This window comes from Coccinella septempunctata, chromosome 4 (assembly GCF_907165205.1).
Source record: "Coccinella septempunctata chromosome 4, icCocSept1.1, whole genome shotgun sequence".
NCBI classification, from domain to species: Eukaryota; Metazoa; Arthropoda; class Insecta; order Coleoptera; family Coccinellidae; genus Coccinella; species Coccinella septempunctata.
In genome coordinates, this window is record NC_058192.1 from 41375397 (window position 1) to 41442133 (window position 66737).

The following is a 66737-nucleotide window of genomic DNA, read 5'->3' on the forward strand; positions in this document are numbered from 1 at the left end:
TGATTCCACCAAACTAAACAGTTGATGATTCCATAGAGAATTGCACTCCAGAGAGCTCCTCGAAGTCAACTCGAAAATGAAAAATGGAAAAACAATAAATTCGATTTTTTCCTGAACACTGTCCAACATCTCAGGAATTGTTATGAAGATATGGGTTCTCGAATACGCTGAATCTATTGCAAGCATTCCTGAAAGCCTATCTCCCTCCGTTTAGATTTTCATCTTGGAAATGTCATTTTTCAAAAATCGCAAATTTGAATCTGCGATAGCTCCTGCTATATTCGTCTGATGCATTCGAGATTTACGGTTTTGTAATCAGCGTTGATAAGGCTTCCATCCTAGCACACAAACTCAATTTTGAAAATCTCAATTTTTTTGTTCAAAAATGAGCAAAGGGTTAGAACCCCCTAAAATGACCTATTTGCTCCTCTGCCTAAAAATCAGGGTGTCCCACTTCTGTCTTAGGATATGGAGTGTACAATACTTACTTTGTTGATTCCACCAAACTAAACAGTTGATGATTCCATAGAGAATTGCACTCCAGAGAGCTCTTCGAATTCAACTCGAAAATGAAAAATGGAAAAACAATAAATTCGATTTTTTGCTAAACAGTGTCAAATATCTGAAAAATTGTTATGAAAATATGGGTTCTCGAAAAAGCTGAATCTATTGCAAGCATTCTCGAGAGCCTATCTCACTCCGTTTAGATTTTCATTTTGGAAATGTCAATTTTCAAAAATCGCAAATTTCAATCTGCGATATCTCCTGTGATTTTCGTCTGATGCATTCGGGATTTACGGTTTTGTAATCAGCGTTGATGAGGCTTCCATCCTAGCGCACAAACTCAATTTCGAAAATCTCGATTTTTTTGGTCAAAAATGAGCAAGGGGTTAGACCCCCCTAAAATGACTTATTGGCTCCTCTGCCTGAAAATCATGGTGTCCTACTACTGTCTTAGGATATGGAGTGTACAATACTTACTTTGTTGATTCCACCAAACTAAACAGTTGATGATTCCATACAGAATTGCACTCCAGAGAGCTCTTCGAATTCAACTCGAAAATGAAAAATGGAAAAACAATAAATTCGATTTTTTGCTAAACAGTGTCAAATATCTGAAAAATTGTTATGAAAATATGGGTTCTCGAAAAAGCTTAATCTATTGCAAGCATTCTCGAGAGCCTATCTCACTCCGTTTAGATTTTCATTTTGGAAATGGCAATTTTCAAAAATCGCAAATTTCAATCTGCGGTATCTCCTGTTATTTTCGTCTGATGCATTCGGGATTTACGGTTTTTTAATCAGCGTTGATGAGGCTTCCATCCTAGCGCATAAACTCAATTTCGAAAATCTCGATTTTTTTGGTCAAAAATGAGCAAGGGGTTAGACCCCCCTAAAATGACTTATTGGCTCCTCTGCCTGAAAATAATGGTATCCTACTACTGTCTTAGGATATGGAGTGTACAATACTTACTTTGTTGATTCCACCAAACTAAACAGTTGATGATTCCATAGAGAATTGCACTCCAGAGAGCTCCTCGAAGTCAACTCGAAAATGAAAAATGGAAAAACAATAAATTCGATTTTTTCCTGAACACTGTCCAACATCTCAGGAATTGTTATGAAGATATGGGTTCTCGAATACGCAGAATCTATTGCAAGCATTCCTGAAAGCCTATCTCCCTCCGTTTAGATTTTCATCTTGGAAATGTCATTTTTCAAAAATCGCAAATTTGAATCTGCGACAGCTCCTGCTATTTTCGTCTGATGCATTCGAGATTTACGGTTTTGAAATCAGCGTTGATAAGGCTTCCATCCTAGCACACAAACTCAATTTTGAAAATCTCAATTTTTTTGTTCAAAAATGAGCAAGGGGTTAGAACCCCCTAAAATGACCTATTTGCTCCTCTGCCTAAAAATCAGGGTGTCCTACTACTGTCTTAGGATATGGAGTGTACAATACTTACTTTGTTGATTCCACCAAACTAAACAGTTGATGATTCCATAGAGAATTGCACTCCAGAGAGCTCTTCGAATTCAACTCGAAAATGTAAAATGGAAAAAAATAAATTCGATTTTCTGCTAAACAGTGTCAAATATCTGAAAAATTGTTATGAAAATATTGGTTCTCGAAAAAGCTGAATCTATTGCAAGCATTCTCGAAAGCCTATCTCCCTCCGTATAGATTTTCATTTTGGAAATGGCAATTTTCAAAATTCGCAAATTTCCATCTGCGATATCTCCTGCTATTTTCGTCTGATGCATTCGGGATTTACGGTTTTGTAATCAGCGTTGATAAGGCTTCCATCCTAGCACGAAAACCTCATTTTGAAAATCTCATTTTTTTTGGTCAAAAATGAGCAAGGGGTTTGACCCCCCTAAAATGACCTATTTGCTCCTCTGCCTGAAAATAATGGTATCCTACTACTGTCTTAGGATATGGAGTGTACAATACTTACTTTGTTGATTCCACCAAACTAAACAGTTGATGATTCCGTAGAGAATTGCACTCCAGAGAGCTCCTCGAAGTCAACTCGAAAATGAAAAATGGAATAACAATAAATTCGATTTTTTCCTGAACACTGTCCAACATCTCAGGAATTGTTATGAAGATATGGGTTCTCGAATACGCTGAATCTATTGCAAGCATTCCTGAAAGCCTATCTCCCTCCGTTTAGATTTTCATCTTGGAAATGGCATTTTTCAAAAATCGCAAATTTGAATCTGCGATAGCTCCTGCTATATTCGTCTGATGCATTCGAGATTTAAGGTTTTGTAATCAGCGTTGATAAGGCTTCCATCCTAGCACACAAACTCAATTTTGAAAATCTCAATTTTTTTGTTCAAAAATGAGCAAGGGGTTAGAACCCCCTAAAATGACCTATTTGCTCCTCTGCCTAAAAATCACGGTGTCCTACTACTGTCTTAGGATATGGAGTGTACAATACTTACTTTGTTGATTCCACCAAACTAAACAGTTGATGATTCCATACAGAATTGCACTCCAGAGAGCTCTTCGAATTCAACTCGAAAATGAAAAATGGAAAAACAATAAATTCGATTTCTTGCTAAACAGTGTCAAATATCTGAAAATTTGTTATGAAAATATGGGTTCTCGAAAAAGCTGAATCTATTGCAAGCATTCTCGAGAGCCTATCTCACTCCGTTTAGATTTTCATTTTGGAAATGGCAATTTTCAAAAATCGCAAATTTCAATCTGCGGTATCTCCTGTTATTTTCGTCTGATGCATTCGGGTTTTACGGTTTTGTAATCAGCGTTGATGAGGCTTCCATCCTAGCGCACAAACTCAATTTCGAAAATCTCGATTTTTCTGGTCAAAAATGAGCAAGGGGTTAGACCCCCCTAAAATGACTTATTGGCTCCTCTGCCTAAAAATCAGGGTGTCCTACTACTGTCTTAGGATATGGAGTGTACAACACTTACTTTGTTGATTCCACCAAACTAAACAGTTGATGATTCCATAGAGAATTGCACTCCAGAGAGCTCCTCGAAGTCAACTCGAAAATGAAAAATGGAAAAACAATAAATTCGATTTTTTCCTGAACACTGTCCAACATCTCAGGAATTGTTATGAAGATATGGGTTCTCGAATACGCTGAATCTATTGCAAGCATTCCTGAAAGCCTATCTCCCTCCGTTTAGATTTTCATCTTGGAAATGTCATTTTTCAAAAATCGCAAATTTGAATCTGCGACAGCTCCTGCTATTTTCGTCTGATGCATTCGAAATTTACGGTTTTGAAATCAGCGTTGATAAGGCTTCCATCCTAGCACACAAACTCAATTTTGAAAATCTCAATTTTTTTGTTCAAAAATGAGCAAGGGGTTAGAACCCCCTAAAATGACCTATTTGCTCCTCTGCCTAAAAATCAGGGTGTCCTACTACTGTCTTAGGATATGGAGTGTACAATACTTACTTTGTTGATTCCACCAAACTAAACAGTTGATGATTCCATAGAGAATTGCACTCCAGAGAGCTCTTCGAATTCAACTCGAAAATGTAAAATGGAAAAAAATAAATTCGATTTTCTGCTAAACAGTGTCAAATATCTGAAAAATTGTTATGAAAATATTGGTTCTCGAAAAAGCTGAATCTATTGCAAGCATTCTCGAAAGCCTATCTCCCTCCGTTTAGATTTTCATTTTGGAAATGGCAATTTTCAAAATTCGCAAATTTCCATCTGCGATATCTCCTGCTATTTTCGTCTGATGCATTCGGGATTTACGGTTTTGTAATCAGCGTTGATAAGGCTTCCATCCTAGCACGAAAACCCCATTTTGAAAATCTCATTTTTTTTGGTCAAAAATGAGCAAGGGGTTTGACCCCCCTAAAATGACCTATTTGCTCCTCTGCCTGAAAATAATGGTATCCTACTACTGTCTTAGGATATGGAGTGTACAATACTTACTTTGTTGATTCCACCAAACTAAACAGTTGATGATTCCATAGAGAATTGCACTCCAGAGAGCTCTTCGAATTCAACTCGAAAATGAAAAATGGAAAAACAATAAATTCGATTTTTTGCTAAACAGTGTCAAATATCTGAAAAATTGTTATGAAAATATGGGTTCTCGAAAAAGCTGAATCTATTGCAAGCATTCTCGAGAGCCTATCTCACTCCGTTTAGATTTTCATTTTGGAAATGTCAATTTTCAAAAATCGCAAATTTCAATCTGCGATATCTCCTGTGATTTTCGTCTGATGCATTCGGGATTTACGGTTTTGTAATCAGCGTTGATGAGGCTTCCATCCTAGCGCACAAACTCAATTTCGAAAATCTCGATTTTTTTGGTCAAAAATGAGCAAGGGGTTAGACCCCCCTAAAATGACTTATTGGCTCCTCTGCCTGAAAATCATGGTGTCCTACTACTGTCTTAGGATATGGAGTGTACAATACTTACTTTGTTGATTCCACCAAACTAAACAGTTGATGATTCCATACAGAATTGCACTCCAGAGAGCTCTTCGAATTCAACTCGAAAATGAAAAATGGAAAAACAATAAATTCGATTTTTTGCTAAACAGTGTCAAATATCTGAAAAATTGTTATGAAAATATGGGTTCTCGAAAAAGCTGAATCTATTGCAAGCATTCTCGAGAGCCTATCTCACTCCGTTTAGATTTTCATTTTGGAAATGGCAATTTTCAAAAATCGCAAATTTCAATCTGCGGTATCTCCTGTTATTTTCGTCTGATGCATTCGGGATTTACGGTTTTGTAATCAGCGTTGATGAGGCTTCCATCCTAGCGCATAAACTCAATTTCGAAAATCTCGATTTTTTTGGTCAAAAATGAGCAAGGGGTTAGACCCCCCTAAAATGACTTATTGGCTCCTCTGCCTGAAAATAATGGTATCCTACTACTGTCTTAGGATATGGAGTGTACAATACTTACTTTGTTGATTCCACCAAACTAAACAGTTGATGATTCCATAGAGAATTGCACTCCAGAGAGCTCCTCGAAGTCAACTCGAAAATGAAAAATGGAAAAACAATAAATTCGATTTTTTCCTGAACACTGTCCAACATCTCAGGAATTGTTATGAAGATATGGGTTCTCGAATACGCTGAATCTATTGCAAGCATTCCTGAAAGCCTATCTCCCTCCGTTTAGATTTTCATCTTGGAAATGTCATTTTTCAAAAATCGCAAATTTGAATCTGCGACAGCTCCTGCTATTTTCGTCTGATGCATTCGAGATTTACGGTTTTGTAATCAGCGTTGATAAGGCTTCCATCCTAGCACACAAACTCAATTTTGAAAATCTCAATTTTTTTGTTCAAAAATGAGCAAGGGGTTAGAACCCCCTAAAATGACCTATTTGCTCCTCTGCCTAAAAATCAGGGTGTCCTACTACTGTCTTAGGATATGGAGTGTACAAAACTTACTTTGTTGATTCCACCAAACTAAACAGTTGATGATTCCATGGAGAATTGCACTCCAGAGAGCTCTTCGAATTCAACTCGAAAATGTAAAATGGAAAAAAAATAAATTCGATTTTTTGCTAAACAGTGTCAAATATCTGAAAAATTGTTATGAAAATATTGGTTCTCGAAAAAGCTGAATCTATTGCAAGCATTCTCGAAAGCCTATCTCCCTCCGTTTAGATTTTCATTTTGGAAATGGCAATTTTCAAAATTCGCAAATTTCCATCTGCGATATCTCCTGCTATTTTCGTCTGATGCATTCGGGATTTACGGTTTTGTAATCAGCGTTGATAAGGCTTCCATCCTAGCACAAAAACCCCATTTTGAAAATCTCATTTTTTTTGGTCAAAAATGAGCAAGGGGTTTGACCCCCCTAAAATGACCTATTTGCTCCTCTGCCTGAAAATAATGGTATCCTACTACTGTCTTAGGATATGGAGTGTACAATACTTACTTTGTTGATTCCACCAAACTAAACAGTTGATGATTCCATAGAGAATTGCACTCCAGAGAGCTCCTCGAAATCAACTCGAAAATGAAAAATGGAAAAACAATAAATTCGATTTTTTCCTGAACACTGTCCAACATCTCAGGAATTGTTATGAAGATATGGGTTCTCGAATACGCTGAATCTATTGCAAGCATTCCTGAAAGCCTATCTCCCTCCGTTTAGATTTTCATCTTGGAAATGTCATTTTTCAAAAATCGCAAATTTGAATCTGCGACAGCTCCTGCTATTTTCGTCTGATGCATTCGAGATTTACGGTTTTGTAATCAGCGTTGATAAGGCTTCCATCCTAGCACACAAACTCAATTTTGAAAATCTCAATTTTTTTGTTCAAAAATGAGCAAGGGGTTAGAACCCCCTAAAATGACCTATTTGCTCCTCTGCCTAAAAATCAGGGTGTCCTACTACTGTCTTAGGATATGGAGTGTACAAAACTTACTTTGTTGATTCCACCAAACTAAACAGTTGATGATTCCATAGAGAATTGCACTCCAGAGAGCTCTTCGAATTCAACTCGAAAATGTAAAATGGAAAAAAAATAAATTCGATTTTTTGCTAAACAGTGTCGAATGTCTGAAAAATTGTTATGAAAATATTGGTTCTCGAAAAAGCTGAATCTATTGCAAGCATTCTCGAAAGCCTATCTCCCTCCGTTTAGATTTTCATTTTGGAAATGGCAATTTTCAAAATTCGCAAATTTCCATCTGCGATATCTCCTGCTATTTTCGTCTGATGCATTCGGGATTTACGGTTTTGTAATCAGCGTTGATAAGGCTTCCATCCTAGCACAAAAACCCCATTTTGAAAATCTCATTTTTTTTGGTCAAAAATGAGCAAGGGGTTTGACCCCCTAAAATGACCTATTTGCTCCTCTGCCTGAAAATAATGGTATCCTACTACTGTCTTAGGATATGGAGTGTACAATACTTACTTTGTTGATTCCACCAAACTAAACAGTTGATGATTCCGTAGAGAATTGCACTCCAGAGAGCTCCTCGAAGTCAACTCGAAAATGAAAAATGGAATAACAATAAATTCGATTTTTTCCTGAACACTGTCCAACATCTCAGGAATTGTTATGAAGATATGGGTTCTCGAATACGCTGAATCTATTGCAAGCATTCCTGAAAGCCTATCTCCCTCCGTTTAGATTTTCATCTTGGAAATGGCATTTTTCAAAAATCGCAAATTTGAATCTGCGATAGCTCCTGCTATATTCGTCTGATGCATTCGAGATTTAAGGTTTTGTAATCAGCGTTGATAAGGCTTCCATCCTAGCACACAAACTCAATTTTGAAAATCTCAATTTTTTTGTTCAAAAATGAGCAAGGGGTTAGAACCCCCTAAAATGACCTATTTGCTCCTCTGCCTAAAAATCAGGGGTTCCCACTTCTGTCTTAGGATATGGAGTGTACAATACATACTTTGTTGATTCCACCAAACTAAACAGTTGATGATTCCATAGAGAATTGCACTCCAGAGAGCTCTTCGAATTCAACTCGAAAATGAAAAATGGAAAAACAATAAATTCGATTTTTTGCTAAACAGTGTCAAATGTCTGAAAAATTGTTATGAAAATATGGGTTCTCGAAAAAGCTGAATCTATTGCAAGCATTCTCGAGAGCCTATCTCACTCCGTTTAGATTTTCATTTTGGAAATGGCAATTTTCAAAAATCGCAAATTTCAATCTGCGATATCTCCTGTGATTTTCGTCTGATGCATTCGGGATTTACGGTTTTGTAATCAGCGTTGATGAGGCTTCCATCCTAGCGCACAAACTCAATTTCGAAAATCTCGATTTTTTTGGTCGAAAATGAGCAAGGGGTTAGACCCCCCTAAAATGACTTATTGGCTCCTCTGCCTGAAAATCATGGTGTCCTACTACTGTCTTAGGATATGGAGTGTACAATACTTACTTTGTTGATTCCACCAAACTATACAGTTGATGATTCCATATAGAATTGCACTCCAGAGAGCTCTTCGAATTCAACTCGAAAATGAAAAATGGAAAAAAAAATAATTCGATTTTTTGCTAAACAGTGTCAAATATCTGAAAAAATGTTATGAAAATATGGGTTCTCGAAAAAGCTGAATCTATTGCAAGCATTCTAGAAAGCATATCTCCCTTCGTGTAGATTTTCATCTTGGAAATGGCAATTTTCAAAAATCGCAAATTTCAATCTGCGATATCTCCTGTTATTTTCGTGTGATGCATTCGGGATTTACGGTTTTGTAATCAGCGTTGATAAGGCTTCCATCCTAGCACACAAACTCAATTTTGAAAATCTCGATTTTTTTGGTCAAAAATGAGCAAGGGGTTAGACCCCCCAAAAAGGACCTATTTGCTCCTCTGCCTAAAAATCAGAGTGTCCTACTACTGTCTTAGGATATGGAGTGTGAAATACTTACCTTCTTGATTCCACCAAACTAAACAGTTGATGATTCCATAGAGAATTGCACTCCAGAGAGCTCTTCGAATTCAACTCGAAAATGAAAAATGGAAAAAAAATAAATTCGATTTTTTGCTAAACAGTGTCAAATATCTGAAAAATTGTTATGAAAATATGGGTTCTCGAAAAAGCTGAATCTATTGCAAGCATTCTCGAGAGCCTATCTCCCTCCGTTTAGATTTTCATTTTGGAAATGGCAATTTTCAAAAATCGTAAATTTCAATCTGCGATATCTCCTGTTATTTTCGTCTGATGCATTCGGGATTTACGGTTTTGTAATCAGCGTTGTAAAGGCTTCCATCCTAGCACACAAACTCAATTTTGAAAATCTCGATTTTTTTGGTAGAAAATGAGCAAGGGGTTAGACCCCCCTAAAAGGACCTATTTGCTTCTCTGCCTAAAAATCAGAGTGTCCTACTACTGTCTTAGGATATGGAGTGTAAAATACTTACCTTCTTGATTTCACCAAACTAAACAGTTGATGATTCCATAGAGAATTGCACTCCAGAGAGCTCTTCGAATTCAACTCGAAAATGAAAAATGGAAAAACAATAAATTCGATTTTTTGCTAAACAGTGTCAAATATCTGGAAAATTGTTATGAAAATATGGGTTCTCGAAAAAGCTGAATCTATTGCAAGCATTCTAGAAAGCATATTTCCCTCCGTGTAGATTTTCATCTTGGAAATGGCAATTTTCAAAAATCGCAAATTTCAATCTGCGATATCTCCTGTTATTTTCGTCTGATGCATTCGCGATTTACGGTTTCGTTATCAGCGTTGATAAGGCTTCCATCCTAGCACACAAACTCAATTTTGAAAATCTCGATTTTTTTGGTCAAAAATGAGCAAGGGATTAGACCCCCTAAAAGGACCTATTTGCTCCTCTGCCTAAAAATCAGAGTGTCCTACTACTGTCTTAGGATATGGAGTGTACAATACTTACTTTGTTGATTCCACCAAACTAAACAGTTGATGATTCCATAGAGAATTGCACTCCAGAGAGCTCTTCGAATTCAACGCGAAAATGAAAAATGGGAAAACAATATATTCGATTTTTTGCTAAACAGTGTCGAATATCTGAAAAATTATTATGAAAATATGGGTTCTCGAAAAAGCTGAATCTATTGCAAGCATTCTCGAGAGCCTATCTCCCTCCGTTTAGATTTTTATTTTGGAAATGGCAATTTTCAAAAATCGCAAATTTCAATCTGCGATATCTCCTGTTATTTTCGTCTGATGCATTCGGGATTTACGGTTTTGTAATCAGCGTTGATGAGGCTTCCATCCTAGCACAAAAACTCAATTTTGAAAATCTCGATTTTTTTGGTCAAAAATGAGCAAGGGGTTAGACCCCCCTAAAAGGACCTATTTGCTCCTCTGCCTAAAAATCAGAGTGTCCTACTACTGTCTTAGGATATGGAGTGTAAAATACTTACCTTGTTGATTCCACCAAACTAAACAGTTGATGATTCCATATAGAATTGCACTCCAGAGAGCTCTTCGAATTCAACTCGAAAATGGAAAATGGAAAAAAAAATAATTCGATTTTTTGCTAAACAGTGTCAAATATCTGAAAAATTGTTATGAAAATATGGGTTCTCGAAAAAGCTGAATCTATTGCAAGCATTCTCGAGAGCCTATCTCCCTCCGTGTAGATTTTCATCTTGGAAACGGCAATTTTCAAAAATCGCAAATTTCAATCTGCGATATCTCCTGTTATTTTCGTCTGATGCATTCGCGATTTACGGTTTTGTTATCAGCGTTGATGAGGCTTCCATCCTAGCACAAAAACTTAATTTTGAAAATCTCGATTTTTTTGGTCAAAAATGAGCAAGGGGTTAGACCCCCCTAAAATGACTTATTGGCTCCTCTGCCTGAAAATCATAGTGTCCTACTACTGTCTTAGGATATGGAGTGTACAATACTTACTTTATTGATTCCACCAAACTGAACAGTTGATGATTCCATAGAGAATTGCACTCCAGGGAGCTCTTGGAATTTAACTCGAAAATTAAAAATGGAAAAAATATAAATTCCATTTTTTGCTAAACAGTGTCAAATATCTGAAAAATTGTTATGAAAATATGGGTTCTCGAAAAAGCTGAATCTATTGCAAGCATTCTCGAGAGCCGATCTCCCTCCGTTTAGATTTTCATCTTGGAAATGGCAATTTTCAAAAATCGCAAATTTCAATCTGCGATATCTCCTGTTATTTTCGTCTGATGCATTCGCGATTTACGGTTTCGTTATCAGCGTTGATAAGGCTTCCGTCCTAGCACACAAACTCAATTTTGAAAATCTCGATTTTTTTGGTCAAAAATGAGCAAGGGGTTTGACCCCTCTAAAATGACCTATTTGCTCCTCTGCCTGAAAATCATGGTATCCTACTACTGTCTTAGGATATGGAGTGTACAATACTTACTTTGTTGATTCCACCAAACTAAACAGTTGATGATTCCATAGAGAATTGCACTCCAGAGAGCTCCTCGAAGTCAACTCGAAAATGAAAAATGGAAAAACAATGAATTCGATTTTTTCCTGAACACTGTCCAACATCTCAGAAATTGTTATAAAGATATGAGTTCTCGAATACGCTGAATCTATTGCAAGCATTCCTGAAAGCCTATCTCCCTCCGTTTAGATTTTCATCTTGGAAATGGCATTTTTCAAAAATCGCAAATTTGAATCTGCGATAGCTCCTGCTATATTCGTCTGATGCATTCGAGATTTAAGGTTTTGTAATCAGCGTTGATAAGGCTTCCATCCTAGCACACAAACTCAATTTTGAAAATCTCAATTTTTTTGTTCAAAAATGAGCAAGGGGTTAGAACCCCCTAAAATGACCTATTTGCTCCTCTGCCTAAAAATCAGGGTGTCCTACTACTGTCTTAGGATATGGAGTGTACAATACTTACTTTGTTGATTCCACCAAACTAAACAGTTGATGATTCCATAGAGAATTGCACTCCAGAGAGCTCTTCGAATTCAACTCGAAAATGAAAAATGGAAAAAAAATAAATTAGATTTTTTGCTAAACAGTGTCAAATATCTGAAAAATTGTTATGAAAATATGGGTTCTCGAAAAAGCTGAATCTATTGCAAGCATTCTCGAGAGCCTATCTCACTCCGTTTAGATTTTCATTTTGGAAATGTCAATTTTCAAAAATCGCAAATTTCAATCTGCGATATCTCCTGTTATTTTCGTCTGATGCATTCGCGATTTACGGTTTCGTTATCAGCGTTGATAAGGCTTCCATCCTAGCACACAAACTCAATTTTGAAAATCTCGATTTTTTGGTCAAAAATGAGCAAGGGGTTAGACCCCCTAAAAGGACCTATTTGCTCCTCTGCCTGAAAATCAGAGTGTCCTACTACTGTCTTAGGATATGGAGTGTACAATACTTACTTTGTTGATTATACCAAACAAAACAGTTGATGATTCCATAGAGAATTGCACTCCAGAGAGCTCTTCGAATTCAACGCGAAAATGAAAAATGGGAAAACAATATATTCGATTTTTTGCTAAACAGTGTCGAATATCTGAAAAATTATTATGAAAATATGGGTTCTCGAAAAAGCTGAATCTATTGCAAGCATTCTCGAGAGCCTATCTTTCTTCGTTTAGATTTTCATTTTGGAAATGGCAATTTTCAAAAATCGCAAATTTCAATCTGCGATATCTCCTGTTATTTTCGTCTGATGCATTCGGGATTTACGGTTTTGTAATCAGCGTTGATGAGGCTTCCATCCTAGCACACAAACTCAATTTTGAAAATCTCGATTTTTTTGGTCAAAAATGAGCAAGGGGTTAGACCCCCCTAAAAGGACCTATTTGCTCCTCTGCCTAAAAATCAGAGTGTCCTACTACTGTCTTAGGATATGGAGTGTAAAATACTTACCATGTTGATTCCACCAAACTAAACAGTTGATGATTCCATATAGAATTGCACTCCAGAGAGCTCTTCGAATTCAACTCGAAAATGAAAAATGGAAAAAAAAATAATTCGATTTTTTGCTAAACACTGTCGGATATCTGAAAAATTGTTATGAAAATATGGGTTCTCGAAAAAGCTGAATCTATTGCAGGCATTTTCGAAAGCCTATCTCCCTCCGTGTAGATTTTCATCTTGGAAACGGCAATTTTCAAAAATCGCAAATTTCAATCTGCGATATCTCCTGTTATTTTCGTCTGATGCATTCGGGATTAACGGTTTTGTAATCAGCTTCCATCCTTCAGAGAGCTCTTCGAATTCAACTCAAAAAGGAAAAATGGAAAAACAATAAATTCGATTTTTTGCTAAACAGTGTCAAATATCTGAAAAATTGTTATGAAAATATGGGTTCTCGAAAAAGCTGAATCTACTGCAAGCATTCTCGAGAGCCTATCTCCCTCCGTTCAGATTTTCATTCAGGAAATGGCAATTTTCAAAAATCGCAAAGTTAAATCTGCGATATCTCCTGTTATTTTCGTCTGTTCCATTCAGGATTTACGGTTTTGTAATCAGCGTTGATAGGGCTTCCATCCTAGCACAAAAACCCAATTTTGAAAATCTCAATTTTTTTGGTCAAAAAGGAGCAAGGGGTTTGACCCCCCTAAAATGACCTATTTGCTCCTCTGCCTGAAAATCATGGTATCCTACTACTGTCTTAGGATATGGAGTGTACAATACTTACTTTGTTGATTCCACCAAACTAAACAGTTGATGATTCCATAGAGAATTGCACTCCAGAGAGCTCCTCGAAGTCAACTCGAAAATGAAAAATGGAAAAACAATAAATTCGATTTTTTCCTGAACACTGTCCAACATCTCAGGAATTGTTATAAAGATATGAGTTCTCGAATACGCTGAATCTATTGCAAGCATTCCTGAAAGCCTATCTCCCTCCGTTTAGATTTTCATCTTGGAAATGGCATTTTTCAAAAATCGCAAATTTGAATCTGCGATATCTCCTGTTATTTTAGTCTGATGGAATCGGGATTTACGGTTTTGTAATCAGCGTTGATAAGGCTTCCATCCTAGCACACAAACTCAATATTGAAAATCTCGATTTTTATTGGTCAAAAATGAGCAAGTGGTTAGACCCTCCTAAAATGACCTATTTACTCCTCTGCCTAAAAATCAGAGTGTCCTACTTCTGTCTTAGGATATGGAGTGTACAATACTTACTTCGTTGATTCCACCAAACTAAACAGTTGATGATTCCATAGAGAATTGCACTCCAGAGAGCTCTTCGAATTCAACTCGAAAATGTAAAATGGAAAAAAATAAATTCGATTTTTTGCTAAACAGTGTCAAATATCTGAAAAATTGTTATGAAAATATGGGTTCTCGAAAAAGCTGAATCTATTGCAAGCATTTTCGAAAGCCTATCTCCCTCCGTGTAGATTTTCATCTTGGAAACGGCAATTTTCAAAAATCGCAAATTTCAATCTGCGATATCTCCTGTTATTTTCGTCTGATGCATTCGCGATTTACGGTTTTGTTATCAGCGTTGATGAGGCTTCCATCCTAGCACAAAAACTTAATTTTGAAAATCTCGATTTTTTTGGTCAAAAATGAGCAAGGGGTTAGACCCCCCTAAACTGACTTATTGGCTCCTCTGCCTGAAAATCATAGTGTCCTACTACTGTCTTAGGATATGGAGTGTACAATACTTACTTTATTCATTCCACCAAACTGAACAGTTGATGATTCCATAGAGAATTGCACTCCAGAGAGCTCTTCGAATTCAACTCGAAAATGTAAAATGGAAAAAAATAAATTCGATTTTTTGCTAAACAGTGTCGAATATCTGAAAAATTTATTTGAAAATATTGGTTCTCGAAAAAGCTGAATCTATTGCAAGCATTCTCGAAAGTCTATCTCCCCCCGTTTAGATTTTCATTTTGGAAATGGCAAATTTCAAAATTCGCAAATTTCCATCTGCGATATCTCCTGCTATTTTCGTCTGATGCATTCGGGATTTACGGTTTTGTAATCATCAGCGTTGATAAGGCTTCCATCCTAGCACAAAAACCCCATTTTGAAAATCTCAATTTTTTTGGTCAAAAATGAGCAAGGGGTTTGACCCCCCTAAAATGACCTATTTGCTCCTCTGCCTGAAAATAATGGTATCCTACTACTGTCTTAGGATATGGAGTGTACAAAACTTACTTTGTTGATTCCACCAAACTAAACAGTTGATGATTCCGTAGAGAATTGCACTCCAGAGAGCTCCTCGAAGTCAACTCGAAAATGAAAAATGGAATAAAAATAAATTCGATTTTTTCCTGAACACTGTCCAACATCTCAGGAATTGTTATGAAGATATGGGTTCTCGAATACGCTGAATCTATTGCAAGCATTCCTGAAAGCCTATCTCCCTCCGTTTAGATTTTCATCTTGGAAATGGCATTTTTCAAAAATCGCAAATTTCAATCTGCGATATCTCCTGTTATTTTCGTCTGTTCTATTCGGGATTTACGGTTTTGTAATCAGCGTTGATAGGGCTTCCATCCTAGCACAAAAACCCAATTTTGAAAATCTCAATTTTTTTGGTCAAAAAGGAGCAAGGGGTTTGACCCCCCTAAAATGACCTATTTGCTCCTCTGCCTGAAAATCATGGTATCCTACTACTGTCTTAGGATATGGAGTGTACAATACTTACTTTGTTGATTCCACCACACTAAACAGTTGATGATTCCATAGAGAATTGCACTCCAGAGAGCTCCTCGAAGTCAACTCGAAAATGAAAAATGGAAAAACAATAAATTCGATTTTTTCCTGAACACTGTCCAACATCTCAGGAATTGTTATAAAGATATGAGTTCTCGAATACGCTGAATCTATTGCAAGCATTCCTGAAAGCCTATCTCCCTCCGTTTAGATTTTCATCTTGGAAATGGCATTTTTCAAAAATCGCAAATTTGAATCTGCGATATCTCCTGTTATTTTAGTCTGATGGAATCGGGATTTACGGTTTTGTAATCATCAGCGTTGATAAGGCTTCCATCCTAGCACACAAACTCAATATTGAAAATCTCGATTTTTATTGGTCAAAAATGAGCAAGTGGTTAGACCCTCCTAAAATGACCTATTTACTCCTCTGCCTAAAAATCAGAGTGTCCTACTACTGTCTTAGGATATGGAGTGTACAATACTTACTTCGTTGATTCCACCAAACTAAACAGTTGATGATTCCATAGAGAATTGCACTCCAGAGAGCTCTTCGAATTCAACTCGAAAATGTAAAATGGAAAAAAATAAATTCGATTTTTTGCTAAACAGTGTCGAATATCTGAAAAATTTATTTGAAAATATTGGTTCTCGAAAAAGCTGAATCTATTGCAAGCATTCTCGAAAGCCTATCTCCCTCCGTTTAGATTTTCATTTTAGAAATGGCAATTTTCAAAATTCGCAAATTTCCATCTGCGATATCTCCTGCTATTTTCGTCTGATGCATTCGGGATTTACGGTTTTGTAATCATCAGCTTTGATAAGGCTTCCATCCTAGCACAAAAACCCCATTTTGAAAATCTCAATTTTTTTGGTCAAAAATGAGCAAGGGGTTTGACCCCCCTAAAATGACCTATTTGCTCCTCTGCCTGAAAATAATGGTATCCTACTACTGTCTTAGGATATGGAGTGTACAATACTTACTTTGTTGATTCCACCACACTAAACAGTTGATGATTCCATAGAGAATTGCACTCCAGAGAGCTCCTCGAAGTCAACTCGAAAATGAAAAATGGAAAAACAATAAATTCGATTTTTTCCTGAACACTGTCCAACATCTCAGGAATTGTTATAAAGATATGAGTTCTCGAATACGCTGAATCTATTGCAAGCATTCCTGAAAGCCTATCTCCCTCCGTTTAGATTTTCATCTTGGAAATGGCATTTTTCAAAAATCGCAAATTTGAATCTGCGATATCTCCTGTTATTTTAGTCTGATGGAATCGGGATTTACGGTTTTGTAATCATCAGCGTTGATAAGGCTTCCATCCTAGCACAAAAACTCAATTTTGAAAATCTCGATTTTTTTGGTCAAAAATGAGCAAGGGGTTAGACCCCCCTAAAAGGACCTATTTGCTCCTCTGCCTAAAAATCAGAGTGTCCTACTACTGTCTTAGGATATGGAGTGTAAAATACTTACCTTGTTGATTCCACCAAACTAAACAGTTGATGATTCCATATAGAATTGCACTCCAGAGAGCTCTTCGAATTCAACTCGAAAATGGAAAATGGAAAAAAAAATAATTCGATTTTTTGCTAAACAGTGTCAAATATCTGAAAAATTGTTATGAAAATATGGGTTCTCGAAAAAGCTGAATCTATTGCAAGCATTCTCGAGAGCCTATCTCCCTCCGTGTAGATTTTCATCTTGGAAACGGCAATTTTCAAAAATCGCAAATTTCAATCTGCGATATCTCCTGTTATTTTCGTCTGATGCATTCGCGATTTACGGTTTTGTTATCAGCGTTGATGAGGCTTCCATCCTAGCACAAAAACTTAATTTTGAAAATCTCGATTTTTTTGGTCAAAAATGAGCAAGGGGTTAGACCCCCCTAAAATGACTTATTGGCTCCTCTGCCTGAAAATCATAGTGTCCTACTACTGTCTTAGGATATGGAGTGTACAATACTTACTTTATTGATTCCACCAAACTGAACAGTTGATGATTCCATAGAGAATTGCACTCCAGGGAGCTCTTGGAATTTAACTCGAAAATTAAAAATGGAAAAAATATAAATTCCATTTTTTGCTAAACAGTGTCAAATATCTGAAAAATTGTTATGAAAATAAGGGTTCTCGAAAAAGCTGAATCTATTGCAAGCATTCTCGAGAGCCGATCTCCCTCCGTTTAGATTTTCATCTTGGAAATGGCAATTTTCAAAAATCGCAAATTTCAATCTGCGATATCTCCTGTTATTTTCGTCTGATGCATTCGCGATTTACGGTTTCGTTATCAGCGTTGATAAGGCTTCCGTCCTAGCACACAAACTCAATTTTGAAAATCTCGATTTTTTTGGTCAAAAATGAGCAAGGGGTTTGACCCCTCTAAAATGACCTATTTGCTCCTCTGCCTGAAAATCATGGTATCCTACTACTGTCTTAGGATATGGAGTGTACAATACTTACTTTGTTGATTCCACCAAACTAAACAGTTGATGATTCCATAGAGAATTGCACTCCAGAGAGCTCCTCGAAGTCAACTCGAAAATGAAAAATGGAAAAACAATGAATTCGATTTTTTCCTGAACACTGTCCAACATCTCAGAAATTGTTATAAAGATATGAGTTCTCGAATACGCTGAATCTATTGCAAGCATTCCTGAAAGCCTATCTCCCTCCGTTTAGATTTTCATCTTGGAAATGGCATTTTTCAAAAATCGCAAATTTGAATCTGCGATAGCTCCTGCTATATTCGTCTGATGCATTCGAGATTTAAGGTTTTGTAATCAGCGTTGATAAGGCTTCCATCCTAGCACACAAACTCAATTTTGAAAATCTCAATTTTTTTGTTCAAAAATGAGCAAGGGGTTAGAACCCCCTAAAATGACCTATTTGCTCCTCTGCCTAAAAATCAGGGTGTCCTACTACTGTCTTAGGATATGGAGTGTACAATACTTACTTTGTTGATTCCACCAAACTAAACAGTTGATGATTCCATAGAGAATTGCACTCCAGAGAGCTCTTCGAATTCAACTCGAAAATGAAAAATGGAAAAAAAATAAATTAGATTTTTTGCTAAACAGTGTCAAATATCTGAAAAATTGTTATGAAAATATGGGTTCTCGAAAAAGCTGAATCTATTGCAAGCATTCTCGAGAGCCTATCTCACTCCGTTTAGATTTTCATTTTGGAAATGTCAATTTTCAAAAATCGCAAATTTCAATCTGCGATATCTCCTGTTATTTTCGTCTGATGCATTCGCGATTTACGGTTTCGTTATCAGCGTTGATAAGGCTTCCATCCTAGTACACAAACTCAATTTTGAAAATCTCGATTTTTTGGTCAAAAATGAGCAAGGGGTTAGACCCCCTAAAAGGACCTATTTGCTCCTCTGCCTGAAAATCAGAGTGTCCTACTACTGTCTTAGGATATGGAGTGTACAATACTTACTTTGTTGATTATACCAAACAAAACAGTTGATGATTCCATAGAGAATTGCACTCCAGAGAGCTCTTCGAATTCAACGCGAAAATGAAAAATGGGAAAACAATATATTCGATTTTTTGCTAAACAGTGTCGAATATCTGAAAAATTATTATGAAAATATGGGTTCTCGAAAAAGCTGAATCTATTGCAAGCATTCTCGAGAGCCTATCTTTCTTCGTTTAGATTTTCATTTTGGAAATGGCAATTTTCAAAAATCGCAAATTTCAATCTGCGATATCTCCTGTTATTTTCGTCTGATGCATTCGGGATTTACGGTTTTGTAATCAGCGTTGATGAGGCTTCCATCCTAGCACACAAACTCAATTTTGAAAATCTCGATTTTTTTGGTCAAAAATGAGCAAGGGGTTAGACCCCCCTAAAAGGACCTATTTGCTCCTCTGCCTAAAAATCAGAGTGTCCTACTACTGTCTTAGGATATGGAGTGTAAAATACTTACCATGTTGATTCCACCAAACTAAACAGTTGATGATTCCATATAGAATTGCACTCCAGAGAGCTCTTCGAATTCAACTCGAAAATGAAAAATGGAAAAAAAAATAATTCGATTTTTTGCTAAACACTGTCGGATATCTGAAAAATTGTTATGAAAATATGGGTTCTCGAAAAAGCTGAATCTATTGCAGGCATTTTCGAAAGCCTATCTCCCTCCGTGTAGATTTTCATCTTGGAAACGGCAATTTTCAAAAATCGCAAATTTCAATCTGCGATATCTCCTGTTATTTTCGTCTGATGCATTCGGGATTAACGGTTTTGTAATCAGCTTCCATCCTTCAGAGAGCTCTTCGAATTCAACTCAAAAAGGAAAAATGGAAAAACAATAAATTCGATTTTTTGCTAAACAGTGTCAAATATCTGAAAAATTGTTATGAAAATATGGGTTCTCGAAAAAGCTGAATCTACTGCAAGCATTCTCGAGAGCCTATCTCCCTCCGTTCAGATTTTCATTCAGGAAATGGCAATTTTCAAAAATCGCAAAGTTAAATCTGCGATATCTCCTGTTATTTTCGTCTGTTCCATTCAGGATTTACGGTTTTGTAATCAGCGTTGATAGGGCTTCCATCCTAGCACAAAAACCCAATTTTGAAAATCTCAATTTTTTTGGTCAAAAAGGAGCAAGGGGTTTGACCCCCCTAAAATGACCTATTTGCTCCTCTGCCTGAAAATCATGGTATCCTACTACTGTCTTAGGATATGGAGTGTACAATACTTACTTTGTTGATTCCACCAAACTAAACAGTTGATGATTCCATAGAGAATTGCACTCCAGAGAGCTCCTCGAAGTCAACTCGAAAATGAAAAATGGAAAAACAATAAATTCGATTTTTTCCTGAACACTGTCCAACATCTCAGGAATTGTTATAAAGATATGAGTTCTCGAATACGCTGAATCTATTGCAAGCATTCCTGAAAGCCTATCTCCCTCCGTTTAGATTTTCATCTTGGAAATGGCATTTTTCAAAAATCGCAAATTTGAATCTGCGATATCTCCTGTTATTTTAGTCTGATGGAATCGGGATTTACGGTTTTGTAATCAGCGTTGATAAGGCTTCCATCCTAGCACACAAACTCAATATTGAAAATCTCGATTTTTATTGGTCAAAAATGAGCAAGTGGTTAGACCCTCCTAAAATGACCTATTTACTCCTCTGCCTAAAAATCAGAGTGTCCTACTTCTGTCTTAGGATATGGAGTGTACAATACTTACTTCGTTGATTCCACCAAACTAAACAGTTGATGATTCCATAGAGAATTGCACTCCAGAGAGCTCTTCGAATTCAACTCGAAAATGTAAAATGGAAAAAAATAAATTCGATTTTTTGCTAAACAGTGTCAAATATCTGAAAAATTGTTATGAAAATATGGGTTCTCGAAAAAGCTGAATCTATTGCAAGCATTTTCGAAAGCCTATCTCCCTCCGTGTAGATTTTCATCTTGGAAACGGCAATTTTCAAAAATCGCAAATTTCAATCTGCGATATCTCCTGTTATTTTCGTCTGATGCATTCGCGATTTACGGTTTTGTTATCAGCGTTGATGAGGCTTCCATCCTAGCACAAAAACTTAATTTTGAAAATCTCGATTTTTTTGGTCAAAAATGAGCAAGGGGTTAGACCCCCCTAAACTGACTTATTGGCTCCTCTGCCTGAAAATCATAGTGTCCTACTACTGTCTTAGGATATGGAGTGTACAATACTTACTTTATTCATTCCACCAAACTGAACAGTTGATGATTCCATAGAGAATTGCACTCCAGAGAGCTCTTCGAATTCAACTCGAAAATGTAAAATGGAAAAAAATAAATTCGATTTTTTGCTAAACAGTGTCGAATATCTGAAAAATTTATTTGAAAATATTGGTTCTCGAAAAAGCTGAATCTATTGCAAGCATTCTCGAAAGTCTATCTCCCCCCGTTTAGATTTTCATTTTGGAAATGGCAAATTTCAAAATTCGCAAATTTCCATCTGCGATATCTCCTGCTATTTTCGTCTGATGCATTCGGGATTTACGGTTTTGTAATCATCAGCGTTGATAAGGCTTCCATCCTAGCACAAAAACCCCATTTTGAAAATCTCAATTTTTTTGGTCAAAAATGAGCAAGGGGTTTGACCCCCCTAAAATGACCTATTTGCTCCTCTGCCTGAAAATAATGGTATCCTACTACTGTCTTAGGATATGGAGTGTACAAAACTTACTTTGTTGATTCCACCAAACTAAACAGTTGATGATTCCGTAGAGAATTGCACTCCAGAGAGCTCCTCGAAGTCAACTCGAAAATGAAAAATGGAATAAAAATAAATTCGATTTTTTCCTGAACACTGTCCAACATCTCAGGAATTGTTATGAAGATATGGGTTCTCGAATACGCTGAATCTATTGCAAGCATTCCTGAAAGCCTATCTCCCTCCGTTTAGATTTTCATCTTGGAAATGGCATTTTTCAAAAATCGCAAATTTCAATCTGCGATATCTCCTGTTATTTTCGTCTGTTCTATTCGGGATTTACGGTTTTGTAATCAGCGTTGATAGGGCTTCCATCCTAGCACAAAAACCCAATTTTGAAAATCTCAATTTTTTTGGTCAAAAAGGAGCAAGGGGTTTGACCCCCCTAAAATGACCTATTTGCTCCTCTGCCTGAAAATCATGGTATCCTACTACTGTCTTAGGATATGGAGTGTACAATACTTACTTTGTTGATTCCACCACACTAAACAGTTGATGATTCCATAGAGAATTGCACTCCAGAGAGCTCCTCGAAGTCAACTCGAAAATGAAAAATGGAAAAACAATAAATTCGATTTTTTCCTGAACACTGTCCAACATCTCAGGAATTGTTATAAAGATATGAGTTCTCGAATACGCTGAATCTATTGCAAGCATTCCTGAAAGCCTATCTCCCTCCGTTTAGATTTTCATCTTGGAAATGGCATTTTTCAAAAATCGCAAATTTGAATCTGCGATATCTCCTGTTATTTTAGTCTGATGGAATCGGGATTTACGGTTTTGTAATCATCAGCGTTGATAAGGCTTCCATCCTAGCACACAAACTCAATATTGAAAATCTCGATTTTTATTGGTCAAAAATGAGCAAGTGGTTAGACCCTCCTAAAATGACCTATTTACTCCTCTGCCTAAAAATCAGAGTGTCCTACTACTGTCTTAGGATATGGAGTGTACAATACTTACTTCGTTGATTCCACCAAACTAAACAGTTGATGATTCCATAGAGAATTGCACTCCAGAGAGCTCTTCGAATTCAACTCGAAAATGTAAAATGGAAAAAAATAAATTCGATTTTTTGCTAAACAGTGTCGAATATCTGAAAAATTTATTTGAAAATATTGGTTCTCGAAAAAGCTGAATCTATTGCAAGCATTCTCGAAAGCCTATCTCCCTCCGTTTAGATTTTCATTTTAGAAATGGCAATTTTCAAAATTCGCAAATTTCCATCTGCGATATCTCCTGCTATTTTCGTCTGATGCATTCGGGATTTACGGTTTTGTAATCATCAGCTTTGATAAGGCTTCCATCCTAGCACAAAAACCCCATTTTGAAAATCTCAATTTTTTTGGTCAAAAATGAGCAAGGGGTTTGACCCCCCTAAAATGACCTATTTGCTCCTCTGCCTGAAAATAATGGTATCCTACTACTGTCTTAGGATATGGAGTGTACAATACTTACTTTGTTGATTCCACCAAACTAAACAGTTGATGATTCCGTAGAGAATTGCACTCCAGAGAGCTCCTCGAAGTCAACTCGAAAATGAAAAATGGAATAAAAATAAATTCGATTTTTTCTTGAACACTGTCCAACATCTCAGGAATTGTTATGAAGATATGGGTTCTCGAAAACGCTGAATCTATTGCAAGCATTCCTGAAAGCCTATCTCCCTCCGTTTAGATTTTCATCTTGGAAATGGCATTTTTCCAAAATCGCAAATTTCAATCTGCGATATCTCCTGTGATTTTCGTCTGATGCATTCGGGATTTACGGTTTTGTAATCAGCGTTGATGAGGCTTCCATCCTAGCGCACAAACTCAATTTCGAAAATCTCGATTTTATTTTGGTCAAAAATGAGCAAGGGTTTAGACCCCCCTAAAATGACTTATTGGCTCCTCTGCCTGAAAATCATGGTGTCCTACTACTGTCTTAGGATATGGAGTGTACAATACTTACTTTGTTGATTCCACCAAACTAAACAGTTGATGATTCCATACAGAATTGCACTCCAGAGAGCTCTTCGAATTCAACTCGAAAATGAAAAATGGAAAAACAATAAATTCGATTTTTTGCTAAACAGTGTCAAATATCTGAAAAATTGTTATGAAAATATGGGTTCTCGACAAAGCTGAATCTATTGCAAGCATTCTCGAGAGACTATCTCACTCCGTTTAGATTTTCGTTTTGGAAATGGCAATTTTCAAAAATCGCAAATTTCAATCTGCGATATCTCCTGCTATATTCGTCTGATGCATTCGAGATTTAAGGTCTTGTAATCAGCGTTGATAAGGCTTCCATCCTAGCACACAAACTCAATTTTGAAAATCTCAATTTTTTTGTTCAAAAATGAGCAAGGGGTTAGAACCCCCTAAAATGACCTATTTGCTCCTCTGCCTAAAAATCAGGGTGTCCTACTACTGTCTTAGGATATGGAGTGTACAATACTTACTTTGTTGATTCCACCAAACTAAACAGTTGATGATTCCATAGAGAATTGCACTCCAGAGAGCTCTTCGAATTCAACTCGAAAATGAAAAATGGAAAAACAATAAATTCGATTTTTTGCTAAACAGTGTCAAATATCTGAAAAATTGTTATGAAAATATGGGTTCTCGAAAAAGCTGAATCTATTGCAAGCATTCTCGAGAGCCTATCTCACTCCGTTTAGATTTTCATTTTGGAAATGTCAATTTTCAAAAATCGCAAATTTCAATCTGCGATATCTCCTGTGATTTTCTTCTGATGCATTCGGGATTTACGGTTTTGTAATCAGCGTTGATGAGGCTTCCATCCTAGCGCACAAACTCAATTTCGAAAATCTCGATTTTTTTGGTCAAAAATGAGCAAGGGGTTAGACCCCCCTAAAATGACCTATTTGCTCCTCTGCCTGAAAATCATGGTATCCTACTACTGTCTTAGGATATGGAGTGTACAATACTTACTTTGTTGATTCCACCAAACTAAACAGTTGATGATTCCGTAGAGAATTGCAGTCCAGAGAGCTCCTCGAAGTCAACTCGAAAATGAAAAATGGAATAAAAATAAATTCGATTTTTTCCTGAACACTGTCCAACATCTCAGGAATTGTTATGAAGATATGGGTTCTCGAATACGCTGAATCTATTGCAAGCATTCCTGAAAGCCTATCTCCCTCCGTTTAGATTTTCATCTTGGAAATGGCATTTTTCAAAAATCGCAAATTTTAATCTGCGATTGCTCCTGCTATATTCGTCTGATGCATTCGAGATTTAAGGTTTTGTAATCAGCGTTGATAAGGCTTCCATCCTAGCACACAAACTCAATTTTGAAAATCTCAATTTTTTTGGTCAAAAAGGAGCAAGGGGTTTGACCCCCCTAAAATGACCTATTTGCTCCTCTGCCTGAAAATCATGGTATCCTACTACTGTCTTAGGATATGGAGTGTACAATACTTACTTTGTTGATTCCACCAAACTAAACAGTTGATGATTCCGTAGAGAATTGCACTCCAGAGAGCTCCTCGAAGTCAACTCGAAAATGAAAAATGGAATAAAAATAAATTCGATTTTTTCCTGAACACTGTCCAACATCTCAGGAATTGTTATAAAGATATGAGTTCTCGAATACGCTGAATCTATTGCAAGCATTCCTGAAAGCCTATCTCCCTCCGTTTAGATTTTCATCTTGGAAATGGCATTTTTCAAAAATCGCAAATTTGAATCTGCGATATCTCCTGTTATTTTAGTCTGATGGAATCGGGATTTACGGTTTTGTAATCAGCGTTGATAAGGCTTCCATCCTAGCACACAAACTCAATATTGAAAATCTCGATTTTTATTGGTCAAAAATGAGCAAGTGGTTAGACCCTCCTAAAATGACCTATTTACCCCTCTGCCTAAAAATCAGAGTGTCCTACTACTGTCTTAGGATATGGAGTGTACAATACTTACTTCGTTGATTCCACCAAACTAAACAGTTGATGATTCCATAGAGAATTGCACTCCAGAGAGCTCTTCGAATTCAACTCGAAAATGTAAAATGGAAAAAAATTAATTCGATTTTTTGCTAAACAGTGTCAAATATCTGAAAAATTGTTATGAAAATATTGGTTCCCGAAAAAGCTGAATCTATTGCAAGCATTCTCGAAAGCCTATCTCCCTCCGTTTAGATTTTCATTTTGGAAATGGCAATTTTCAAAATTCGCAAATTTCCATCTGCGATATCTCCTGCTATTTTCGTCTGATGCATTCGGGATTTACGGTTTTGTAATCATCAGCGTTGATAAGGCTTCCATCCTAGCACAAAAACCCCATTTTGAAAATCTCAATTTTTTTGGTCAAAAATGAGCAAGGGGTTTGACCCCCCTAAAATGACCTATTTGCTCCTCTGCCTGAAAATAATGGTATCCTACTACTGTCTTAGGATATGGAGTGTACAATACTTACTTTGTTGATTCCACCAAACTAAACAGTTGATGATTCCGTAGAGAATTGCACTCCAGAGAGCTCCTCGAAGTCAACTCGAAAATGAAAAATGGAATAAAAATAAATTCGATTTTTTCCTGAACACTGTCCAACATCTCAGGAATTGTTATGAAGATATGGGTTCTCGAATACGCTGAATCTATTGCAAGCATTCCTGAAAGCCTATCTCCCTCCGTTTAGATTTTCATCTTGGAAATGGCATTTTTCAAAAATCGCAAATTTGAATCTGCGATTGCTCCTGCTATATTCGTCTGATGCATTCGAGATTTAAGGTTTTGTAATCAGCGTTGACAAGGCTTCCATCCTAGCACACAAACTCAATTTTGAAAATCTCAATTTTTTTGTTCAAAAATGAGCAAGGGGTTAGAACCCCCTAAAATGACCTATTTGCTCCTCTGCCTAAAAATCAGGGTGTCCTACTACTGTCTTAGGATATGGAGTGTACAATACTTACTTTGTTGATTCCACCAAACTAAACAGTTGATGATTCCATAGAGAATTGCACTCCAGAGAGCTCTTCGAATTCAACTCGAAAATGAAAAATGGAAAAACAATAAATTCGATTTTTTGCTAAACAGTGTCGAATATCTGAAAAATTGTTATGAAAATATGGGTTCTCGAAAAAGCTGAATCTATTGCAAGCATTCTCGAGAGCCTATCTCACTCCGTTTAGATTTTCATTTTGGAAATGTCAATTTTCAAAGATCGCAAATTTCAATCTGCGATATCTCCTGTGATTTTCGTCTGATGCATTCGGGATTTACGGTTTTGTAATCAGCGTTGATGAGGCTTCCATCCTAGCGCACGAACTCAATTTCGAAAATCTCGATTTTTTTTTGGTCAAAAATGAGCAAGGGGTTAGACCCCCCTAAAATGACTTATTGGCTCCTCTGCCTGAAAATCATGGTGTCCTACTACTGTCTTAGGATATGGAGTGTACAATACTTACTTTGTTGATTCCACCAAACTAAACAGTTGATGATTCCATACAGAATTGCACTCCAGAGAGCTCTTCGAATTCAACTCGAAAATGAAAAATGGAAAAACAATAAATTCGATTTTTTGCTAAACAGTGTCAAATATCTGAAAAATTGTTATGAAAATATGGGTTCTCGAAAAAGCTGAATCTATTGCAAGTATTCTCTCTCCGTTTAGATTTTCATTTTGGAAATGGCAATTTTCAAAAATCGCAAATTTCAATCTGCGATATCTCCTGCTATATTCGTCTGATGCATTCGAGATTTAAGGTTTTGTAATCAGCGTTGATAAGGCTTCCATCCTAGCACACAAACTCAATTTTGAAAATCTCAATTTTTTTGTTCAAAAATGAGCAAGGGGTTAGAACCCCCTAAAATGACCTATTTGCTCCTCTGCCTAAAAATCAGGGTGTCCTATTACTGTCTTAGGATATGGAGTGTACAATACTTACTTTGTTGATTCCACCAAACTAAACAGTTGATGATTCCATAGAGAATTGCACTCCAGAGAGCTCTTCGAATTCAACTCGAAAATGAAAAATGGAAAAACAATAAATTCGATTTTTTGCTAAACAGTGTCAAATATCTGAAAAATTGTTATGAAAATATAGGTTCTCGAAAAAGCTGAATCTATTGCAAGCATTCTCGAGAGCCTATCTCACTCCGTTTAGATTTTCATTTTGGAAATGTCAATTTTCAAAAATCGCAAATTTCAATCTGCGATATCTCCTGTTATTTTCGTCTGTTCCATTCGTAATTTACGGTTTTGTAATCAGCGTTGATAGGGCTTCCATCCTAGCACAGAAACCCAATTTTGAAAATCCCAATTTTTTTGGTCAAAAAGGAGCAAGGGGTTTGACCCCCCTAAAATGACCTATTTGCTCCTCTGCCTGAAAATCATGGTATCCTACTACTGTCTTAGGATATGGAGTGTACAATACTTACTTTGTTGATTCCACCAAACTAAACAGTTGATGATTCCATAGAGAATTGCACTCCAGAGAGCTAATCGAAGTCAACTCGAAAATGAAAAATGGAAAAACAATAAATTCGATTTTTTCCTGAACTCTGTCCAACATCTCAGGAATTGTTATAAAGATATGAGTTCTCGAATACGCTGAATCTATTGCAAGCATTCCTGAAAGCCTATCTCCCTCCGTTTAGATTTTCATCTTGGAAATGGCATTTTTCAAAAATCGCAAATTTGAATCTGCGATATCTCCTGTTATTTTAGTCTGATGGAATCGGGATTTACGGTTTTGTAATCAGCGTTGATAAGGCTTCCATCCTAGCACACAAACTCAATATTGAAAATCTCGATTTTTATTGGTCAAAAATGAGCAAGTGGTTAGACCCTCCTAAAATGACCTATTTACTCCTCTGCCTAAAAATCAGAGTGTCCTACTACTGTTTTAGGATATGGAGTGTACAATACTTACTTCGTTGATTCCACCAAACTAAACAGTTGATGATTCCATAGAGAATTGCACTCCAGAGAGCTCTTCGAATTCAACTCGAAAATGTAAAATGGAAAAAAATAAATTGATTTTTTGCTAAACAGTGTCAAATATCTAAAAAATTGTTATAAAAATATGGGTTCTCGAAAAAGCTGAATCTATTGCAAGCATACTCGAAAGCCTATCTCCCTCCGTGTAGATTTTCATTTCGGAAATGTCAATTTTCAGAAATCGCAAATTTCAATCTGCGATATCTCCTGTTATTTTCGTCTGATGCATTCGGGATTTACGTTTTGTAATCAGCGTTGATAAGGCTTCCATCCTAGCACACAAACTGAATTTTGAAAATCTCGATTTTTTCGGTCAAAAATGAGCAAGGGGTTAGACCCCCCTAAAATGACTTATTGGCTCCTCTGCCTGAAAATCATAGTGTCCTACTACTGTCTTTGGATATGAAGTGTACAATACTTACTTTGTTGATTCCACCAAACTAAACAGTTGATGATTCCATAGAGAATTGCACTCCCGAGAGCTCTTCGAATTCAACTCGAAAATGAAAAATGGAAAAAAAATAAATTCGATTTTTTGCTAAACAGTGTCAAATATCTAAAAAATTGTTATGAAAATATGGGTTCTCGAAAAAGCTGAATCTATTGCAAGCATACTCGAAAGCCTATCTCCCTCCGTGTAGATTTTCATCTTGGAAATGGCAATTTTCAAAAATCGCAAATTTCAATCTGCGATACCTCCTGTTATTTTCGTCTGATGCATTCGGAATTTACGGTTTTGTAATCGGCGTTGATAAGGCTTCCATCCTAGCACACAAACTCAATTTTGAAAATCTCAATTTTTTTGTTCAAAAATGAGAAAGGGGTTAGAACCCCCTAAAAGGACCTATTTGCTCCTCTGCCTTAAAATCAGGGTGTCCTACTACTATCTTAGGATATGGAGTGTACAATACTCACTTTGTTGATTTCACCAAACTAAACAGTTGATGATTCCATAGAGAATTGCACTCCAGAGAGCTCTTGGAATTCAACACGAAAATGTAAAATGAAAAAACAATAAATTCGATTTTTTGCTGAACAGTGTCGAATATCTGAAAGATTGTTATGAAAATATGGGTTCTCGAAAAAGCTGAATCTATTGCAAGCATTCTCGAGAGCCTATCTCCCCCCGTTTAGATTTTCATCTTGGAAATGGCAATTTTCAAAAATCGCAAATTTCAATCTGCGATATCTCCTGTTATTTTCGTCTGATGCATTCGGGATTTACGGTTTTGTAATCAGCTTCCATCCTCCAGAGAGCTCTTCGAATTCAACTCGAAAATGAAAAATGGAAAAACAATAAATTCGATTTTTTGCTAAACAGTTTCGAATATCTGAAAAATTGTTATGAAAATATGGGTTCTCGAACAAGCTGACTCTATTGCAAGCATTCTCGAGAGCCTATCTCCCTCCGTTCAGATTTTTATTTTTGAAATGGCAATTTTCAAAAATCGCAAATTTCAATCTGCGATATCTCCTGTGATTTTCGTCAGATGCATTCGGGATTTACGGTTTTGTAATCAGCGTTGAAAAGGCTTCCTTCCTAGCATACAAACTCAATTTTGGAAATCTCGATTTTTTCGGTCAAAAATGAGCAAGGGGTTAGACCCCCCTAAAATGACTCATTTGCTCCTCTGCCTAAAAATCAGAGTGTCCTACTACTATCTTAGGATATGGAGTGTACAATACTCACTTTATTGATTTCACCAAACTAAACAGTTGATGATTCCATAGAGAATTGCACTCCAGAGAGCTCTTCGAATTCAACGCGAAATCGAAAAGAGGAAAAACAATAAATTCGATGTTTTGCTAAACAGTGTCGAATATTTGAAAAATTGTTATGAAAATATGGGTTCTCGAAAAAGCTGAATCTATTGCAAGCATTCTCGAGAGCCTATCTCACTCCGTTTAGATTTTCATTTTGGAAATGTCAATTTTCAAAAATCGCAAATTTCAATCTGCGATATCTCCTGTGATTTTCGTCTGATGCATTCGGGATTTACGGTTTTGTAATCAGCGTTGATGAGGCTTCCATCCTAGCGCACAAACTCAATTTTGAAAATCTCGATTTTTTTGGTCAAAAATGAGCAAGGGGTTAGACCCCCCTAAAATGACTTATTGGCTCCTCTGCCTGAAAATCATGGTGTCCTACTACTGTCTTAGGATATGGAGTGTACAATACTTACTTTGTTGATTCCACCAAACTAAACAGTTGATGATTCCATAGAGAATTGCACTCCAGAGAGCTCCTCGAAGTCAACTCGAAAATGAAAAATGGAAAAACAATAAATTCGATTTTTTCCTGAACACTGTCCAACATCTCAGGAATTGTTATGAAGATATGGGTTCTCGAATACGCTGAATCTATTGCAAGCATTCTCGAGAGCCTATCTCACTCCGTTTAGATTTTCATTTTGGAAATGGCAATTTTCAAAAATCGCAAATTTCAATCTGCGATATCTCCTGTTATTTTTGTCTGATGCATTCGGGATTTACGGTTTTGTGATCAGCGTTGATAAGGCTTCCATCCTAGCACAAAAACCCAATTTTGAAAATTTTTTTGGTCAAAAATTTTTTTTTTTTTTGATGCTTACTGCTATTTTACAATCTACTTCTTACAGAGTATTGAGTAAAAATAAATGAAAAGATAATAGACTTGAAAGTGTGGTGCCCACTGGCAACAACACTTCTGCTCAGTGATGTATTAGGAGATCTTCAGGCCAGGATTTGGTAATTATGCAGTTTAGAAAGAACTGTGCTAGGTCGGTGAAAAAAATCGTACTCACTAATTTCGGGTCCCAGATTACGAAAATGAAAACGAGAATTCTGCAATCTCCTTAGTTTTCCCAAAAAAAAATGGGAAAGTTTCCCTCTGGAAGGTAAGGTTATATATAGTTAGGGCTAGTTTTGTTCTATTTTTTTTATAAAAATACTCGTTGGAAATGTTAAATTCATCAACATTCAAGTTCATCCTGCCGAAAAAATGCCTTTAATTCGTCGCAAACGACGATTTTATACTTTGTTTACATCCGTTGTGAACCATCATGGCCGCCATGATGTTTCGAGCTACGAACTGTTCCTATGCAACGTTGCCAAGTCTCAAACTGGTTGGTCAGCAAATTCCTTTCGAACTGTTGGTATAGGAAAAGCATATCTTTGTTCACTATTCCATATGCGTTAGCTGCATAGACAACCTATGGTTAGCTGCCAGTTAACTAATAAAATATTGAGTCACATTGCTTAATGCTTTCTCCAGTGTCTTTTTACTAGGGTTAAAGGGAACTCTAGATGTTTGATAATGATAGGTACTGGTCGTTATTCCTGAATGGTTCATGTTATTAACATCTCGATAATGATACATTTTTGGTGTAGGAAACTCTGAAAAGACTCGATTCATTTTGCTATTACGAATTTGACCGCGTTTTCAAAAATGATCCTTGAAAAAACACCATGACAAAACCTCTAAACCTAACCTAACCTTTCCTAATAGAAGGGTTAGGTGGTTATAGGGGTTGTACAGCTCCATAATAATTTGATATGCCAATGCGTGAAAATATTGTATAAGAACTAAGAACATATTTTCCCAAGCAATATTCGAACTCATTTCTTCAATTTAACTACACATATGTACTATTGGCAACGTTGCATAGTTTGCAACGTTTGACAGTTCGTATGTTAAAATATCATGGCGGCAATGACGACTTATACGGATGTAAACAATATATTAAATCATCGTTTTCTACGAAATGAAAGCATTTTTTTGACTGGAAATGATTGAGATTACCTAAATCGAACATTTCCAATGAGTATTGATTAAGAAAAAAGGAGAAAACAAATTATAACTATCACTAACCTCACGTTTCAGAAGGAAACTTTCCCATTTTTTTGTGAGAAAACTAAGAGAATTGCAGACTTCTCGTTAACATTTTCGTAATCTGGGACCCCTAATTGGTTTATACGAATTTTTTCACTTACCTGGCACAGTTCTTTCTAAACTGCATAATTACCTTCTGTTTTTATAGTTTGTGACGACTGTACTGATTTCTTCCCTGATGTATGGTACTCGGAGATCTTCATGCAGAGTTTTGTTGGTTATGTACCAAGGAGCATTTACTATAGAACGCAATGTTTTTGACTGAAATCTTTGTATAATATTTACTCTGGATGTTTTTTAATAATAAATTCTTCCATCAGTGTGTATGGTATTTAAAGGATGGGTGGAAAAACACACTATATGATTTATATATTTATACTTCGGCGATCGATTTCGGTTTACAGTGGAACCATCATCAGGCCAGCTGAAATTATCATTGATTAGGAATGCAAATTCTGGTATTTTTACATTTTAGAAGTATTAAAAGTGAGGTTAAGTAATAACAACAAAAGAAGAAAGAAATAGAAGCGTGCAAGCGGACATACCGTTTAGTAATTCAGTTTGAAGTAACAACCATGAAAAATTCCTGTTCATAATTAAAAAGACAATTGATCCTTAATTCCAATTTGTTGGCGATATTTAATGTATTTTTTGGAGCAGGCATTCAGTCTAGAAACCAGAAAGATGTTTGAACGGAAACAGAGGTGCGAGATTACGGTAAGGAAAGGAGTGTCAAGGTTTGGCGGGTAAATTTAAATTAAATGCAGGGAGTTATCAGCTTAAAAATGTTCTTGGATGTTCGGAAATCTGATATGTCATTTAGGAGGTTCGAGTCATTCTTTTTTCTCAATATCTCGTATTGCTCTAACAGGGTTATTTTGTGGTAGTTTGTTTCTTTATGTAAAATCTCGAGGTTATCAAAATTGGTGCTGTGATCTTTTTCCTTTAGATGTTCTCCAAGAGAAGATATGGGTCTATTTTTTAAATGTTCGTTAAATCTCTTTTTCATATTTCGAGTTGTCATTCCTATGTAGAAGGATTCGCAGTCTCTGCAGGAGATTTTGTAGACACCACTCATTTCTTCTTTCTCTCTTCTCTTCTTACAGTTAATTAATAAATTTTCTAGGGTTGCATGTCTTCTGTAAGAAAGGGTGCAGTTATATTTCTTGAGAGTTGAAATTAATTTTGGATTTAAGTCTCTATAAAAGGGTATTGATATGAAACGATCGTTTGTTGATGTATGTGGGTATATCTTATCAATAATAATCTTTCTTTTAGGCCCGGTACTTTCACCTTCGAATAAATTTTATTCAACGAATAATGACGTACCGACATTCGATCTATGACAAATAAACTCTTCTAATTAAGTTTCGATGACAGATTTATTCGATGAATAACACTATCTGAAAGTGAAAAGACTGCATTTTTACTAATCTTACGAATAAGACTTAATAAATGCGAATAAATTTATTTATTCGCACGTGAAAGTACCGGGCCTTAATGGAATTAAATATTGTATCCATGTATCTGTCAGAGTATTGATTATTTTCTCCGATCTGGTAAATGGTTTTTATTTCTTTTTTATAATTTTCTGTAGACATTGGAACGTTGAGGAGTCTCCTGAATAGAAATGAGAAGGCGGCTTTCTTTGCTGAAGGTGCGTGATATGAGTCGTGAGGAATTATTAAGTCAGTTTGAGTAGGTTTTCTGTAGATGTTATATGAGAAAATATTACCTTCTTCTAAGGATATTGTCAGGTCAAGAAAATTAATACAATTGGACACTGACTTTTCTAGGGAAAATTTGATTTTAAATTTTGAATTCATGAGGTCGAAGAATTCTGACAGCTCTTGTTCGGTGCCTGACCAGATAACAAAGATATCGTCTACGTATCTTCTCCAAAGGATAATTTTGTCACTATTTTGTAGTTGCATAATTTGTTTTTCTGCCTTGTCCACGTATGCGTCAGCTATGAGTCCACTGGATGGCAGGCCCATTGGTAGACCATCTTTCATCAGGTATATTGTGTTGTCGAAAATGAAAAAATTTTGTTCAGTAATCACTTCACATAGTTTACCAATGTTTTCTACGTCCGTATTATCTAGGTTTAAAACATCATCGGAGTTTATGTATTCCTCCAAGTATTCTTTAAGCACAATGAGGGATTCGTCTACGGGAACGTTGGTGTACAAATTTACGATGTCAAATGAAGCTATGATGACAAAATTATCCTTTGGAGAAGATACGTAGACGATATCTTTGTTATCTGGTCAGGCACCGAACAAGAGCTGTCAGAATTCTTCGACCTCATGAATTCAAAATTTAAAATCAAATTTTCCCTAGAAAAGTCAGTGTCCAATTGTATTAATTTTCTTGACAATATCCTTAGAAGAAGGTAATATTTTCTCATATAACATCTACAGAAAACCTACTCAAACTGACTTAATAATTCCTCACGACTCATATCACGCACCTTCAGCAAAGAAAGCCGCCTTCTCATTTCTATTCAGGAGACTCCTCAACGTTCCAATGTCTACAGAAAATTATAAAAAAGAAATAAAAACCATTTACCAGATCGGAGAAAATAATCAATACTCTGACAGATACATGGATACAATATTTAATTCCATTAAAAGAAAGATTATTATTGATAAGATACATCAACAAACGATCGTTTCATATCAATACCCTTTTATAGAGACTTAAATCCAAAATTAATTTCAACTCTCAAGAAATATAACTACACCCTTTCTTACAGAAGAAATGCAACCCTAGAAAATTTATTAATTAACTGTAAGAAGAGAAGAGAGAAAGAAGAAATGAGTGGTGTCTACAAAATCTCCTTCAGAGACTGCGAATCCTTTTACATAGGAATGACAACTCGAAATATGAAAAAGAGATTTAACGAACATTTAAAAAATAGACCCATATCTTTTCTTGGAGAACATCTAAAGGAAAAAGATCACAGCACCAATTTTGATAACCTCGAGATTTTACATAAAGAAACAAACTACCACAAAATAACCCTGTTAGAGCAATACGAGATATTGAGAAAAAAGAATGACTCGAACCTCCTAAATGACATATCAGATTTCCGAACATCCAAGAACATTTTTAAGCTGATAACTCCCTGCATTTAATTTAAATTTACCCGCCAAACCTTGACACTCCTTTCCTTACCGTAATCTCGCACCTCTGTTTCCGTTCAAACATCTTTCTGGTTTCTAGACTGAATGCCTGCTCCAAAAAATACATTAAATATCGCCAACAAATTGGAATTAAGGATCAATTGTCTTTTTAATTATGAACAGGAATTTTTCATGGTTGTTACTTCAACTGAATTACTAAACGGTATGTCCGCTTGCACGCTTCTATTTCTTCCTTCTTTTGTTGTTATTACTTAACCTCACTTTTAATACTTCTAAAATGTAAAAATACTAGAATTTGCATTCCTAATCAATGATAATTTCAGCTGGCCTGATGATGGTTCCACTGTAAACCGAAATCGATCGCCGAAGTATAAATATATAAATCATATAGTGTGTTTTTCCACCCATCCTTTACTCTGGATGATTTTGCACACCCCCAAAGTTGGAGGCCATATGTCCATATTGGTTTCAGCATTATTTTATAGAGTAAAACCTTATTCTTCATGGATAGTTTTGATTTTCTTCCTAGTAACCAGTACATTTCTCTAAATTTGATGTCTAGCTGTTTCCTTTTCGATTGAATGTGTTTCTCCCAGGTGAGCCGGCGATCTAGGTGTAATCCAAGGTATTTAACATGGTTTTTGATAGGTAAAGAAACTCCATCAATCGCGACTGGGGGGCAGTTGCTATGGCAGGTAGTAAACGTCACTTGTGCGGATTTAGATTGATTTATTTTAATCCTCCATTTTTTGTACCAGGAGTTAAGTGTGTTCAGGTGGTTCTGCATGTTGACTGACGAGGTAGATGGGTCTTCGTTGACGGAAAGAATAGCAACGTCATCTGCAAAGGCGGCTCCAGTCGTAGAACCACTGACTGGCAGATCATAAGTATATATCAGATAGAGCAGTGGAACCAAAACACTACCTTGTGGTACGCCGGATCTTATTGAGTAATGGTCTGACGTTGCATCGTTATACTTCACTGAGTAATATCTTTCTGACAAGTAGGAACTCAAAAGAAGGTAAAAGTTGTGCTTCAGGGTGGTTTTGATCTTGAATTTCAGTCCTTTGTGCCACACCTTGTCAAAGGCCTGTGCTATGTCAAGAAATACTCCCGTACAGTATCGTTTTTCTTCAAGTGTTTTTGAAATTGTGTTTACTATTCTGTGGGCTTGATGTATAGTAGACATGTTCTCCCTGAAGCCAAACTGGTAATTGGGAAGAATGTTTGTTATGTTGTGTTCTTCGTGAATTCTATTGAGCAACAATCTTTCAAATATTTTGCTGGTTACTGGTAGTAGGCTAATTGGCCTGTATGATGTTGCCTCTTCAGGGGGTTTGCCGTTTTTGTGTACCATTATTATAGTAGCATATTTCCATATAACAGGGAAATAGCTCAATTGTAAAATTCTGTTAAAAATTGTTGTGAGGAAAGCGATTGCTCTTTTAGGCAGTTTTTTCAGGATTTCTGGAGTTATAAGGTCGTACCCTGGTGCTTTTCTGTTCTTGAGTTTCCTTATTTCTAGTTTTACTTCTGATGGATTTATGTGTCGGATCGGTGGTGACATTTGACAAGGTGAATTGAGAAGTGCATCGATATTTGGGGATTCTGGTGTTTTTTCAGGTTCTTCAAACACCTTGTATAGATGTTTCGCGAATGTATTTGCTTCCTCTTGGTTTGAACGTGCCCATTGGTTGTCGCTGGTACGTATTGGGGGGACTGGAGGGGTGGGTCTTTTAAATTTTTTTGTTGCCTTCCACAGGCTATGATCATCAGAGGATAGGTTCTCCAAGTACGTGTCGAACATAGAGTTTTGAGCTTCTTTGAGAGTTTTAGAGAGTTTCCTTGCTAGTACTCTATATTGATGCAGGTCATTTTGGTTTCTTGATCTCTGCCACTGTCTCCTGGCTGTCCTTTTTTCTGTTATCAGATTTCTGATGAATAATGGGGTGCTCAAATGTTCATTAGTTTGTTCTTCTTGAGGAGTTGCAAACCATGCAGCTTTTTGAACAATGTCAGTGAAATATTGTGCAGCTTCATCTATTTCTGTTGGTTGCTTCATCCTTACATTAGTGTCCAAATTGTCCTCGATATAGTTCCTAAATTTATCCCAGTTTGTTCGTGATGTGGTTAACTTAGGGTGAGCACTTTTGTTCAAGTTGGTGGACAATAGGTTCATGATGCTTGTGTATGATCTGATGAGAGGTCGTAGTTGGATTCTGTGGAACAACTTTGGGTTGGTATGCCATTCAATATAAAGAAATCAAGTAAATCTGGTAGTTTTCTTGGATCAGTTGGCCAGTAAGTCGGCTCTCCAGTGCTGAGGTGACTATAATTAGCAGCTGTCATAGCTCGCAGTAGGTTGCGCCCTTTGGTGGTTATGAGTCTGGATCCCCAATGGGTGTGTTTTGCGTTCCAGTCGCCTCCAGCGATGAATTTATTTCCCAGGGTCTCAAAGAATTTTTTGTACATATCTGTGGTGATTTTGTGGCGTGGCGGAGAGTACATAGCGGAGATGTTGAGTTTTCCTCTGCTGGAATTGATTTGTACTGTTGTTGCCTGAATTTCGCTTGTTTGGTACTTGTCAAGTTCATGATGTGATATCGTATTTCTGATAATTATTGAAGACCCCCCATGTCCTCTACCATCAGGGTGGGTGGTGTGATATGTTGTGTAATATGGTACTAAAAGAGTTGTTGATTCAGTAAAATGAGTTTCTGAAACTAGTAGGATGTCCACTTTATTGATGTCTAGGAAAGAAATCACTTCCTGTTAGTGGTTTGCTAAACCATTCGCGTTCCATGTTGCTATTTTTAATATATTAGTAGGCATTCAATTTAATTTATTGCTGACAGATGTGAGCAGATTTAGGATCATGCTGTTTTGATTCATGAGTTGGGAAAACATACCTTTGAATTCTTCTAGGAATTTCAGGAGTTGTCATCCTAGTTCTGGTGTTTGTTGTCCTGGAACCTCATTTTCAATTGGCTTGTTTTGTGTCACATTTGCATATGTTCGGTAGTGTTTTTGTGGTTCGTTGATGTTTTGAGGAATTATTTGGGCTGGTGGTTGGTTTGGACGTATGGTTGTTCTGTCAAAAATGAGCAAGGGGTTCGACCCCCCTAAAATGACCTATTTGCTCCTCTGCCTGAAAATAATGGTATCCTACTACTGTCTTAGGATATGGAGTGTACAATACTTAGTTTGTTGATTCCACCAAACTGAACAGTTGATGATTCCATAGAGAATTGCACTCCAGAGAGCTCCTCGAAGTCAACTCGAAAATGAAAAATGGAAAAACAATAAATTCGATTTTTTCCTGAACACTGTCCAACATCTCAGGAATTGTTATGAAGATATGGGTTCTCGAATACGCTGAATCTATTGCAAGCATAGACTAAACCCAGGGGTTATGTCTATGATTGCAAGCATTCCTGAAAGCCTATCTCCCTCCGTTTATATTTTCATCTTGGAAATGGCAATTTTCAAAAATCGCAAATTTCAATCTGCGATATCTCCTGTTATTTTCGTCTGATGCATTTGAGATTTAAGGTTTTGTAATCAGCGTTGATGAGGCTTCCATCCTAGCGCACAAACTCAATTTTGAAAATCTCGATTTTTATTGGTCAAAAATGAGCAAGTGGTTAGACTCCCCTAAAATGACCTATTTACTCCTCTGCCTAAAAAATCAGAGTGTCCTACTACTGTCTTAGGATATGGAGTGTACAATACTAACTTTGTTAATTCCACAAAACTGAACAGTTGATGATATCATAGAGAATTGCACTCCAGAGAGCTCTTCGAATTCAACTCGAAAATGAAAAATGGAAAAACAATAAACTCGATTTTTTGCTAAACAGTGTCAAATATCTGAAAAATTGTTATGAAAATATGGGTTCTCGAAAAAGCTGAATCTATTGCAAGCATTTTCGAGAGCCTCTCTCACTCCGTTTAGATTTTCATTTTGGAAATGGCAATTTTCAAAAATCGCAAATTTCAATCTGCGATATCTCCTGTTATTTTCGTCTGATGCATTCGGGATTTACGGTTTTGTAATCAGCTTCCATCCTCCAGAGAGCCCTTCGAATTCAACTCGAAAATGAAAAATGGAAAAACAATAAATTCGATTTTTTGCTAAACAGTTTCGAATATCTGAAAAATTGTTATGAAAATATGGGTTCTCGAAAAAGCTGAATCTATTGCAAGCATTCTCGAGAGCCTATCTCCCTCCGTTCAGATTTTCATTTTGGAAATGGCAATTTTCAAAAATCGCAAATTTCAATCTGCGATATCTCCTGTTATTTTCGTCAGATGCATTCGGGATTTACGGTTTTGTAATCAGCGTTGAAAAGGCTTCCTTCCTAGCACACAAACTCAATTTTGGAAATCTCGATTTTTTCGGTCAAAAATGAGCAAGGAGTTAGACCCCCCTAAAATGACTCATTTGCTCCTCTGCCTAAAAATCAGAGTGTCCTACCACTATCTTAGGATATGGAGTGTACAATACTCACTTTGTTGATTTCACCAAACTAAACAGTTGATGATTCCATAGAGAATTGCACTCCAGAGAGCTCTTGGAATTCAACACGAAAATGTAAAATGAAAAAACAATAAATTCGATTTTTTGCTAAACAGTGTCGAATATCTGAAAGATTGTTATGAAAATATGGGTTCTCGAGAAAGCTAAATCTATTGCAAGCATTCTCGAGAGCCTATCTCCCCCCGTTTAGATTTTCATCTTGGAAATGTCAATTTTCAAAAATCGCAAATTTCAATCTGCGATATCTCCTGTGATTTTCGTCTGATGCATTCGGGATTTACGGTTTTGTAATCAGCGTTGATGAGGCTTCCATCCTAGCGCACAAACTCAATTTCGAAAATCTCGATTTTTTTGGTCAAAAATGAGCAAGGGGTTAGACCCCCCTAAAAGGACCTATTTGCTCCTCTGCCTAAAAATCAGAGTGTCCTTCTACTGTCTTAGGATATGGAGTGTACAAAACTTACTTTGTTGATTCCACCAAACTAAACAGTTTATGATTCCATAGAGAATTGCACTCCAGAGAGCTCTTCGAATTCAACTCGAAAATGAAAAATGGAAAAAAAATAAATTCGATTTTTTGCTAAACAGTGTCAAATATCTGAAAAATTGTTATGAAAATATGGGTTCTCGAAAAAGCTGAATCTATTGCAAGCATTCTCGAAAGCCTATCTCCCTCCGTTTAGATTTTCGTCTTGGAAATGGCAATTTTCAAAAATCGCAAATTTCAATCTGCGATATCTCCTGTTATTTTCGTCTGATGCATTCGGGATTTACGGTTTTGTAATCAGCGTTGATAAGGCTTCAATCCTAGCACACAAACTCAATTTTGAAAATCTCGATTTTTTTTGGTCAAAAACGAGCAAGGGGTTAGACCCCCCTAAAAGGACCTATTTGCTCCTCTGCCTAAAAATCAGAGTGTCCTTCTACTGTCTTAGGATATGGAGTGTACAAAACTTACTTTGTTGATTCCACCAAACTAAACAGTTGATGATTCCATAGAGAATTGCACTCCAGAGAGCTCTTCGAATTCAACTCGACAATGAAAAATGGAAAAACAATAAATTCGATTTTTTGTTAAACAGTGTCAAATATCTGGAAAATTGTTATGAAAATATGGGTTCTCGAAAAAGCTGAATCTATTGCAAGCATTCTCGAAAGCCTATCTAACTTCGTTTAGATTTTCGTCTTGGAAATGTCAATTTTCAGAAATCGCAAATTTCAATCTGCGATATCTCCTGTTATTTTCGTCTGATGCATTCGGGATTTACGTTTTGTAATCAGCGTTGATAAGGCTTCCATCCTACCACACAAACTCAATTTTGAAAATCTCGATTTTTTCGGTCAAAAAATGAGCAAGGGGTTAGACCCCCCTAAAATGACTTATTGGCTCCTCTGCCTGAAAATCAGAGTGTCCTACTACTGTCTTAGGATATGGAGTGTACAAAACTTACTTTGTTGATTCCACCAAACTAAACAGTTTATGATTCCATAGAGAATTGCACTCCAGAGAGCTCTTCGAATTCAACTCGAAAATGAAAAATGGAAAAAAAATAAATTCGATTTTTTGCTAAACAGTGTCAAATATCTGGAAAATTGTTATGAAAATATGGGTTCTCGAAAAAGCTGAATCTATTGCAAGCATTCTCGAAAGCCTATCTAACTCCGTTTAGATTTTCGTCTTGGAAATGGCAATTTTCAGAAATCGCAAATTTCAATCTGCGATATCTCCTGTTATTTTCGTCTGATGCATTCGGGATTTACGTTTTGTAATCAGCGTTGATAAGGCCTCCATCCTACCACACAAACTCAATTTTGAAAATCTCGATTTTTTCGGTCAAAAAATGAGCAAGGGGTTAGACCCCCCTAAAATGACTTATTGGCTCCTCTGCCTGAAAATCAGAGTGTCCTACTACTGTCTTAGGATATGGAGTGTACAAAACTTACTTTGTTGATTCCACCAAACTAAACAGTTTATGATTCCATAGAGAATTGCACTCCAGAGAGCTCTTCGAATTCAACTCGAAAATGAAAAATGGAAAAAAAAATAAATTCGATTTTTTGCTAAACAGTGTCAAATATCTGAAAAATTGTTATGAAAATATGGGTTCTCGAAAAAGCTGAATCTATTGCAAGCATTCTCGAAAGCCTATCTCCCTCCGTTTAGATTTTCATCTTGGAAATGGCAATTTTCAATAATCGCAAATTTCAATCTGCGATATCTCCTGTTATTTTCGTCTGATGCATTCGGGATTTACGTTTTGTAATCAGCGTTGATGAGGCTTCCATCCTAGCACACAAACTCAATTTTGAAAATCTCGATTTTTCTGGTCAAAAATGAGCAAGGGGTTAGACCCCCCTAAAATGACTTATTGGCTCCTCTGCCTGAAAATCATAGTGTCCTACTACTGTCTTAGGATATAGAGTGTACAATACTTTTTTTGTTTATTCCACCAAACTAAACAGTTGATGATTCCATAGAGAATTGCACTCCAGAGAGTGCTCTCCGAATTCAACTCGAAAATGAAAAATGGAAAAAAAATAAATTCGATTTTTTGCTAAACAGTTTCGAATATCTGAAAAATTGTTATGAAAATATGGGTTCTCGAAAAAGCTGAATCTATTGCAAGCATTCTCGAGAGCCTATCTCCCTCCGTTCAGATTTTCATTTTGGAAATGGCAATTTTCAAAAATCGCAAATTTCAATCTGCGATATCTCCTGTTATTTTCGTCAGATGCATTCGGGATTTACGGTTTTGTAATCAGCGTTGAAAAGGCTTCCTTCCTAGCACACAAACTCAATTTTGGAAATCTCGATTTTTTCGGTCAAAAATGAGCAAGGAGTTAGACCCCCCTAAAATGACTCATTTGCTCCTCTGCCTAAAAATCAGAGTGTCCTACTACTATCTTAGGATATGGAGTGTACAATACTCAATTTGTTGATTTCACCAAACTAAACAGTTGATGATTCCATAGAGAATTGCACTCCAGAGAGCTCTTGGAATTCAACACGAAAATGTAAAATGAAAAAACAATAAATTCGATTTTTTGCTAAACAGTGTCGAATATCTGAAAGATTGTTATGAAAATATGGGTTCTCGAGAAAGCTAAATCTATTGCAAGCATTCTCGAGAGCCTATCTCCCCCCGTTTAGATTTTCATCTTGGAAATGTCAATTTTCAAAAATCGCAAATTTCAATCTGCGATATCTCCTGTGATTTTCGTCTGATGCATTCGGGATTTACGGTTTTGTAATCAGCGTTGATGAGGCTTCCATCCTAGCGCACAAACTCAATTTCGATTATCTCGATTTTTTTGGTCAAAAATGAGCAAGGGGTTAGACCCCCCTAAAAGGACCTATTTGCTCCTCTGCCTAAAAATCAGAGTGTCCTTCTACTGTCTTAGGATATGGAGTGTACAAAACATACTTTGTTGATTCCACCAAACTAAACAGTTTATGATTCCATAGAGAATTGCACTCCAGAGAGCTCTTCGAATTCAACTCGAAAATGAAAAATGGACAAAAAATAAATTCGATTTTTTGCTAAACAGTGTCAAATATCTGAAAAATTGTTATGAAAATATGGGTTCTCGAAAAAGCTGAATCTATTGCAAGCATTCTCGAAAGCCTATCTCCCTCCGTTTAGATTTTCGTCTTGGAAATGGCAATTTTCAAAAATCGCAAATTTCAATCTGCGATATCTCCTGTTATTTTCGTCTGATGCATTCGGGATGTACGGTTTTGTAATCAGCGTTGATAAGGCTTCAATCCTAGCACACAAACTCAATTTTGAAAATCTCGATTTTTTTGGTCAAAAACGAGCAAGGGGTTAGACCCCCCTAAAAGGACCTATTTGCTCCTCTGCCTAAAAATCAGAGTGCCTTCTACTGTCTTAGGATATGGAGTGTACAAAACTTACTTTGTTGATTCCACCAAACTAAACAGTTGATGATTCCATAGAGAATTGCACTCCAGAGAGCTCTTCGAATTCAACTCGACAATGAAAAATGGAAAAACAATAAATTCGATTTTTTGTTAAACAGTGTCAAATATCTGGAAAATTGTTATGAAAATATGGGTTCTCAAAAAAGCTGAATCTATTGCAAGCATTCTCGAAAGCCTATCTAACTCCGTTTAGATTTTCGTCTTGGAAATGGCAATTTTCAGAAATCGCAAATTTCAATCTGCGATATCTCCTGTTATTTTCGTCTGATGCATTCGGGATTAACGTTTTGTAATCAGCGTTGATAAGGCTTCCATCCTACCACACAAACTCAATTTTGAAAATCTCGATTTTTTCGGTCAAAAAATGAGCAAGGGGTTAGACCCCCCTAAAATGACTTATTGGCTCCTCTGCCTGAAAATCAGAGTGTCCTACTACTGTCTTAGGATATGGAGTGTACAAAACTTACTTTGTTGATTCCACCAAACTAAACAGTTTATGATTCCATAGAGAATTGCACTCCAGAGAGCTCTTCGAATTCAACTCGAAAATGAAAAATGGAAAAAAAAATGAATTCGATTTTTTGCTAAACAGTGTCAAATATCTGAAAAATTGTTATGAAAATATGGGTTCTCGAAAAAGCTGAATCTATTGCAAGCATTCTCGAAAGCCTATCTAACTCCGTTTAGATTTTCGTCTTGGAAATGGCAATTTTCAGAAATCGCAAATTTCAATCTGCGATATCTCCTGTTATTTTCGTCTGATGCATTCGGGATTTACGGTTTTGTAATCAGCGTTGATGAGGCTTCCATCCTAGCGCACAAACTCAATTTCGAAAATCTCGATTTTTTTGGTCAAAAATGAGCAAGGGGTTAGACCCCCCTAAAATGACTTATTGGCTCCTCTGCCTGAAAATCATGGTGTCCTACTACTGTCTTAGGATATGGAGTGTACAATACTTACTTTGTTGATTCCACCAAACAAAACAGTTGATGATTCCATAGAGAATTGCACTCCAGGGAGCTCTTGGCTCGAAAATGTAAAATGGAAAAACAATAAATTCGATTTTTTGCTAAACAGTGTCAAATATCTGAAAAATTTTTATGAAAATATGGGTTCTCGAAAAATCTGAATCTATTGCAAGCATTCTCGAAAGCCTATCTCCCTCCGTTTAGATTTTCATCTTGGAAATGGAAATTTTCAAAAATCGCAAATTTCAATCTGCGATATCTCCTGTTATTTTCGTCTGATGCATTCGGGATTTACGGTTTTGTAATCAGCGTTGATGAGGCTTCCATCCTAGCGCACAAACTCAATTTCGAAAATCTCGATTTCTTTGGTCAAAAATGAGCAAGGGGTTAGACCCTCCTAAAATGACTTATTGGCTCCTCTGCCTGAAAATAATGGTAACCTACTACTGTCTTAGGATATGGAGTGTACAATACATACTTTGTTGATTCCACCAAACTAAACAGTTGATGATTCCATAGAGAATTGCATTCCAGAGAGCTCCTCGAAGTCAACTCGAAAATGAAAAATGGAAAAACAATAAATTCGATTTTTTCCTGAACACTGTCCAACATCTCAGGAATTGTTATGAAGATATGGGTTCTCGAATACGCTGAATCTATTGCAAGTATTCCTGAAAGCCTATCTCCCTCCGTTTAGATTTTCATCTTGGAAATGGCATTTTTCAAAAATCGCAAATTTGAATCTGCGATAGCTCCTGCTATTTTCGTATGATGCATTCGAGATTTACGGTTTTGTAATCAGCGTTGATAAGGCTTCCATCCTAGCACACAAACTCAATTTTGAAAATCTTAATTTTTTTGTTCAAAAATGAGCAAGGGGTTAGAACCCCCTAAAATGACCTATTTGCTCCTCTGCCTAAAAATCAGGGTGTCCTACTGCTGTCTTAGGATATGGAGTGTACAATACTTACTTTGTTGATTCCACCAAACTAAACAGTTGATGATTCCATAGAGAATTGCACTCCAGAGAGCTCTTCGAATTCAACGCGAAAATGAAAAATGGAAAAACAATAAATTCGATTGTTTGCTAAACAGTGTCGTATATCTGAAAAATTGTTATGAGAATATGGGTTCTCGAAAAAGCTGAATCTATTGCAAGCATTCTCGAGAGCCTATCTCTCTCCGTTCAGATTTTCATTTTGGGAATGTCAATTTTCAAAAATCGCAAATTTCAATCTGCGATATCTCCTGTTATTTTCGTGTGATGCATTCGGGATTTAAGGTTTTGTAATCAGCGTTGATAAGGCTTCCATCTTAGCACACAAACTCAATTTTGAAAATCTCGATTTTTTCGGTCAAAAATGAGCAAGGGGTTAGACCCCCCTAAAATGACTTATTGGCTCCTCTGCCTGAAAATCATAGTGTCCTACTACTGTCTTAGGATATGGAGTGTACAATACTTACTTTGTTGATTCCACCAAATTTAACAGTTGATGATTCCATAGAGAATTGCACTCCAGAGAGCTCTTCGAATTCAACGCGAAAATGAAAAGAGGAAAAATAATAAATTCGATTTTTTGCTAAACAGTGTCGAATATCTGAAAAATTGTTATGAAAATATTGGTTCTCGAAGAAGCTGAATCTATTGCAAGCATTCTCGAGAGCCTATCTCTCTCCGTTTAGATTTTCATTTTGGAAATGGCAAATTTCAAAAATCGCAAATTTCAATCTGAGATATCCCCTGTTATTTTCGTCTGATGCATTCGCGATTTACGGTTTTGTAATCAGCGTTGATAAGGCTTCCATCCTAGCACACAAACTCAATTTTGAAAATCTCAATTTTTTTTGTTCAAAAATGAGCAAGGGGTTAGAACCCCCTAAAATGACCTATTTGCTCCTCTGCCTAAAAATCAGGGTGTCCTACTACTGTCTTAGGATATGGAGTGTACGATGCTTACTTTGTTGATTTCACCAAACTAAACAGTTGATGATGCCATAGAGAATTGCACTCCAGAGAGCTCTTCGAATTCAACTCGAAAATGAAAAATGGAAAAACAATAAATTCGATTTTTTGCTAAACAGTGTCGAATATCTGAAAAATTGTTATGAAAATATGGGTTCTCGAAAAAGCTGAATCTATTGCAAGCATTCTCGAGAGCCTGTCTCTCTCCGTTCAGATTTTCATTTTGGGAATGTCAATTTTCAAAAATCGCAAATTTCAATCTGCGATATCTCCTGTTATTTTCTTGTGATGCATTCGGGATTTAAGGTTTTGTAATCAGCGTTGATAAGGCTTCCATCTTAGCACACAAACTCAATTTTGAAAATCTCGATTTTTTCGGTCAAAAATGAGCAAGGGGTTAGACCCCCCTAAAATGACTTATTGGCTCCTCTGCCTGAAAATCATAGTGTCCTACTACTGTCTTAGGATATGGAGTGTACAATACTTACTTTGTTGATTCCACCAAATTTAACAGTTGATGATTCCATAGAGAATTGCACTCCAGAGAGCTCTTCGAATTCAACTCGAAAATGAAAAATGGAAAAAAAATAAATTCGATTTTTTGCTAAACAGTGTAGATTATCTGGAAAATTGTTATGAAAATATGGGTTCTCGAAAAAGCTGAATCTATTGCAAGCATTCTCGAGAGCCTATCTCACTCCGTTTAGATTTTCATTTTGGAAATGGCAATTTTCAAAAATCGCAGATTTCAATCTGCGATATCTCCTGTTATTTTCGTCTGATGCATTCGGGATTTACGGTTTTGTGATCAGCGTGGATAAGGCTTCCATCCTAGGACAAAAACCCAATTTTGAAAATCTAATTTTTTTGGTCAAAAATGAGCAAGGGGTTCGACCCCCCTAAAATGACCTATTTGCTCCTCTGCCTGAAAATAATGGTATCCTACTACTGTCTTAGGATATGGAGTGTACAATACTTAATTTGTTGATTCCACCAAACTAAACAGTTGATGATTCCATAGAGAATTGCACTCCAGAGAGCTCCTCGAAGTCAACTCGAAAATGAAAAATGGAAAAACAATGAATTCGATTTTTTCCTGAACACTGGCCAACATCTCAGGAATTGTTATAAAGATATGAGTTCTCGAATACGCTGAATCTATTGCAAGCATTCCTGAAAGCCTATCTCCCTCCGTTTAGATTTTCATCTTGGAAATGGCATTTTTCAAAAATCACAAATTTGAATCTGCGATAGCTCCTGTTATTTTCGTCTGATCCATTTGGGATTTACGGTTTTGTAATCAGCGTTGATAAGGCTTTCAGCCTAGCTCAAAAACTCAATTTCGAAAATCTCGATTTTTTTGGTTAAAAATGAGAAAGGATTTAGACCCCCCTAAAATGACCTATTTGCTCCTCTGCCTAGAAATCAGGGTGTCCTACTTCTGTCTTAGGATATGGAGTGTAAAATACTAACTTTGTTGATTCCACCAAACTAAACAGTTGATGATTCCATAGAGAATTGCACTCCAGGGAGCTCTTGGAATTCAACACGAAAATGTAAAATGAAAAAACAATAAATTCGATTTTTTGCTAAACAGTGTCGAATATCTGAAAAATTGTTATGGAAATATGGGTTCTCGAAAAAGCTGAATCTATTGCAAGCATTCTCGAGAGCCTATCTCCCTCCGTTTAGATTTTCATCTTGTAAATGGCATTTTTCAAAAATCGCAAATTTGAATCTGCGATAGCTCCTGTTATTTTCGTCTGATCCATTTGGGATTTACGGTTTTGTAATCAGCGTAGATAAGGCTTTCAGCCTAGCTCAAAAACTCAATTTCGAAAATCTCGATTTTTTTGGTTAAAAATGAGAAAGGATTTAGACCCCCCTAAAATGACCTATTTGCTCCTCTGCCTAGAAATCAGGGTGTCCTACTTCTGTCTTAGGATATGGAGTGTAAAATACTAACTTTGTTGATTCCACTAAACTTAACAGTTGATGATTCCATAGAGAATTGCACTCCAGGGAGCACTTGGAATTCAACACGAAAATGTAAAATGAAAAAACAATAAATTCGATTTTTTGCTAAACAGTGTCAAATATCTGAAAAATTGTTATGAAAATATGGGTTCTCGAAAAAGCTGAATCTATTGCAAGCATTCTCGAGAGCCTATCTCCCTCCGTTTAGATTTTCATCTTGGAAATGGCATTTTTCAAAAATCGCAAATTTGAATCTGCGATAGCTCCTGTTATTTTCGTCTGATTCATTTGGGATTTACGGTTTTGTAATCAGCGTTGATAAGGCTTCCATCCTAGCACACAAACCCAATTCTGAAAATCTCGATTTTTTTTTGTCAAAACTGAGCAAGGGGTTAGACACCCCTAAAATGACCTAATTGCTCCTCTGCCTAGAAATCAGGGTGTCCTACTACTATCTTAGGATATGGAGTGTACAATACTTACTTTGTTGATTCCATCAAACTAAACAGTTGATGATTCCATAGAGAATTGCACTCCAGAGAGCTCTTCGAATTCAACTCGAAAATGAAAAATGGAAAAACAATAAATTCGATTTTTTGCTAAACAGTGTCAAATATCTGAAAAATTGTTATGAAAATATGGGTTCTCGAAAAAGCTGAATCTATTGCAAGCATTCTCGAAAGCCTATCTCCCTCTGTGCAGATTTTCATCTTGGAAATGGCAATTTTCAAAAATCGCAAATTTCAATCTGCGATATCTCCTGTTATTTTCGTCTGATGCATTCAGGATTTACGGTTTTGTAAACAGCCTCCATCCTCCAGAGAGCTCTTCGAATTCAACTCGAAAATAAAAAATGGAAAAACAATAAATTCGATTTTTTGCTAAACAGTATCAAATATCTGAAAAATTGTTATGAAAATATGGGTTCCCGAAAAAGCTGAATCTATTGCAAGCATTCTCGAGTGCCTATCTCCCTCCGTTCAGATTTTCATTTTGGAAATGGCAATTTTCAAAAATCGCAAATATCAATCTGCGATATCTCCTGTTATTTTCGTCTGATGCATTCGGGATTTAAGGTTTTGTAATCAGCGTTGATAATGCTTCCATCTTAGCACACAAACTCAATTTTGAAAATCTCGATTTTTTCGGTCAAAAATGAGCAAGGGGTTAGACCCCCTAAAATGACTTATTGGCTCCTCTGCCTGAAAATCATAGTGTCCTACTACTGTCTTAGGATATGGAGTGTACAATACTTACTTTGTTGATTCCACCAAATTTAACAGTTGATGATTCCATAGAGAATTGCACTCCAGAGAGCTCTTCGAATTCAACTCGAAAATGAAAAATGGAAAAACAATAAATTCGATTTTTTGCTAAGCAGTGTCGAATATCTGAAAAATTGTTATGAAAATATGGGTTCTCGAAAAAGCTGAATCTATTGCAAGCCTATCTCCCTCCGTTCAGATTTTCATTTTGGAAATGGCAATTTTCAAAAATCGCAAATATCAATCTGCGATATCTCCTGTTATTTTCGTCTGATGCATTCGGGATTTAAGGTTTTGTAATCAGCGTTGATAATGCTTCCATCTTAGCACACAAACTCAATTTTGAAAATCTCGATTTTTTCGGTCAAAAATGAACAAGGGGTTAGACCCCCCTAAAATGACTTATTGGCTCCTCTGCCTGAAAATCATAGTGTCCTACTACTGTCTTAGGATATGGAGTGTACAATACTTACTTTGTTGATTCCACCAAATTTAACAGTTGATGATTCCATAGAGAATTGCACTCCAGAGAGCTCTTCGAATTCAACTCGAAATGAAAAATGGAAAAACAATAAATTCGATTTTTTGCTAAACAGTGTCAAATATCTGAAAAACTGTTATGAAAATATGGGTTCTCGAAATAGCTGAATCTGTTGCAAGCATTCTCGAAAGCCTATCTCCCTCCGTTTAGATTTTCATCTTGGAAATGGCAATTTTCAAAAATCGCAAATTTCAATCTGCGATATCTCCTGTTATTTTCTTCGTCTGATGCATTCGGGATTTACGGTTCTGTAATCAGCGTTGATGAGGCTTCCATCCTAGCGCACAAACTCAATTTTGAAAATCTCGATTTTTATTGGTCAAAAATGAGCATGTGGTTAGACCCACCTAAAATGACCTATTTACTCCTCTGCCTAAAAATCAGGGTGTCCTACTACTGTCTTAGGATATGGAGTGTACGATACTTACTTTGTTGATTCCACCAAACTGAACAGTTGATTATTCCATAGAGAATGGCACTCCAGAGAGCTCTTCGAATTCAACTCGAAAATGAAAAATGGAAAAAAAATAAATTCGATTTTTTGCTAAACGGTGTCGAATATCTGAAAAATTGTTATGAAAATATGGGTTCTCGAAAAAGCTGAATCTATTGCAAGCATTCTCGAGAGCCTATCTCACTCCGTTTAGATTTTCATTTTGGAAATAGCAATTTTCAAAAATCGCAAATTTCAATCTGCGATATCTCCTGTTATTTTCGTCTGATGCATTCGGGATTTATGGTTTTGTGATCAGCGTTGACAAGGCTTCCATCCTAGCACAAAAAACCAATTTTGAAAATCTCAATTTTTTTGGTCAAAAATGAGCAAGGGGTTCGACCCCCCTAAAATGACCTATTTGCTCCTCTGCCTGAAAATAATGATATCCTACTACTGTCTTAGGATATGGAGTGTATAATACTTACTTTGTTGATTCCACCAAACTAAACAGTTGATGATTCCATAGAGAATTGCACTCCAGAGAGCTCCTCGAAGTCAACTCGAAAATGAAAAATGGAAAAACAATAAATTCGATTTTTTCCTGAACACTGTCCAACATCTCAGGAATTGTTATGAAGATATGGGTTCTCGAATACGCTGAATCTATTGCAAGCATTCCTGAAAGCCTATCTCCCTCCGTTTAGATTTTCATTTTGGAAATGGCATTTTCCAAAAATCGCAAATTTGAATCTGCGATAGCTCCTGTTATTTTCGTCTGATCCATTTGGGATTTACGGTTTTGTAATCAGCGTTGATAAGGCTTTCAGCCTAGCTCAAAAACTCAATTTCGAAAATCTCAATTTTTTTTGGTTAAAAATGAGCAAGGATTTAGTCCCCCCTAAAATGACCTATTTGCTCCTCTGCCTAAAAATCAGGGTGTCCTACTACTGTCTTAGGATATGGAGTGTACAATACTAACTTTGTTGATTCCACCAAACTAAACAGTTGATGATTCCATAGAGAATTGCACTCCAGGGAGCTCTTGGAATTCAACACGAAAATGTAAAATGAAAAAACAACAAATTCGATTTTTTGCTAAACAGTGTCAAATATCTGAAAATGTGTTATGAAAATATGGGTTCTCGAAAAAGCTGAATCTATTGCAAGCATTCTCGAGAGCCTATCTCCCTCCGTTCAGATTTTCATTTTGGAAATGGCAATTTTCAAAAATCGCAAATATCAATCTGCGATATCACCTGTTATTTTCGTCTGATGCATTCGGGATTTACGGTTTTGTAATCAGCGTTGATAAGGCTTCCATCTTAGCACACAAACTCAATTTTGAAAATCTCGATTTTTTCGGTCAAAAATGAGCAAGGGGTTAGACCCCCCTAAAATGACTTATTGGCTCCTCTGCCTGAAAATCATAGTGTCCTACTACTGTCTTAGGATATGGAGTGTACAATACTTACTTTGTTGATTCCACCAAATTTAACAGTTGATGATTCCATAGAGAATTGCACTCCAGAGAGCTCTTCGAATTCAACGCGAAAATGAAAAGAGGAAAAATAATAAATTCGATTTTTTGCTAAACAGTGTCGAATATCTGAAAAATTGTTATGAAAATATTGGTTCTCGAAGAAGCTGAATCTATTGCAAGCATTCTCGAGAGCCTATCTCTCTCCGTTTAGATTTTCATTTTGGAAATGGCAAATTTCAAAAATCGCAAATTTCAATCTGAGATATCCCCTGTTATTTTCGTCTGATGCATTCGCGATTTACGGTTTTGTAATCAGCGTTGATAAGGCTTCCATCCTAGCACACAAACTCAATTTTGAAAATCTCAATTTTTTTTGTTCAAAAATGAGCAAGGGGTTAGAACCCCCTAAAATGACCTATTTGCTCCTCTGCCTAAAAATCAGGGTGTCCTACTACTGTCTTAGGATATGGAGTGTACGATGCTTACTTTGTTGATTTCACCAAACTAAACAGTTGATGATGCCATAGAGAATTGCACTCCAGAGAGCTCTTCGAATTCAACTCGAAAATGAAAAATGGAAAAACAATAAATTCGATTTTTTGCTAAACAGTGTCGAATATCTGAAAAATTGTTATGAAAATATGGGTTCTCGAAAAAGCTGAATCTATTGCAAGCATTCTCGAGAGCCTGTCTCTCTCCGTTCAGATTTTCATTTTGGGAATGTCAATTTTCAAAAATCGCAAATTTCAATCTGCGATATCTCCTGTTATTTTCTTGTGATGCATTCGGGATTTAAGGTTTTGTAATCAGCGTTGATAAAGCTTCCATCTTAGCACACAAACTCAATTTTGAAAATCTCGATTTTTTCGGTCAAAAATGAGCAAGGGGTTAGACCCCCCTAAAATGACTTATTGGCTCCTCTGCCTGAAAATCATAGTGTCCTACTACTGTCTTAGGATATGGAGTGTACAATACTTACTTTGTTGATTCCACCAAATTTAACAGTTGATGATTCCATAGAGAATTGCACTCCAGAGAGCTCTTCGAATTCAACTCGAAAATGAAAAATGGAAAAAAAATAAATTCGATTTTTTGCTAAACAGTGTAGATTATCTGGAAAATTGTTATGAAAATATGGGTTCTCGAAAAAGCTGAATCTATTGCAAGCATTCTCGAGAGCCTATCTCACTCCGTTTAGATTTTCATTTTGGAAATGGCAATTTTCAAAAATCGCAGATTTCAATCTGCGATATCTCCTGTTATTTTCGTCTGATGCATTCGGGATTTACGGTTTTGTGATCAGCGTGGATAAGGCTTCCATCCTAGGACAAAAACCCAATTTTGAAAATCTAATTTTTTTGGTCAAAAATGAGCAAGGGGTTCGACCCCCCTAAAATGACCTATTTGCTCCTCTGCCTGAAAATAATGGTATCCTACTACTGTCTTAGGATATGGAGTGTACAATACTTAATTTGTTGATTCCACCAAACTAAACAGTTGATGATTCCATAGAGAATTGCACTCCAGAGAGCTCCTCGAAGTCAACTCGAAAATGAAAAATGGAAAAACAATGAATTCGATTTTTTCCTGAACACTGGCCAACATCTCAGGAATTGTTATAAAGATATGAGTTCTCGAATACGCTGAATCTATTGCAAGCATTCCTGAAAGCCTATCTCCCTCCGTTTAGATTTTCATCTTGGAAATGGCATTTTTCAAAAATCACAAATTTGAATCTGCGATAGCTCCTGTTATTTTCGTCTGATCCATTTGGGATTTACGGTTTTGTAATCAGCGTTGATAAGGCTTTCAGCCTAGCTCAAAAACTCAATTTCGAAAATCTCGATTTTTTTGGTTAAAAATGAGAAAGGATTTAGACCCCCCTAAAATGACCTATTTGCTCCTCTGCCTAGAAATCAGGGTGTCCTACTTCTGTCTTAGGATATGGAGTGTAAAATACTAACTTTGTTGATTCCACCAAACTAAACAGTTGATGATTCCATAGACAATTGCACTCCAGGGAGCTCTTGGAATTCAACACGAAAATGTAAAATGAAAAAACAATAAATTCGATTTTTTGCTAAACAGTGTCGAATATCTGAAAAATTGTTATGGAAATATGGGTTCTCGAAAAAGCTGAATCTATTGCAAGCATTCTCGAGAGCCTATCTCCCTCCGTTTAGATTTTCATCTTGTAAATGGCATTTTTCAAAAATCGCAAATTTGAATCTGCGATAGCTCCTGTTATTTTCGTCTGATCCATTTGGGATTTACGGTTTTGTAATCAGCGTTGATAAGGCTTTCAGCCTAGCTCAAAAACTCAATTTCGAAAATCTCGATTTTTTTGGTTAAAAATGAGAAAGGATTTAGACCCCCCTAAAATGACCTATTTGCTCCTCTGCCTAGAAATCAGGGTGTCCTACTTCTGTCTTAGGATATGGAGTGTAAAATACTAACTTTGTTGATTCCACTAAACTTAACAGTTGATGATTCCATAGAGAATTGCACTCCAGGGAGCACTTGGAATTCAACACGAAAATGTAAAATGAAAAAACAATAAATTCGATTTTTTGCTAAACAGTGTCAAATATCTGAAAAATTATTATGAAAATATGGGTTCTCGAAAAAGCTGAATCTATTGCAAGCATTCTCGAGAGCCTATCTCCCTCCGTTTAGATTTTCATCTTGGAAATGGCATTTTTCAAAAATCGCAAATTTGAATCTGCGATAGCTCCTGTTATTTTCGTCTGATTCATTTGGGATTTACGGTTTTGTAATCAGCGTTGATAAGGCTTCCATCCTAGCACACAAACCCAATTCTGAAAATCTCGATTTTTTTTTGTCAAAACTGAGCAAGGGGTTAGACACCCCTAAAATGACCTAATTGCTCCTCTGCCTAGAAATCAGGGTGTCCTACTACTATCTTAGGATATGGAGTGTACAATACTTACTTTGTTGATTCCATCAAACTAAACAGTTGATGATTCCATAGAGAATTGCACTCCAGAGAGCTCTTCGAATTCAACTCGAAAATGAAAAATGGAAAAACAATAAATTCGATTTTTTGCTAAACAGTGTCAAATATCTGAAAAATTGTTATGAAAATATGGGTTCTCGAAAAAGCTGAATCTATTGCAAGCATTCTCGAAAGCCTATCTCCCTCTGTGCAGATTTTCATCTTGGAAATGGCAATTTTCAAAAATCGCAAATTTCAATCTGCGATATCTCCTGTTATTTTCGTCTGATGCATTCAGGATTTACGGTTTTGTAAACAGCCTCCATCCTCCAGAGAGCTCTTCGAATTCAACTCGAAAATAAAAAATGGAAAAACAATAAATTCGATTTTTTGCTAAACAGTATCAAATATCTGAAAAATTGTTATGAAAATATGGGTTCCCGAAAAAGCTGAATCTATTGCAAGCATTCTCGAGTGCCTATCTCCCTCCGTTCAGATTTTCATTTTGGAAATGGCAATTTTCAAAAATCGCAAATATCAATCTGCGATATCTCCTGTTATTTTCGTCTGATGCATTCGGGATTTAAGGTTTTGTAATCAGCGTTGATAATGCTTCCATCTTAGCACACAAACTCAATTTTGAAAATCTCGATTTTTTCGGTCAAAAATGAGCAAGGGGTTAGACCCCCCTAAAATGACTTATTGGCTCCTCTGCCTGAAAATCATAGTGTCCTACTACTGTCTTAGGATATGGAGTGTACAATACTTACTTTGTTGATTCCACCAAATTTAACAGTTGATGATTCCATAGAGAATTGCACTCCAGAGAGCTCTTCGAATTCAACTCGAAAATGAAAAATGGAAAAACAATAAATTCGATTTTTTGCTAAGCAGTGTCGAATATCTGAAAAATTGTTATGAAAATATGGGTTCTCGAAAAAGCTGAATCTATTGCAAGCCTATCTCCCTCCGTTCAGATTTTCATTTTGGAAATGGCAATTTTCAAAAATCGCAAATATCAATCTGCGATATCTCCTGTTATTTTCGTCTGATGCATTCGGGATTTAAGGTTTTGTAATCAGCGTTGATAATGCTTCCATCTTAGCACACAAACTCAATTTTGAAAATCTCGATTTTTTCGGTCAAAAATGAACAAGGGGTTAGACCCCCCTAAAATGACTTATTGGCTCCTCTGCCTGAAAATCATAGTGTCCTACTACTGTCTTAGGATATGGAGTGTACAATACTTACTTTGTTGATTCCACCAAATTTAACAGTTGATGATTCCATAGAGAATTGCACTCCAGAGAGCTCTTCGAATTCAACTCGAAATGAAAAATGGAAAAACAATAAATTCGATTTGTTGCTAAACAGTGTCAAATATCTGAAAAACTGTTATGAAAATATGGGTTCTCGAAATAGCTGAATCTGTTGCAAGCATTCTCGAAAGCCTATCTCCCTCCGTTTAGATTTTCATCTTGGAAATGGCAATTTTCAAAAATCGCAAATTTCAATCTGCGATATCTCCTGTTATTTTCTTCGTCTGATGCATTCGGGATTTACGGTTCTGTAATCAGCGTTGATGAGGCTTCCATCCTAGCGCACAAACTCAATTTTGAAAATCTCGATTTTTATTGGTCAAAAATGAGCATGTGGTTAGACCCACCTAAAATGACCTATTTACTCCTCTGCCTAAAAATCAGGGTGTCCTACTACTGTCTTAGGATATGGAGTGTACGATACTTACTTTGTTGATTCCACCAAACTGAACAGTTGATTATTCCATAGAGAATGGCACTCCAGAGAGCTCTTCGAATTCAACTCGAAAATGAAAAATGGAAAAAAAATAAATTCGATTTTTTGCTAAACAGTGTCGAATATCTGAAAAATTGTTATGAAAATATGGGTTCTCGAAAAAGCTGAATCTATTGCAAGCATTCTCGAGAGCCTATCTCACTCCGTTTAGATTTTCATTTTGGAAATAGCAATTTTCAAAAATCGCAAATTTCAATCTGCGATATCTCCTGTTATTTTCGTCTGATGCATTCGGGATTTATGGTTTTGTGATCAGCGTTGACAAGGCTTCCATCCTAGCACAAAAAACCAATTTTGAAAATCTCAATTTTTTTGGTCAAAAATGAGCAAGGGGTTCGACCCCCCTAAAATGACCTATTTGCTCCTCTGCCTGAAAATAATGATATCCTACTACTGTCTTAGGATATGGAGTGTACAATACTTACTTTGTTGATTCCACCAAACTAAACAGTTGATGATTCCATAGAGAATTGCACTCCAGAGAGCTCCTCGAAGTCAACTCGAAAATGAAAAATGGAAAAACAATAAATTCGATTTTTTCCTGAACACTGTCCAACATCTCAGGAATTATTATGAAGATATGGGTTCTCGAATACGCTGAATCTATTGCAAGCATTCCTGAAAGCCTATCTCCCTCCGTTTAGATTTTCATTTTGGAAATGGCATTTTCCAAAAATCGCAAATTTGAATCTGCGATAGCTCCTGTTATTTTCGTCTGATCCATTTGGGATTTACGGTTTTGTAATCAGCGTTGATAAGGCTTTCAGCCTAGCTCAAAAACTCAATTTCGAAAATCTCAATTTTTTTTGGTTAAAAATGAGCAAGGATTTAGTCCCCCCTAAAATGACCTATTTGCTCCTCTGCCTAAAAATCAGGGTGTCCTACTACTGTCTTAGGATATGGAGTGTACAATACTAACTTTGTTGATTCCACCAAACTAAACAGTTGATGATTCCATAGAGAATTGCACTCCAGGGAGCTCTTGGAATTCAACACGAAAATGTAAAATGAAAAAACAACAAATTCGATTTTTTGCTAAACAGTGTCAAATATCTGAAAATATGTTATGAAAATATGGGTTCTCGAAAAAGCTGAATCTATTGCAAGCATTCTCGAAAGCCTATCTCCCTCTGTTTAGGTTTTCATTTTGGAAATGGCAATTTTCAAAAATCGCAAATTTCAATCTGCGATATCTCCTGTTATTTTCGTGTGATGCATTCGGGATTTACAGTTTTGTAATCAGCGTTGATGAGGCTTCCATCCTAGCACACAAACTCAATTTTGAAAATCTCGATTTTTTCGGTCAAAAATGAGAAAGGGGTTAGACCCCCCTAAAATACTCATACTCATACTCATACTCTTTTATTTCCCTCAAAAATTTACAGGGTGAGTCAATAAAAATCTATATAATATAAAATATCTTAACTGTTTAGGCACCATAACAACATTATCATTCACACATAAGTAAATTATTCACATACATTAAAATACGAAACTATCGAGAACTAGAACTGGTGATTCATAAATTCATCAATGGAATAAAAGGCGCCTTCTAGAAGCAGACTCTTCACAACCCTTTTGAAGGCTACTCCACGAAGGGAAATCACGTGATCAGGAAGTCTATTGTACATCTTTTTACCATTAAAAACGTACATATTTTGTGTTCTTTTTATGCGGTGGATGGGAGTCAGAATTTTATTTCTATTTCGGGTGTTGTGATCATGTACACTCGAGTGCCTGGGGAGTTCCTCCTTCCCCAAATGTACGTGGAGAAGACACTCAAGCATGTAGCAGCACGGAACAGTGAGAACTTTGTACTTCTTGAATAGGGGTCTACAACTGCTCACCTGATCCACCCCGGCCAACAACCGCATCGCCTTCTTTTGTTTAAGGAAAACCTTCATAGCATCCGACGACGCTCCCCAGAGTATGATCCCGTATGTCATTTTACCATGGAACTGAGCGTAATAGGTGAGAAGTGCCTCTCTCTCTGTGAGAATATTCTTTATCTGTCGAATGGCGAATAATGATGTGGAGAGTCTCTTACATAACCCATTCACATGCTCAGTCCAAGTCAAATCTCCACCAAGTATAGACCCCTGTGGCACCCCGGTCGTGATGCTTCTCTTGGAAGATTTTTTTCCATCAATGTCTACGATCTGGTATCTACTCAGCAAATATGATTTCAGCAATTCGAAAGGTGGACCTCTGATGCCTAAGTAGTCTATCTTAGATAAGAGGATCTCATGGTTGACGCAGTCGAAAGCCTTCGTAAGATCCATAACAGTAAGCAAGGCTTCCCCTGATTCATCCAATGTCTGCAGGATAAACTCCATCATCTGTAAAAGAGCTGATATAGTTGATCTACCTCTCCTGAAACCATGCTGGCGATCACTCAGCAGCGAACTGCCCTCCAAGAAAGAGACCAACCTTCGTTTTATAAGGGACTCAAATATCTTTGACATGGCAGGAAGAATGGATATAGGTCTAAAATTGTCGAACTGTTCATGATCTCCTTTTTTATGGACTGGTATAACTCTTGCCAGCTTCAGCTCATCCGGGAAATACCCCTCTTGAAATCAAGCATTAATAATTTCTGATAGAGGATCTGCCAAGTATTCAATTACTTCCTTTAGCAAGCTTACTGAGAAGCCATAAATATCTTTTGTTGATTTCTTCTTCATTTCTGATACAGCCCTCTTGACCTCCTCTGGTGTTGTTGGAGTTAGGAAGAATGAGCTTGGATTTCTAATAGACTTCTTCCTCACCATGATGGCACTTCGTTCAAGGTCGCTGTTTTGTCCACACAGCTTTTCCGCTATTGTTGAAAAAAATACATTGAAGTCCTCCTCTGATAACATTATGTTGTTTTTTGTTCTTTTACCTCCTCTCAGTTTCGAATTGATGACTTTCCAAATGGCACGATTTTTATCATCAGACTCATTTATCATCTGAGCATTCTTTGTTTTCACTGTTTCCTCGATCAGACTCTTCAGTTGATGTTTCAAATTTTTGTATAAATTTTCTGTGTGTTCATTTCATTTAACTGAAAACATCGTGTGCGCTGCATCTTCTTTTTTCTTTAAGTCCATGATCTCTGGTTCATTCCAATATTTCTTTGGTGGCACTCTTCTTATCCTCACCCTTTTTATTGGGAAGCATTGGTTGAAAGCCTCAGTTACCACTTCATGAAAACCTCGGTATGATAACGGAGCCGATACATCTTTGATGAACCCCCAATTGATTTTCTTAATACGCTCCCGGAACTGGCAGGTACTGTTCTCATTTATTATGTGAGTATATTCATATTTTACTTTTTCGGGGGATTCCGTCATCTGTATTTCTAATCTTTGGGCTTGATGATCTGACAGGTGGTGATTCACTGTACTCGCCCGTATGACTTATTCCACCAAACTGAACAGTTGATTATTCCATAGAGAATTGCACTCCAGAGAGCTCTTCGAATTCAAAGCGAAAATGAAAAATGGAAAAACAATAAATTCGATTTTTTGCTAAACAGTGTCAAATATCTGAAAAATTATTATGAAAATATGGGTTCTCGAAAAAGCTGAATCTATTGCAAGCGTTCTCGAGAGCCTATCTCCCTCTGTTCAGATTTGCAATTTGGAAATGGCAATTTTCAAAAATCGCAAATTTCAATCTGCGATATCTCCTGTTATTTTCGTCTGATGCATTCGGGATTTAAGGTTTTGTAATCAGCGTTGTAAAGGCTTCCATCCAAGCACACAAACTCAATTTTGAAAATCTCGATTTTTTTGGTCAAAAATAAGCAAGGGGTTAGACCCCCCTAAAATGACCTATTTGCTCCTCTGCCTAAAAATCAGGGTGTCCTACTACTGTCTTAGGATATGGAGTGTACAATACTTACTTTGTTGTAACTGTTCGGGATTTACGGTTTTGTAATCAGCCTCCAGAGAGCTCTTCGAATTCAACTCGAAAATGAAAAATGGAAAAAAAAATCGATTTTTTGCTAAACAGTGTCAAATATCTGAAAAATTGTTATGAAAATATGGGTGCTCGAAAAAGCTGAATCTATTGCAAGCATTCTCGAAAGCCTATCTCCCTCCGTGTAGATTTTCATCTTGGAAATGGCAATTTTCAAAAATCGCAAATTTCAATCTGCGATATCTCCTGTTATTTTTGTCTGATGCATTCTGGATTTACGGTTTTGTAATCAGCCTCCAGAGAGCTCTTCGAATTCAACTCGAAAATGAAAAATGGAAAAAAAATTCGATTTTTTGCTAAACAGTGTCGAATATCTGAAAAATTGTTATGAAAATATGGGTTCTCGAAAAAGTTGAATCTATTGCAAGCATTCTCGAAAGCCTATCTCCCTCCGTTTAGATTTTCATCTTGGAAATGGCAATTTTCAAAAATCGCAAATTTCAATCTGCGATATCTCCTGTTATTTTCGTCTGATGCATTCGGGATTTACGGTTTTGTAATCAGCGTTGATAAGGCTTCCTTCCTAGCACACAAACTCAATTTTGAAAATCTCGATTTTTTTGGTCAAAAATGAGCAAGAGCTTAGACCCCCCTAAAATGACCCATTTTCTCCTCTGCCTAAAAATCAGAGTGTTCTAATACTATCTTAGGATATGGAGTGTACAATACTTACTTTGTTGATTCCATCAAACTAAACAGTTGATGATTCCATAGAGAATTGCACTCCAGAGAGCTCTTCGAATTCAACTCGAAAATGAAAAATGGAAAAACAATAAATTCGATTTTTTGCTAAACAGTGTCAAATATCTGAAGAATTATTATGAAAATATGTGTTCTCGAAAAAGCTGAATCTATTGCAAGCATTCTCGAGAGCCTATCTCCCTCTGTTTAGATTTTGAATTTGGAAATGGCAATTTTCAAAAATCGCAAATTTCAATCTGCGATATCTCCTGTTATTTTCGTCTGATGCATTTATGATTTACGGTTTTGTAATCAGCGTTGTAAAGGCTTCCATCCTAGCACACAAACTCAATTTTGAAAATCTCGATTTTTTTGGTCAAAAATAAGCAAGGGGTTAGACCTCCCTAAAATGACCTATTTGCTCCTCTGCCTAAAAATCAGGATGTCCTACTACTGTCTTAGGATATTGAGTGTACAATACTTACTTTGTTGATTCCACCAAACTGAACAGTTGATGATTCCATAGAGAATTGCACTCCAGAGAGCTCTTCGAATTCAACTCGAAAATGAAAAATGGAAAAAAAAATAAATTCGATTTTTTGCTAAACAGTGTCAAATATCTGAAAAATTGTTATGAAAATATGGGTTCTCGAAAAAGCTGAATCTATTGCAAGCATTCTCGAAAGCCTATCTCCCTCCGTGTAGATTTTCATCTTGGAAATGGCAATTTTCAAAAATCGCAAATTTCAATCTGCGATATCTCCTGTTATTTTCGTCTGATGCATTCAGGATTTACGGTTTTGTAATCAGCCTCCAGAGAGCTCTTCGAATTTAACTCGAAAATGAAAAATGAAAAAAAAAAATCGATTTTTTGCTAAACAGTGTCAAATATCTGAAAAATTGTTATGAAAATATGGGTTCTCGAAAAAGTTGAATCTATTGCAAGCATTCTCGAGAGCCTATCTCCCTCCGTTTAGATTTTCATCTTGGAAATGGCAATTTTCAAAAATCGCAAATTTCAATCTGCGATATCTCCTGTTATTTTCGTCTGATGCATTCGGGATTGACGGTTTTGTAATCAGCGTTGAGAAGGCTTCCTTCCTAGCACACAAACTCAATTTTGAAAATCTCGATTTTTTTGGTCAAAAATGAGCAAGGGGTTAGAACCCCCTAAAATGACCCATTTTCTCCTCTGCCTAAAAATCAGAGTGTCCTACTACTTTCTTAGGATATGGAGTGTACAATACTTACTTTGTTGATTCCATCAAACTAAACAGTTGATGATTCCATAGAGAATTGCACTCCAGAGAGCTCTTCGAATTCAACTCGAAAATGAAAAATGGAAAAACAATAAATTCGATTTTTTGCTGAACAGTGTCAAATATCTGAAAAATTCTCATGAAAATATGGGTTCTCGAAAAAGCTGAATCTATTGCAAGCATTCTCGAAAGCCTATCTCCCTCCGTTTAGATTTTCATTTTGGAAATGGCAATTTTCAAAAATCGCAAATTTCAATCTGCGATATCTCCTGTTATTTTCGTCTGATGCATTCAGGATTTACGGTTTTGTAATCAGCGTTGATAAGGCTTCCATCCTAGCAGACAAACTCAATTTTGAAAATCTCGATTTTTCTGGTCAATAATGAGCAAGGGGTTAGACCCCCCTAAAATGACTTATTGGCTCCTCTGCCTGAAAATCATAGTGTCCTACTACTGTCGTAGGATATGGAGTGTACAATACTTACTTTGTTGATTCCATCAAACTAAACAGTTGATGATTCCATAGAGAATTGCACTCCAGAGAGCTCTTCGAATTCAACTCGAAAATGAAAAATGGAAAAACAATAAATTCGATTTTTTGCTAAACAGTGTCAAATATCTGAAAAATTATTATGAAGATATGGGTTCTCGAAAAAGCTGAATCTATTGCAAGCATTCTCGAAAGCCTATCTCCCTCCGTTTAGATTTTCATTTTGGAAATGGCAATTTTCAAAAATCGCAAATTTCAATCTGCGATATCTCCTGTTATTTTCGTCTGATGCATTCAGGATTTACGGTTTTGTAATCAGCGTTGATAAGGCTTCCATCCTAGCAGACAAACTCAATTTTGAAAATCTCGATTTTTTTGGTCAAAAATGAGCAAGGGGTTAGACCCCCCTAAAAGGACCTATTTGCTCCTCTGCCTAAAAATCAGAGTGTCCTACTACTGTCTTAGGATATGGAGTGTACAATACTTACTTTGTTGATTCCACCAAACCAAACAGTTGATGATTCCATAGAGAATTGCACTCCAGAGAGCTCTTCGAATTCAACTCGAAAATGAAAAATGGAAAAACAATAAATTCGATTTTTTGCTAAACAGTGTCAAATATCTGAAAAATTGTAGGTTAGGTTAGGTTAGGTTAGGTTAGGTTAGGTTAGGTTAGGTTAGGTTAGGTTAGGTTAGGTTAGGTTAGGTTAGGTTAGGTTAGGTTAGGTTAGGTTAGGTTAGGTTAGGTTAGGTTAGGTTAGGTTAGGTTAGGTTAGGTTAGGTTAGGTTAGGTTAGGTTAGGTTAGGTTAGGTTAGGTTAGGTTAGGTTAGGTTAGGTTAGGTTAGGTTAGGTTAGGTTAGGTTAGGTTAGGTTAGGTTAGGTTAGGTTAGGTTAGGTTCCCGTGCGATGGTCATCACCTTGTCGTGGTGCACGGGCTTAAGTAGTTGCGAGGAATCTCAAGACTCGTTTTGAGGGGAGCAATGAAAACCAAGAATGACCAACAACAACAGGAAGTAACTATGACTTTTTGGCTCCCAGAGCTCATGAATGCATGGACTCGGGGCAGACCCAAAGAGTAATGTTAGTACTTCACTGTTGTATTTCCTTATGCGTTCCCCACTATAAGAGTTTATACGTAACAGGAAACAACGAAAACGACAGAGGGGAAACTTAGAAGAGGACCTCAAGCCAGAGAGAAGAACAGGAATGACCAATGGGAAGCAACTATGACACTGCTGGCCCCTCGAATCTATGGATTCGGGGTAGACCCAAAGTGAAATGTTAGGGCTTCCCACCAAGTCGAAATTGGGTGAGGAGTAACTATGGTTTACTTGGCCCCTGAAGTCTGCGGACTCCGGGTAGACCCAAGGAGCAATGTTAGTGCTCCAAACCACAAACCCCGAACCTGAATTCCTTCCGGCTTCGGACGGTTCGCATAAGGAAGCGGCGTGGTCAACTATGGCTGCCTTGGCCCCCCTAATCTACAGATAAGGGGTAGACCCAAGTAGTAACGTTAGTACCACATGACAGAAGTAACTATGACTCTATTGGCCCCCCGAATCCACGGACTCGGGGTAGACCCAAAGAGCAACGTTAGTACTTCGGACCAAGTCGGGTGAGATGTAACTATGACTCTATTGGCCCCCCGAATCCACGGACTCTGGGCAGACCCAAGGAGTAACGTTAGTACTTCACACCACAATATCCCGAACCCACATTCCTTCCAATCCAAGGGCTAAAGTCTAGGCGTTGAATCCGCCGGAGACAGAGCTAGCAAGCAAAGGCTTCGGGAGATTAGCAGGAGCAAGTGGTGTGGTAAACTATGACTATCTTGGCCCCCTAGTCTACGCACGAGGGGTAGACCCAAGGAGTAATGTTAGTACCACCTGTAAGAAGCAACTATGACTTACCTGGCCCTCGGAGACTAAGGACTCTGAGTAGACCCAGGGAGTAACGTTAGGGCTTCGACCATGAGTAACTACGACTTGCCTACCCCCCGCCGGGAATCCGAGCGCGGACGCAAGGAGTACGCCTCACTTTCCCCCCTCGGAACCATGGGCTTGGCATAGATCCAAGGGGCACAGATCGTAGTTACGTCAGAGAGACTATGACTCACTTGGCCCTCAAGAATCCCGGATTCAGAGGAGACCCAAGGAGTAACGTTAATGTCTGGCAGACACCGCAACCTCACTGTGTAATCTCCCGAGGGACCAGGGCTATAACGGCTCGCCTAGGATGTAGTTCTGTAGACCACCGAAAGTGAGCCTAGCCAAGACCTTCCGAGGATCTACCCCTACATGCTGGAGTTCCGTAATCAAGGCTAGGGGGAAACACGGAACGGAGGTCGAGCCAGTCACAAGCCCTCCACGAGGGCAGACCGACTGTGAGACCGATAATTGAGGTGCGAGCTTCCCCTACATCCCCAACATCCAAGTAGGTAAGGAGTGAGTTGCTTCAATGGCACTATACCGTGAAATACCAATCGCCTTGGTGAACCGGTTAGTGCCCAAATCAACCACGCACTTTAGTCGGAATCGGCGTCCTTGGGATTCCGACTTTAGTGTGGAGGAGGGGGTTTTGGTGGGTGAGAGCCCCACACGAATCCGCAGCATTGAACCGCCCGCTGTGGAGAAGCCGGTATCGGTTTCCCCCTACCTCTAGGGCACAAAAAAAAAAAAAAAAAAAAAAAAAAAAAAAAGAA

At 36.9% G+C, this 66737-nt stretch overlaps 1 long non-coding RNA gene across 1 annotated transcript; it reads left to right on the forward strand.

Annotated features, from left to right (window-relative positions):
• The first annotated feature begins 35550 nt into the window (after nucleotides 1-35550).
• Nucleotides 35551-36140, forward strand: LOC123311597. The gene is made up of 2 exons (XR_006537504.1): nucleotides 35551-35956; nucleotides 36078-36140. It is a non-coding gene; the product is annotated as an uncharacterized LOC123311597 (long non-coding RNA).
• The last annotated feature ends 30597 nt before the right edge of the window (nucleotides 36141-66737 follow it).